This window comes from Eschrichtius robustus, chromosome 17, assembly GCF_028021215.1.
Source record: "Eschrichtius robustus isolate mEscRob2 chromosome 17, mEscRob2.pri, whole genome shotgun sequence".
NCBI lineage: Eukaryota > Metazoa > Chordata > Mammalia > Artiodactyla > Eschrichtiidae > Eschrichtius > Eschrichtius robustus.
Genome location: NC_090840.1, coordinates 45,382,807 through 45,454,895, shown reverse-complemented (window position 1 = coordinate 45,454,895; position 72,089 = coordinate 45,382,807). Strand labels below are relative to the sequence as shown.

General features: G+C 38.8%; 1 protein-coding gene and 1 non-coding gene across 6 annotated transcripts; both read right to left on the bottom strand.

Annotated features, from left to right (window-relative positions):
* Window positions 1-21,296: 21,296 nt before the first annotated feature.
* Window positions 21,297-57,721, bottom strand: NDUFAF6 (NADH:ubiquinone oxidoreductase complex assembly factor 6). Of its 5 annotated transcripts, none has more exons than XM_068525847.1 (9): window positions 57,525-57,721; window positions 52,282-52,381; window positions 40,082-40,204; window positions 35,675-35,731; window positions 31,444-31,546; window positions 29,417-29,550; window positions 28,268-28,369; window positions 25,775-25,831; window positions 21,297-21,444 (listed from the first exon to the last, which is right to left on the bottom strand). In XM_068525847.1, exons 1-9 carry the CDS (start codon window positions 57,719-57,721, stop codon window positions 21,316-21,318), a joined length of 1,002 nt encoding a protein of 333 aa, XP_068381948.1. In that variant the 3' UTR covers window positions 21,297-21,315. The 5 variants fall into 5 exon arrangements, with proteins under 5 accessions (XP_068381948.1, XP_068381950.1, XP_068381949.1 ...); XM_068525849.1 differs by having other exon boundaries at window positions 52,278-52,381; window positions 57,525-57,614; XM_068525848.1 differs by lacking the exon at window positions 35,675-35,731.
* On the bottom strand, window positions 27,540-27,663 carry LOC137751675 (small nucleolar RNA SNORA14). The gene has a single exon (XR_011070920.1). It is a non-coding gene; the product is annotated as a small nucleolar RNA SNORA14 (small nucleolar RNA).
* Window positions 57,722-72,089: the final 14,368 nt, after the last annotated feature.

The window sequence follows — 72,089 nt, the reverse complement described above, 5'->3', positions numbered from 1 at the left end:
CTTTCTGGTCAAAGGTTGATTTTTCTAATAATAAAGCATTAGGTAACAGGACCATTAAGACCTCATGTAAAAATTGATCTTTTTTATGATATAACCAGGTCAATTTCTAGAGGGGTGGGTCACCACCCTTGTTTAGAGCTTTCAAAGGGTTGGGTTCATTCCACTGACCCTCTGGGAGATCCCAGCAAGAGGCTCTGTCTTCTTTTATTGGTTTGATTTTGTATGGTTACCTTTCCCTGCTCACAAGACCACTGATCTGTGTTTGACAAAGATTCTCTCGTGTTAATTAACCAAAAAAACCCTGGAGCTAGTAAGGCAGAAGGATTTCTAGGCTTAAGTAACTGGTGAGATAGGGGTGCAGCTGGCCTCAGGCATGCCTGCAACCAGGAACTTTGGTCCTTCAAATCTCTCTTGTGCTGGCTTCATTCTCTCAGGCTGGCTGGCTGTACAAGACTCACAACCTAAATGGCTACATCATTAACTTCCTTCCCTTCCTCACCAGAGGAAAATTTAAGAGTCTATCAACCAACCCCAACCTGTGGTCTAATTTGAATCCCAGTTCAAATAAACTGTGTTTTTTTTTGGTTTTTTGTTTTTTATATTTTTAAAATTTTTATTGGTGTATCGTTGAGTTACAACGTTGTGTTACTTTCTGCTGTACAGCAAAGTGAATCATTTGTACATATACAAATATCCACTCTTTTAAGGTTCTTTTCCCATTTAGGTCATTACAGAGTATTGAGTAGAGTTCCCTGTGCTATACAGTAGGTCCTTATTAGTTATCTATTTTACGTATAGTAGTGTGTATTTGTCAATCCCTTCTTTAGGACCAAATTCCATGCTGGTCCCCCTAGGGGAGGCCATGGAGGCTAGTGATTTGCAGGGAACATTGTTGACTTGGTTTTTAAGTTCTGAGTTTAACCCCATTTTGACCTTGTCTTTTTTTTTTTTTTTTTTTCACACACACACACTGTATTTTATTTTTACAAGAGATAAATAGACTGACACCAAGCATTGTACATGGATGACCACAACAAAAGCAACAATGATTGCAATTACCAAACATGAAACACACTCATACTATGTCATAATATTGACATTCAGTCCAGTAATCCTCCACTGTAACAGCTCCTTTACTTTGCAGCGAAAATTGATTTGTATATTCTTTGCCTCTGAGACCTTGTGGGATTTTTTTTTTTTAATTCAGACAGAAAGTCACAAAAATTATACTCATCCTCATCAGTTCACTCCGTCCCATGTAATTAATTTTTTTTTTCATCTTGATCTTTTTTTAGCACTTTTATGAGTTCATCAGTTTTTCATTCTCTCAGGCTGGCTGGCTGTACAAGACTCACAACCTAAATGGCTACATCATTAACTTCCTTCCCTTCCTCACCAGAGGAAAATTTAAGAGTCTACCAACCAACCCCAACCTGTGGTCTAATTTGAATCCCAGTTCAAATAAACTGTGTTTTAAAAAATGAAAATTTGCACCTGACTTGATATTTGATGATGTAAGAAATCTTTGTTAATTTTTAAGGCAGGGTGATAGTACTGGGCTTATTTTTTTGAAAGAGTCCTTATCTTTTGAAATTCATACTGAAATGTTTATTGTGAAAGCTACGATGTTGGGAATTTGCTCCTAAATAATAATGCAGGGAGAAGTGGGTGACGGTTGTGGTGAAACAAGATTAAAGAGGACCCTTCTTCACCAGAACCAACTGGAAAATTCCAGAGAAACACTGATTAGGTCATGTACCCACTCCTGCCCAAAAAGATGCTTATGGTTGACCTGGGGAGGAGAAAATCCCTCCTCAAAAAAGGGGGGTGCTAACCTAGACTGATAAAATAATAAATGTCTGTTTTGGGGCCTCAAAGAAATTATTTTTATTTTCAAGCATTTTGAGGCTGCATGTTTGGTCCTGGTGACCTGATAGATTAAATTTTCCAAGACAGTCTCAACTTCATTTAATGTAACTTTTTTCTCAATAAAGTGTATAACTAAATATGATTTGTTTGTGTACACCTTTGTACAACTTCATATGAATGAGTGAGTGACTAAATCTGAAGTCATTTGTCAAATCTTGTGGCCTTGGTTTCAAAAAACCAGGTGGGTTGCTCTACTGTTCAGCACACTGGCAAAATCAGCAAGAATCTCGGGATCTTTCTTCTTTACTTCTGTCATTTGATCTCTTCATCTGTCTGTTGACCCACTTGAATGGGATCCTCATGACCTTAGATTCTGTTGATCATCCAGGTCTAGGTGTGGTTAACCTACAAACAATCGGTGAAAGATATGTTTGCTAAGCAATTGAGAAATAATGTTTTCCACATTAGACTCTATTTGGGGTGTGAGGCCTTTTTTGCTGGCTGCCTGATAATCATCATTCCAACCTTCTTTGAATGAGACTCTCTTGAGATTGTGAGGGCAGGAATTTGGGGTGTGCAGAGTCCAAATCATGATATCCCCTCTTAGGCTGCAACTAAATACAAGGCTCTTGATCTAACGGCGTCTCTAATGGTTGTTGGCAGGGAGGAATGGCTGGAAGGAGGACAGTAAGGGCAGGAAATGGGCAAGGAAGTCAATGCACACAGGGGAAAACCACACCTGGCATTAGACAATAGGTGTGAGAGTGGAAAGGAAGAGACAAGTCTGAGAAACCTTGTGAAAGAAGAATCCATAGAGCTTGGTGACTAAGTGGACCTCCAGAGAGAAGAGGAAGGGAGAGTCAGAGACCGCTAAATGGCTTTAATCTGTGATAGAGGCCAAGGAAATGCTCAACCTTTAATAGAAATGGAGAGGGTGGGAGTGAGAGCACGGCACTGTACAGTTTTAGACATACTGAGATTGGACGAGACAGAAAACCACCTCAGGTGGTTGGAAACCCAGGATCACTTGTAGTTAATATTCAGGAGGAGAAGTCCAGAGAGGTGGAAACCCCGGCACCAGGTCAAAGACCAACCCAGTTAGGGGTCAGAGGGCACCAGAGGGGCCACACAAGTCAGTGACAAAAAGGATTCCCAGGTGATCTTCACATACTTGTACGTGGCCCTGAAAATGTTGAGATTAATCAGCTGGAATAGGTCTATTTTTTCTCTCCTTTTCTCTTTCTTTTATTTTTTTAACTTCTTATTATGGAACACTTTTAAAATAAACAAAAGTAGGAATAATATAATGAACCGCCATGTCCCTATCACCCAGCCTCAATAATGATCAGATTGTGGTTAATCTTTTTCATCCCAACCTTCACCCACTTCTCCCTGCATTATTATTTTGGAGCAAGTTCCAGACATCATAGCTTTCACAATAAATATTTCAGTATGAATTTCAAAAGATAAGGACTCTTTAAAAAAAAACAAACATAAGCACAATACCATTATCATGCCTTAAAAATTAACAGTGATTTCTTATATTACCAAATACCAAGTCAGGTTAAAATTTTCATTTTTTAAAAAACAGTTTATTTCAATTGGGATTCAAATTAGTCTACAGATCGGGATTGGTTGATAGGCTCTTAAGTCTCTTTTACTCTATGGATTCTCTCTCTCCCCCCATCCTCATTCCCCACCTCATCCCCACTCCCTACCCCCTTCCAATTTATTTGTGAAGAAATGAATTTGTTTGCCCAAAGAATTTCCCACACTCTGGACTTTGCTGGTTGCATTCCCTTGGTGTATGTTGGCATGTTCCTCTGTCTCGCTCTGTCCTATAAGTTGGAAGCCTTGATCAGATTCAGACCCATTTTAATTTCAAATGTCATGCAAAAAGATGCCCAGTGAAGGTGTTGGAGGGAGCCACGGCAGCGGATGGGATCAGCCGGAAATAGTGTAAAGCGGGGGGGTTCTGAGAACCCCTGAGGCCCCTTAGGGAGGGCGACATTTAAGGGGCAGGCAGAGGAGGAGACTTCTGGTAAGGAGGGGCAGAGGTGCAGCCGGGCCAAGGCTGAGGTAGGACCCTGAGGCTCAGACCGGGCGGTAGAGCGCGCAGGTGTCTTCACCCCAGGCCCGGGCAGTGGCAGAGCTGCTTACCCCTCTTTACCTGCAGTAGAAAGTAACCTTTCTTCTGCAGGGGCTTCTGGTGGCCCCAGAGAGAAAACAGGCAGAAACACTGCCAGATGCGTGGGCAACACGAGCCTCGGGGACAGGGCTAAGAACCAAACACGCACAGCTCCTGGCTCTGATCCGGCATCCGGGGGGGTGGGAAGGGGAGGTGGCTCGCTGACGGATGCCCCGCCATATGACAAGGCCCGGCGGTGTCCTCCTGGCCCTCAGTGTGGCCATCTCTTGCAACAGTCCCTGCATCTGCCTTTGCAATTGCACCCTCGCCCACTGGCCGGCCTGGCGCCTCCCTGCAGAGGGCTCCTGCTTCTCCAGCTGGTGCCAGGCTTCTCCTTCAGGTGCTAGAGAGATCCTAGCAATTGGCCTGCTTTCCCTCACTACTCAGGGACCCTGCTCTTCTTCAAGGTGTCCACTACGCAGTACCCTCACTGCCGTGTACCACTTTCTTGCTGCCTATGGCGGTACTTATAGTCACCTTTGTGCTAGGTTTTCAAAGATAAAACTTTTGGACTCTTACAAAATCAGTGGGTTGCACCATCACACAGACACCTGGTCTCGGGTCAGTGGATCAGACCAACTTGGCCACCTGTGCCCCAGCAATGCCCATTTGGCTGGTCCAGCCTCGCTGGAGAACCAGGAGCAACAAGTCCTTCTCTGCTTTGGAAAGTCCTGGAAAGAGGCCGGGCCTACCACAAAGGTCTCTCTTCAGAGGAAAATGCTAGACAGGGCTTCTGAGCCCTAATAGGAAGCCTGTGAGCTGACCATCACTGTCAATCAGCTTCCCTTCTCTAACTGCCCAGGCATCCCAAAATCTCAGCGTCAGTCACTGCTCTGCTTGGCATCTAAGGCCTCTGTGACAAGGTTAACTTGATACCGACAGATGCCTGATAGCGCTCGTTAACCCCCAATGTAGATTAGTATAAAGATTTGATTGCCTTAACCATGAATATCAAGACTTTCAGGAAATGGAATAAAGGATGGGGGCAGTTAGGGTTCTGGCATGGGGAGCAGCCCTGCACAGATTTGGGTGTGTCTGCAGATGGGGGTAGCCTAACATGAAGGCCCTGGCTCTTAGTAAACGGCCAGGATGGGGGAGGCAGGAGATGTGGAAGGAAAGGAAACTGTCATTTTACTGAACATCGAGACAGGCATTATGCTGGTGCTGAGATACATGCAAAGACTAACTTCTGGGAAGGAGAGCGTTAAAAACTATGGAGGGGGAAACGGGCATTTTTTGTTACTCCTCTCCCGATAAAATAAAGCCAATCTGTGCAGAGTGAAAGAGGTCTTGAAAGAAAGTGGATGCCAGCAGCAGGAAACCCCTCTGCCTGGCACTGAACCCCCTGCCAACACAGCTCATTTCCTCAGCAAAAGCCCCTTAATAGGATCTCAGCCTCAAACAAGGCACAGGGCGTAGGGCTGGCACTGTTGACGCAGCTGCTTCGGAGGTGCCCTGGGGCGCTTCTGGAGCTGAGCCGTGGCTCAGGAATGACTTCAGCCCCATGCTCTCAAGATTCCCGCAGGCGCCTCAGTCCCCACCTCTTAAAGAAGGAAGGACGTGTCTCACATCCAAACTCATCTCTGCAGGAATTCTGCCAGGAACTACTCACCGGCAAATGGAGCCAAGATAGGTATTTCCAGCACATGAACCATTCTCCCTGTGCCCACTGAACAGGATGCAGATTCCCTGAAGCCCTCACAAAGAAGCTGCAAAGGTCACTGGGTCAGGCCTGGTAAATGGCCAATGTCTTAAACCCTCTGTAGGCCCAGGAGCCCCCAGGACAGCCCTGGGTGCTATGCAAGCCTGCAAGCCTGGCTGGCTAGGGGACCTGTGCTGATGAAGTCAGCCTTAGGCTTTCAGATAACCAGCCATATGGTACTAACAGATGCAAAGCTAGTTGGTTTGACTGGGCAAGGAGGGTATATTTAATTTCTAAGTGATCTGGATGATCACCAGTGTGGTTTCCCTGTTATAGAAGTTACTTTTTACTGCTTGTTGCTTTTCTAAAGTTATTTTCTCCCTCTGACTTAGACAAGTAACATAGGGAAGGTGATTAGAGGGGGAAAAAAAAGGGGGGGGGGAATCATGGGAGATATGCTTCAAAACCACAAACCTGAGGAGAAGGGGAAGTGAGGGAGAGAGGGTTTTTCTGTTTTTAATTGCAGTTGAACTGCACAACACAGTGCCATAGAAGTGAATATGACACCAGAAATTCTCTGCCCGGCTTCTGGTTGTTGATACATTTTAATTCTTACGTGTGACATTAACAGTTTTAGTGTATATTAATTATCTGCCATCTGGCCTATTTCTTTTAAACATACCTCTGAATTAATGGATTTTTATGTGCCTTTTGTTTTGTTTATATAAATCGTTTTTTTTCTCAAAATTCAAAGTGGAAAGAAACCCAGCATTCATTTTTAGAAGCTCATTCTCTAAAGTTGAAAGAGATAAAAATGTATTTCTTCTCTTAAGTTTATTTGTTTGATAACCTGAATTTATTAAAGCATCCAAAACGTAAAAGTCCAAGATTCAAACCTTAATGGCAGTGAGATTCCAACAGATGAAGTCCAGTGAACTGGTTTTCTCTTAAAGTGACAGAAGTATGTATAGAAATAGATTAAAATAGCAAACACTCATGTAGCACTTATTAAGTACTAGGCACTGTTCTAAGCACTTCATAGGTATTGACTCATTTCATGATCGTAAAGATTCTACAGACTAGGCACTATCATTACTCCATTTTAAGGATGAAAAAATTGAGGCACAGAGAGGTTAGATAACTTGCTAAGGGTCACACTCTAGGAAGTAGAGGAGCCAGCACATAAATTCAAGCTGCCTGGTGCCAGAGCCACATTCTTGTCCCATATGCTATGACTTTCAAAACTAAAAAGAGCTTCCGTTAGGACACAGTGGTCCCTCAGGGGAGCTGCCTTGAACTCTTGAGCTGAGTCCTTGTCTGGATATAAGGTTCATGAGTTGAGGGGCTCCTGGAGGCAAGAATAACGAAGGTGCAGAGATGCTGAGTGACTTGCCCCAGCCTGTGTGGCTGGTACGTGGCTGCACAGGTTCCAAAGTCATTGTGTAACATCAAGAACATATTAAACTGCTCTTAGATATTTGTAAAGTCCTTAGGAAAAATTAATATGTAATAATCAGCAATATTTTAAAACCAACAGATTTTTAAAATCACCAACTATGTTAAAGCACATCTTTAAAGTAAACCTCATACGTAAAAATAAGGTGGTAGCATTACTTTTATGGAAGTAACACAATTTTTACCCTCAGTAATTTTAGAATTAATAGATAATTGAGATAATGTACAGGAAAGTTTACAAGTTTGATTAACATGGTTGAAATGTCATATGGCTCCATAACTAACTGATTTGCTGCTGTTGTTTGTTTGCTTCCACTAGAATATAAACTCCATGAGAATAAAGACCTTGTTTACCCTGTTCCCTGCTATAGAACAATGCCTGGTACATAGCAGGTGCTCAATAAATGAATGTTGAATGTATGAATGAATGAGTGTATTTATCAGCCTTGTTGAGGCTGTGAGCTTGGATAAGCTCTGTGAGTCTGTGGACAAGAAAGGAAGAATCTCGAGGAATTCTGCCATTCAGACGATGGCAGTAAAAACTGGAGTCAGAAAGTAATCAGTGGGGTGGAGAGCGAAGCAAGAAAGTGAAGGATCGTGAAAGTCAAGAGTAGGGAGAAGTTTGGGAAGTGGTGAATAGCACTAGGAAACACTGCAGAAAAAGTTTAAAGGGTGATAAAGGGAAGGCACTGTTGCATTTGGTCTTTGGGGCTGAAAAAAAGGCAGCTGCAGAAGAGAAATTGGAGTGGAACCCCATTTGCACAGGAATTAAGGAATAATTAGGACACTAGGCAGGAAGCTTGGCAGTGAATAGAAGGAAAGAGAGTTGACAGCACTGGGCATTTGCTTGCAGAATGCAAGGACATTGTTAATTCAGTAGAAAAGTGTCATGTTGTCACTTTGTCACTGTCTCAAGTGGGGGCTCCCTCTCACTTGTCCTTTGTCCTAAAAGAACAAAAGGGGCCTTGAATTTCATGAGTGCCCCAATGATGCTTCTGAGAGCTCAGGCTTTGGAATCAGACTGTCCAGGTTCAGATCCTAGTTCTTCCTATTACCAGTTGAAGAAGAAGAAATTACTTAAGTCCCTAAGTTTTCTCATTGGTAAAGTAGAGACTCAGTCACTGAATATTATTAAGTTCCTACCATGTGCCAGACAGAGTTCTAGTGAGGGAGTTAACATACCAGCGATAAATAGATCTCTGTAGTATTCCAAAAACATGAAACTAACTAATATCTTAAAATTATATCTTGACTTCTGTTTCCAGGAAGATGGAGTAGATATACTTTTCCCTGTTGTTAAGTAAAACTTAAAACCCTGGACATTGTATATAAGACATGAGAAGACTCTGAAAGGTGGAGAGAAAAAGACAGACAGGCTAGGGACTTTGGGATCTGAGGCACAACCTGGTGATGAGTTCCCTGGGTTTTCTTTTAGCTTTGTGGTTCCCAGATTTGGAGCTGAAGAAGCTGGCATCCCCTAGAAATGCCAAAAGGAGCAAACAAATAAAAAGTCCCCAACAAAAGTCAAAAGACCAGGAAAGGGGCAACCTAACAAGAGTAAAAACTTTTAAACTGTAACCACTTACCCCAGCCAAAAGCCACAGAAAAAATGGTGGCTCCACTCCCACCCACACCAGCAAAGGGGGAGTGGGAGCCTAGACTTCCTGCCCAGCAGGGTATATCAAAGGACCCCAACTGCAACCCCCCCACCCACACACACATTGAAATGGTATAAGAGAAGCCCATAGGGAGCCAGACTTTCATCCCCACCTGACAGTAATGGGTCGTGCCCCTATGATGTCAATGGAGACCACATGGGGCATCTGAATTCCACCCACAGCAGCAGTAACAAGGCACCCCTCTCCATCCCTGCTGGGGTGGTGTCAAAGGCAGCTGAGTGGAGAGTCAGGACTTTCACTGCTGCCCAGAGATAACGAGGCCACCTTTCTATGGTGTCAGTAGTGGCCACATGGGGAACAATAACAAGGCAGTCCTACCTCTCCCAGCCAGGGTAATATATATTGGTGGATGCCTCGTGGGATCCAAACCTCCCACCCCTGCCCAGCAGTAACTAGGAGCCCCTTTCCTCTCCAGTGTCAACAGAGATCAAGTTGTGAATCTGGACTTCTACCCCAACCTGGAAGCAACAAGGCAGTGTCCCTCCCTTCCTCTGCCAGGAATCAGAAGAGCCAGTTAAAACAGAAAGTTTAAGTAAGATCCAGAGTCTCATAACGTAATATCCAAAATGTCCAGTTTTCAACTGAAAATTACTCATCACACCAAGAACCAGGAAAATTTAAACTTGAAAGAGAAAAGATCATCAATAGGTGCCAACACTAAAATGACAGAGATATTACAATTATCTGACAAAGATTCTAGAGCAGCCATCTCAACAATGTTTTAACAAGCAATTATGAACGTGCTTAAAACATGAAAAAATAGAAAGTCTGAGCAAAGAAATGTAAAGTCTAAGCACAGAAATAGAAAATGTAAAGAAGATCAAAGTGGAAATTTAAGAACTGAAAAATATAACTGAAGTTAAAAAGTCAGTGAATGGGCTCAACAGCAGAATAGAGGGGTCAGAGGGGGAAAAAAAATCTGTGAACTGGAATATAGAGCAATAGTAATTGCCCAGTTTGAACAATACAGAGAAAATAGACTGGGGAAAAAAAAAAAAATGAACAGAGGCTCAGGGACCTATGGGCCCATAACAAAAATCTAACACTGATGTTGTCCAAATCCCAGTAGGAGAGAAGAAAGAGAGCAAGGCTGAAAAATCACTTGAAGAAATAATGGCTGAAAACTTTCCAAATTTGGCAAAAGACATAAACCTACAGTTTCAAGATGTAAGTAAATCATGAACAGGATAAACCCAAAGAAACCCCATACCAAGCTAAACTTCTCAAAACTAAACACAGTATTTCTTCTTATATTTATTTAAATGTAATTTTATGCCACTGAATATAATAATAAAATTTCAACAACAAAAACCCCTAAAGGCGAAAAAATCTTGAAAGCTAAGAGAAACAATACCTTACATAAAGAAGAAAAACAACTTGAATAATAGTAGATTTCTCATCGGAAACCATGGAAGCCAGAAGGAAATGGCATAACATTTTTGAAGTGCTGAAATAAAAGAACTGTCAACCCAGAATTCTATATCTAGTGAAACTATCCTTCAAGAATGAAGGGGAAATCAAGACATCAGCTGAAGAAAAACTAAGAAAGTTCATCATCAGCAGACTTATCTTAAGAAAATGGCTAAAGGAAGTTCTCTAAACAGAAAGGAAATGGAAAAGGAAGAAATCTTGGAATATAAAAAAGGAAGATAGCACAAAAAGAGTGAAAAATATGAGTAAATACATTTCCTCCTCCTCTTAGGTTTTCTGAATTACGTTTGAACATTGAAGCAAAAATTATAACACTGTATGATGTTCTTCTATGTAGAGGAAATATTTAAGACAATTAGAAGCAGGGGAAGGCAAAGAAATGTAAAGGGAGATAAGGTTTCTACACTTGACTTGAACTGATAACATATTGACACCATTAGATTGCAATAAATTATGCATATGTAAAGTAATACCTGGAGCAACTACTAAAAAAGCTACAAAGAGATACACTCAAAAACACTATAGCCATAGGAGAATGTACAGATTAATGTAATTACGAAATTAAAATTAAAACAGTATAGATAAATAAAACATAATTCAAAAAAAGTTCAAGTAATCCATAAAAAAGCAAGAAAAATAAAACAGAAAAATAAGAAATAGAACAAACAGAAAATAAAATGGCAGATTTAAATTCTAACATCAATAATTACATTAAACATAAATGATCCAAATATACCAACTGAGGGACTTCCCTGGTGGTGCAGTGATTAAGACTCCACGCTCCCAATGCAGGGGGCCTGGGTTCAATCCCTGGTCAGGGAACTAGATCGCACATGCATGCTGCAACTAAGAGTACGCCTGCCACAACTAAGGAGCCGGTGAGCCACAACTAAGGAGCCCTCGAGCCGCAACTAAGGAGCCCTCCTGCCACAACTAAGACCCAGCACAACCAAATAAATAAATAAATAAACATCTTAAAAAATAAAATAAAAAATAAATATACCAACTAAAAGACAGAAATTGGCAAAATGGATTAGAAAATATGACACAATCGAATGTTGTCTACAAGAAACTCACTTAAATATGACTATATATGTAGGTTGAAAGTAAAAGGATAGAAAAAGACGTATCATCCAAATATTAATCAAAAGAAAGCCAGAGTGGCCATAATAATATCAATAAAGAACACTTTAGAGCAAAGAAATTTACCAGAGATTCAGAGGGACATGACATAATGACAGAAGGATTAATCCACCAAGGAGACATATCAATATTAAATATGATGGAGGCACCAAACGATAAGAGCTACAAACTACATGAAGCAAAAGCTGATAGAATTAAAAGAAGAAATAGACAAATACACAATTATAGTTGGAGAATTCAACATCCCTCTCTCAACTATTGATAGAACAACTAGACATAGAGTCAGCAAGAATATAGAACATCATCAAGCAACAGGATTTAATTGACATTTATAAAACACTTCACCCAACAGGAGCAGAATACATATTCTTTTCAATTGCTCACAGAACATATGCAAAGATAGGATTATATCCAAATTTCACATTTAAAAAAAATCCACTAATCAGATCTATTGATACTTTAAATATATAGATATAAATACTGGGGTTTTTTGGAGTTATTTTATCAAAGGCAAAGATTTCAAATGAAATTTATTTCACATTCATTGGGAATGATGTTGACTGCATCTGCCATCAACAATAACTTCTTTCTTTCTTGCCCAGATGGGGCACAGCAAATTAAGGCAGGGGAGGCACTCACTTTAAATAAACAAAAGTTATGAAAATCTGGATTTACAGAGAAGATACTTTCACATTCCCAGATGTTTTTGCAAAAGGTTGGCCAAATTATTGTTTTATTGGAATCTCCCCAATTTTAGCCTAAATTCTCTCTCCTAACTGAACAGTACTGTTTACATTCCACTTCTATAGGCAGTTTCCTACATTAAGGCACATGTACATTGGCTCTGATGAAAGTTTGTCATTTACCTTCTCCGGGCACACAAACATAAACTCATAAGCATACATTTGATCACTATTGTCACACAGCAGCAAGATGAAATTTGAGACTGTTATTCAGCAAAGGATATATGCACATACATTTCATTTCTTCAAGCTCTCAGCTCCTCAACTGACCAGACTGCTCTGGTTATGAGTGACAGAAATTCAAATCAAACTTGCTTAAGCGAAAGGGAGGAATTTCCTGGAAGGCCCATAAAACCCAACTGTTGGCAGGACAAGGGGTGCCAGTGGAAATCAGCGACAATGGAACCATGAATTAGATGTCTTTCGGACTTTCTCTTCCACTCTCTTTCCTTTATTTCTACTTCTTTCTAAATAGGAATTTCATTTCTCAGATTTCCACATGGCTGAAAACATGGCCACCAGTGGTTCTTGAGACTCACATCTCTTGCCATGTGTGTGTCTGTTTCCCCAGCTCCAGCTCAAATAATTTCAGGAAATGAGAGAGATGCTGGCTCATAAGACAGCAGGTGGTAGATATATGCTATAGTCACACGGTTCCATCCGCCACAAACACCTCTTCAAACCCTAATCCCCCTGGTGAATACCTAGTTTACTTTTTTTTTTTTTTTTAAATAAATTTATTTATTTATTTGTTTTTGGCTGTGTTGGGTCTTCATTTCTGTGCAAGGGCTTTCCCCAGTTGCGGCGAGCGGGGGCCACTCTTCATCGCTGTGCACGGGCCTCTCACCGCCGTGGCCCCTGCCGCCTCGGAGCACAGGCTCCATACGCGCAGACCCAGCAGCTGCGGCTCACAGGCCCAGCCGCTCCGCGGCATGTGGGATCCTCCCGGACCAGGGCACGAACCCGTCTCCCCTGCACTGGCAGGCGGACTCCCAACCACTGCACCACCAGGGAAGCCCCCTAGTTTACTTTAAAGGCTCCATTTAAGCATCATTTCCTCTAAGAAATTCTTTTCTAGTATCTTCTTACAATAGAGTTTAACACTGTTCTTTGGATCCCTACATACCTTCTATGTATTTACCTCTATCATGGATCCAGTGATGCTTTATTTTGCTTATTTGTTTACAGCTCTCTTTCTACTGGACCCTGGCATCATAGACATCTTTGCTTTCCCAGCCCCTAACAGGGCAGCTAGTTTGCTGAATGACTGCTGATGATTTTTTTTTTAAACAAAACCCATTGCACAACTCATTCCAGGTGTAGACAATGAGTAGTTGGAACCATCAATGTGCTCACTAATGTGCATGAAGTAGTGACTACAGTAGCAGAAGAAATCACTGATGTTCACCCAGGAAGAATGAAAAGGCCTGCCCCAGGCTAGGGTCACACTTAGCATTTAATTGCATTCTCTACTCCCTAGTGTGGTTTCCTTGGTTCAGGAGAGATAAAACTCCAAACAGAAAGTGTCATGTCAACCTAAATAGTGATTTAAATCACTACTAAATATCTAAGCAGTTACATCCCAGAAATGTCATTGAAAAAAATTCCCATCTAGGGAGTCTGCATCAAGATTAAAAAATTTAAAACTCAAGACACACAGACACACACACACACACACACACACACAAAGCAAAAAGGACCCTTCCCCTTTCCCCCTTGAACAAAGAGGGAAAAAGATGAAGGAAGAGCAAAGTGATTTTTTTTTTTCTTTAATAGTGGGAGAAAATTTACCATGGACAAGAGATGCCCTTTGCCCCAGATAATAAGTTCTCCACACCTAGGAGCTCTGGGCAACTGCAGAACCAAGCTCAGGCCTCCCAGTGGCCTATGGACTGCTCTGTGGGTAAGACAGGAGAGTGGCCTTTCAGCAAAGCAGCCATCCCTGAGAGCCACGCCTGCCCCAATTTCCTTTTCCCTCCTGTTTCTCCATCCTGCTCGATGCATTTTCTAGGAACATTCTATGAGCCTGGACCAGTGCAGCTGCACTGGGGGGGGGGGGCGGGGGGGGGATTAGTTGCAATAGTAAATCTTCTCAGGTGGGAGCAAAATAGATATCTTTGACCTCCAGTTTTTCACCAGGACCCAGCTGGATTGGTCCGTCAGAGCCCATACTCCAAGGCACACAGTGGCTTAATTTTCCCTCTGACGTTCAGGCAACACAGCATAAATTCCTCTATTGCTCATCCATCCTCTCTCATTCTCACTTACAGGCACAGACATGAAAAAGTCAGAGAGAATAAGAACGAGCTCCCCACAGCAAGTTTACAAGGTGAGTTGAGCAGCTGTGTGGGGCATCAGTGCATATAGGACATCACTAGAATAACTCAGAAATGCGTTTCCATTAACTCAGGTCCCACAAGCAATTCCTCACATAACCAGTAGATGTGAATTGGTCCCACGTCCACAGAAAAAGTGGGGAAAATAGTCCTCACCAGCACCAGCTCCATCCACACTAAATTAACCTTGAAAATTTATTTAAATGAATATGAGTTTGGACAGGCTAAATTATTACTCATATTCCTTGGTCGAGTACAAGTGCCCACTTCTCTTGTTTATTATGGCTCATATCTGAGCTAACCAATCAGAAAACAAAATGGAAATCTTGTTTTACTTCGTATCTGTCCAAAGCCAAGAGAAAAAAAATTAAAAAAGAAAAGAGTGTCAGGATGATTTAGAACTCTATTTCAAAGTTTTTGCTCAGAGGCATGCTAACTTGCAGTGTGGTTTACAGGCATCTAGTTTATTCTCCTCCTCTCTTCTGTTGCCTCTTCACTGTTTGAGGAGGGGAAAAAAAGGAAACCAAGACGGTGAAAGAGAAAGCTGATGGGGTGGATTAAAGTTTGATTGATGCTCCAGAATATGCCATTTTGGACAAACAGTAATTTTTTTTAAAAAAACAGATTTATGAAAAATGATCAAGTGTGACCACTCACTTCTCAAAGAGTCTTTTATTTTTAATAAAAGGGAGTTATGAGAACATTTCTTCAAGAAGTGACCTCCTCTAATGCATTTAAAATACACTTCAGATTCAAATACAGATGGAAATTGAATATACGCCTAAGATGGCTGATGATATTGGTTCACGCGGATCTATACCTCACATCTTGCTTCAAATTCATTCCATGTAAGAAATCAAAACACAAAAAATACTAAAAGAAATCATGGGAGAAAAGATTTTTTTTATCATCTTCAAGTAGGCGAAGAATATAAAGAATTAAATCAAAGGATAATCAAATGGCTTTTACATATATGAAAAGATGTTCAAATTCATCCATAATAAGACAAAAACCAAGTAAACTATTCTGAGAAGTGATGTAAGTACATAAATCCTGTGTTCCATTCTACCCAGGAAATCCTTATAAATATTGACAAAGGCTATTATGCTGGCTTTTCACAGAACATTACATGGAATGGTGGCTTAAATGACTTTATTTAGTTATTAAAGGAAGGTTTGACTTCAGAAGGCTGGAGGCCTTAGCTATATTTGGATTACAATTGCAAAATAAGAGAGAGAACATATTCCCACTAAATTAAAATAATGTTCTTAGAATAAAAATTAAGAATATTTTTCCAACATGATCTTTTTCAAATTGTATTATTAAGCTAAATGCAGACTAAAAAAAACTACACAGAATATACCAATTTTGTATATTATATGTATGCCAAGGAGAAAATTGGAAGGACATAGACTAAAACGTTAACGGTGGTTATTTCTTACCTGGTAAAATTATAGTTGATTTTTAAAAGGTTTTCCTTTACGCTTTTGTGTTTATTTTTTCCCCAAGATTTCTGCAATGAGCACATGTTAAGTTACTTGTGTAAAAAGAAAATAAATACATTAATTTTTAGAAAATGATCTCTCAGTAAAGAGAGAATTATACACTCCCCCAACCAAGACTCAAACAGATCTAATTCTAACGACCACATGGAATAGCTTACAAGAAAGGAGTGGAGGAGGTGTCTTTATGTTGATTGAGAACTTTCTCAGCTTATCAGTCCACTTAGAAGATTAACAAAGGATAAAACCACTGCAGCAAGAAACAAATGTAAGATATAGTAAAATAGCTTCTCAAATCATTAATGCTGGGTCCTAAAGAATCTTTGTAGCACCCATAAAAGAGATCTTGTGGTTTTAAAAAGCTCTAAAACTTGCTCTCCAAGAAATTCAATCTGTAGGCCTGTGTTTAAACACACAGGATATTATTACATAACTAAGCAACTGGGAAGATTAATCGTGATTAAAAATAAAAAGGAAAACACACAGAACACCAAGGCAGGACTTGTTTAATGAGCGAAGGGTAACTCAAAGGAAAACAGTATTTGTACAGGGTGATAAAAAGTCAACCCACAGACTTATAAAATAAGAATAAAAATATTCTATCTCATATCTGATTCAAAAGGTATGCTTATCAAAGATATGATTACACTAGAAATAACACAAATGATATTCATAAGCATGTACACAAAATATATTATGGACCATTTGTGATTTATTTCCAAATCTCATGCCATTCTTCAAATCCAAACACCTTAATATGTCTATGATTTCCCTTTCCAGCCTTACTTTTCCTTCCTCACGCCCTGCTTTCCAACTGTACCTGATAATAGTTGCTTGAACACCATATACAGTCTACTCATATTTTTTTTTTTTTTTTTTGGCATTGGGTCTTCGCTGCTGCTCACAGGCTTTCTCTAGTTGCGACAAATGGGGGCTACTCTTCGTTATGGTGCATGCACTTCTCATTGCAGCGGCTTCTCTTGGTTGCGGTGCATGGGCTCTAGGCGCACGGGCTTCAGTAGTTGTGGCGCACGGGCTTAGTTGCTCTGTGGCATGGGGGATCTTCCCAGACGAGGGCTCAAACCCTTGTCCCCTGCATTGGCAGGCGGATTCTGAACCACTGTGCCACCAGGGAAGCCCTGCCCACCACATCTCTGACATGAACTTCCAGTTTGTCACGTACACATCAGCCCCAACCCATTTCCTCGGATCCCACTACCCCACCTTATACTCTGGTGTGTTCATTCAGACCATAAAGGTTTATAGAGTAGCATCAGGATCTATGATAGGTTCTGGGGACACAAAGATGAATAGAACATTGTCTTGCACTCAAAAGAACTTTGGCTGAGTGAGGGACAGATGTGTAAACAATAGTTAAAAATACAGTTGGCTTGCGGGGAGAAAGCATGGCTATGCTTAGTGAAACCAGCCTCCAGTTGGTGGTCACTTATTAATCCATCATCCACAAATTCTCCTGAACCATTGCTTGCAAACTCGAGTGCTTACAGAGTAAGCAGGTAACATGAATTTATGAATCAGGTTGGGTGTGAGATAGTAGCTCATGCTGAGACCTGTAGCCAAATGGAGAGTACCTGTCCTATCTAAAGGCATTCAATTTCTCACTCTTTTTCAAATGCCACGCCCGAATAACAGAATATGCCTGCAGGCCTGATTTGGTTCAGGCTGCCGGTTTGTGACTTCCGTATACTAAGATTAACAACGTCGTTTAACGTTCACTACGCGTAGGTCCCTCTCCTAAGCACTTTGCAAGTATTAACTTACTCCTCACAGCAACTGTGGAGGTTGATATTATGATTTTGCCCGTTTTACAAAGGCACAACTTGGGCACGGAGGGGTCTCATACCTTGCTGAGGTCACGCATCTATTAGGGTGGTGAAACTGGGACCTGAAGCCAGTCAGCCTCCTTCACAGCCCACACTCTTAAAAGAAGTACTTCATAGCACTATACTGCTCTCTATCTAAACTTTCAAAATTCCTTTATTCAGCTTAAACTACATAATGAATTATGTATTTAAAAATGTGCCAAATATTATTCCTTTTTGTTGTTGACCAAACTCTTTTTTAATTGGTATAAACAGACATGATGTAAAAATTTGACCATCTATCTGTTCACCTTGCCATAAATTTCATTACATTCCTTGCTTACCATCATCTGTCTCATTTGAAGATCCTAATTCTTTAGAAAGAACTTCGCAGTTATACTCCAAGAAATACATGTTCATTATAGGAGAAAGCAGGTAGAGTTAAGTGTTATTTAAGGTATTTTCACGATGACTCCCTGTCTCCTCTCCGTTCCCTCCAGTCTACCTCCGACATCCTTCCCAATTCTGGGTGTATGTGGATTATTAGCCCTCCAAACAGTAGGACAATGTTTTGTTTTTTTTTTTCAATAATTGTCAGCATAATGTTTACAACTCTGTGGATCTTTCTGGACAAGGCAATCGATCAGGCCATGTCTTCAGGGAAGTCCTATTTGTATGAGCTAAAACAAATCCAAGGACACCTAGGCATTTGGTGAAACGGGCAAAATATAAACTCCCAAGTCTGTGATCTTAAGTCAAAATGTTCCACTAGACCAGGAGATGTGGCCACTTTTTATTCACAAACTTTCCTAAGAACTCTGGACGTTACATTATATTCTTTTTACTTAGGTAAGTTGAAGCCAAAAAATGAAGTCTTAGAGAGGCTATTGGTTCGGCATCCTGGCCTTTGTTCCTACTGCTTCCTCAGCCAGGACCTCTCCCAACATCTGCACCCCCTTCCCAAACGCTGCTTCCTACCTGACCTTCCTGAAACTCCTCACACGGCCCCTCCTCTGGGAAAACTTTGACCTCCAAAGTGGTTACGTGTCCTTCCTATACATACCCAGTGACCAGCACTTAATATCTATTTCAGTTGTCTACTTACTTCTCTAATTTGTAGTTGGAATTTATGTAGTAATTATACTTCTTCACCTAATTTGTACATGAAATTTATGCAGTAACACTTTATTTCTGGAAAAAAGTTGTGCCCTTGAGCTTTTAAACTTGGCTGTTTATTTTACACTCTCAAGAGTAGTAAAAATATATGGGTTGTGGGCTTTGGCATTGAACTAATGTGGGTTTGGCATCCAGCTCTAGTTCTAATGGCTGTGTGACCTTGAACTGAGGCAGTTTTATCCTTTGGAAAATAAAGACCTACTGCTCTGTGAATATTAACGATCAGGAGCGCAAGAGCACATCACCTGTCCAGGTTCGTGCTAAGTGTTAACTGCTGTTGTATTTCTCAGGAGTAATTTAATTTCATCAAAAGGAGAGATTTAACCAAAAGAATAGAAAAAATAATGCCAGCTGATTTGGCACTACTCAAATGCATTTTATGATAAGCAACTTTACCTACATTGAGATTAATACTTAACATTTGTTATCTGTTGCTCTCTACCTATTCAATATCAAAATACATCTTAAATGGTTTGAAAATGTATCTGACTCCTTTAAATGCTCTGAAAGAGATCTGAAAAATGAAAAACAATGTCGGCACCATCTAAGGGAGTATCTTTTAAGCCAGGAAATTAATAGTAGAGTAAATGTCACCGAATAAGACCCTATCTTAATCTCTAGGAGACTGGAAACGTCAGTTCACCCAACTCTCTAAGCATCAAATTTCAAACGGCTTAGAAAGTATTTTGAAATTATTTACTTAAAGTAAATTGGCTTCTGAGCCAGTAAAAAATCCAGTAATCCAGTTGAGTGTTTAAACCCCTCTTTTTAACCCTTCTTAGACAGGAACTAAGATGCTTAGCGATTGATTGCTGCCAGATTTAACCTGGTAAGACCCACAAACAATTCTTACTAATAAAGACTATCTCTAATGAACTTTTCAACTCTGGACCATTCAGAACCCCACGAGGAAGTGTGTCCCATTTCCCTGGATTTTCCTCTTTTAGATAAGCTTTAAGCTCTCTAAAGCCACAGGATTAAATAAGAGGATATTCTTTCAGCATCAGTATAAACCAAAAGTACACTAACATAAACAACAGCATTGTATGTTCATTCATTTATACATTTATTAATCTCCACTTGCTCTAAATCAGAAGCCGTACGAGGTGCTGGGGGATCCCAAGATGAATAAAACAATCTATTCTATTCTTGCCCTCAAGCAGCTCTGCATTTGAATTTTATTTGCAAAACTGTAATACTTTAAGCCATCATTAATTCACAATTGAAGTAGGCACTAATTCATAGCTGAAACCAAAGGTTTGAGATGGCATAGAGAAATGGTACAACAGAGGTGGGAGTGGGCAGGAAACGAGACCACTAAAAAAAGAAAGGAAAAGGAAACTAGGGCATAATTCTGGTTTTAGGAGTCAGAGACTCATTCAGAGTCCAGATCTGCCAACTACCAGCAATGTAACCAATTTTGGTTTCTGCAATTAGTATGTTTAATTAAAAATTTTTAATTACCAAAAATGTTCCTTGTTTCAGTTTTGAAGATCAGATGAGAACACTGGCAAGTATACAGCACAGAGCTTTTTAGTGGGAAGCTCAACTAGTATAGTAGTTTTTTAAAATGTAGTATCCCCTTAATGAATGTTCAATACAATTTTGTTAATTTAATTTACATTAATACACATTTTGTTAATAAAGTTTTGTTCACGATGATAATGCTCAATAATAGAGAGTGAAGCAAAAGGGTAAACAAAAAAGTAAAAGCCTTCAAATCAGCCAGATCTAAAGTCAAATTAGGGTTCGAGCTCTTGAAAGAAGTTATTTTATCATCATGGTCAAATTCTCACAGGGTGGTAAAGATTAAACGTTAGAGATATAAGGCCCTCAACATAGCGACTGACACTCCTCAGATATAAACTTCACTCTTCATGATCCCTAAATAAATGCATTTCCCAGCTGTCCTGGACGCCTGGGTTTTGGCTGCTCAGCATACAAACCCAGTACTTCCTGAGCCCCTTCCCCATTCTTCTCTAAGGGTGAGGACAGGAGGAGACGTGCTTCCCCCTGCCCTCTGGTGGCTGAAGCATGGCCTGCAGCCTAAGCACAGCTAAAACGATGCTCCCTCCTGGGGCTCGGGACTCTGCAGGGATGGCACAGCAGACACTGTCTGGGCTGCTGGTGACAAGGGCGGGTGCCTGCAGCAGAATCTGGGCATCACGGCCCCACAGCAACTTCTCATTAATTCTGTGACCTACACACTCATCCAATAAGCGAATTTTCTCCTTATGTAAACAGTCCCTGTTGTTTGTAAACAAGAACCCTAAACTAGTACACTTTTGTAAAACTAATAAAAGTAAATATCAGTGCCACGAAATTATTTTAATATCTTTTTCTCCATGACTGAATATACAAAGATAATGGAAGTAAAGTATTCTTCTGCTGTAAAGATGGGTGGAATATATCAAAATCCACTTGTTGAATTTTCTTTAAATAGTCCTCCAGAGCAACCTGAAAAAAGAGAATAATGGTCACTAGATCACAGAATGATTAAGTCTTTAAAAGAAACAAAAACAAACCCAGCAGGTATTAAGGCTATTTTAGTTTTCCTGAGATGGTCTTCTACATACTAAGAATGTAAATGAAAATTTTGAAAGAGAGAGAGAATAAAGACATCTTCTAAGAAGTTTTCTATGAAGCCAGTAAAACTATGTCACAGATCTAGTACTAGAAACATTAAGCCAATTCTCATCATAATTTAGTGTTCTGGTCAAAATGTGAAAGAGAAATTATCTGCCAGGTCTTATTACTAGATTCTGTAGAATACAAAAGGGGTGTTTCATTTGAGGAAAATGAACCCACCCACCCCACACACACACAGAAATGCACAGTGCCATGAGGGGGAGCTCAAGTTGTTTCTTTAAAAAATTATTTTGTGCAAAAGTTTAAAGGGTCTCCATGTTCTTGCTGGAAAACAATTTGCAACCAGGGAGAACAATCACAGGTCCCTCTAAACGTCACACCATGCTTCCCCCCATCACACAAAACTTGACAAAGCTTTCTCTGGGACCGGGGGCCAGGATGGAAAACAGTGACGATGGGCAGTGCTCTTTATGCTTTTCAATCTTATTAATTTGTAAATTTTTATTAAACAGAGAAGCCACCTACTTTTGCACTGCACAATGTGAAGCGGCCCCACCGCCTTCTCAGCCCACGTGCACAGCTCCCCCTAGAGTTCTGCAGTGCAACCTGTGTGACCCACAGAGAGCATGCTTGTCCAAAGGACTGTGTGTTCTCCCAGACTTCTATACACTATAAACGGATGAGTGTACATACAAACAAATTCACTCTCTACTTTTGAAACCCTACACTTATATATGCACAGCAATAAACACGTGCATTAATGTGCACAGATGCAAAAAACCTGGAAACAATCCAGAAGTTCTTTGACAAAAAAATAAATGTTCACACAATGAAATATTAAGCTGCCATGAAATAAATGTAGCTAGATGCAATAATATGGATAAATCTTAGAAACACTCTCTCTCTCTCTCTCTGTGTGTGTGTGTGTGTGTGTGTGTGTGTGTGTGTGTGTAACCCAGAAGACATAAACAGAAAATGATCCATTTTTATACAGTTCAAAAAAAAAAAAAAAAACCTAAGGGACTTCCCTGGAGGCACAGTGGTTAAGAATCCACCTGCCAATGCAGGGGACATGGGTTCGATCCCTGGTCCGGGAAGATCCCACGTGCCACAGGGCAACTAAGCCCATGTACCACTACTGAGCCTGTGCTCTAGAACCCTCAAGCCACAACTACTGAAGCTCGCATGCCTAGAGCCCGTGCTCCACAACAAGAGAAGCCACCGCAATGAGAAGCCCGCACACCACAACAAAGAGTAGCCCCCGCTCTACGCAACTAGGGAAAGCCCACACGCAGCAACGAAGACCCAATGCAGCCAAAAAAAAAGGCAACATTTTGGTTAGGAATACATAAAATAGGGAAAAGCTTTTCTAGAATAAAAGCAAGATAATAATAAATACAAAATTCAGGATAGCTACTTGGAGGAGGAAGGCAGAGGCAAGGGGATGAGACTGGGAAAACACATGAGCACAATTTAATGGTAACATTCTAGTTCCTGGATTAAGTGGTGAGTTCATGGGCATTCATTATGTTATGCTTTATAATACATGCAGACATATACATTCATTTGTAGATATCAAATAAAAAAACACGTTAAGAGAAAAAACTTTGAAGATATTTTAGTGTACTTTCACATGTTCGCTTTTATTTTTGGAAAAAAGAGCTCATGTTATTCATAATGTTCTGTAACTTGCTTTTTTTAAAAATCAATTCATATACTGTTATTAACTTTCCACCTCTGAGAACGTTATTATGTTCATTTTAATAGTTTTATAATATCCAATTATAAAGAATAATGAAATTAAGATACAAGCACATGAGAGAGTATTATACAGCCATCAAATATTGTATTAATAAATATTTCTAATGATGTGATTAAATGTTTGATAAACAGGACACTGCCATATAAAGTGTGACTTTAAATATACAGAGAAATTCATTTAAAAGAAAGAACAGTGTAAACAGCATTTATCTCTGGGTCTGGGAATTGTAGGTGATTGTTATTTTCTTCTGATATTCTTTTTATATTGTCCAAATCTCTATTATGAGAATGTAATGCTTTTATAATTAGGAGAAAATTCCATTAAAATACAGATGAAACATGACCTCAAAATTAGAGCTCAACTGGGCATTCACAAATTAGGATTTGGTTCATGGTTAATGGTAAATAAATTGTTCAAAGTAACAAATTCATTGTGAAATTCTCAAAGATGTTACAATCTCTGAATATAGCTTCTTAAAACCTCATGTATAGAGCACAACATACTCTACCCTAGACTAGTCATTTTCAAACCATTTTTAAACAGCAAAAGCTTTTCTTTGAACAAAGTAATTAACAGATGCTCCACATATAAAACACATGAGGAGAGACGTGCCCCAGCTGGACTTAGGGTGTAGGATAGAACCAGCTCCTCGGAAACTGCCATGTAGTCCCTCCACTTTCTCCTGGCACAGGACGGAAACAGAGCTGGGCTCCAGCCCCTAGAGTTTCTGATCTGTGGTGGATCCCAAGATCTACACTTCTAACAATATCCGAGGCATATATTGCTGGCCCGGGGACCACACCACTAGCCTAAGATAGTGGTTCTTAGGCCTAGCTGCACTTCATGATTACTGGGGGAACTTTTAAGAAGTATCAGTGCCTAGATCCAACCTCTTAGGTATGATTTAACTGGTCTGGGGACGGGCCCAACATTGCTTTGTTTTGCTTTCAAAGTTCCCCAAGTGATTCTAATGGACAAGCAGAGCTGAGAACAACCTATTCCACAAAAGTGAACAAAACAAAGTCTTGAACTTTCTTGGAGCTTATAAGTCAAGACAGGTGATAGGGTACTTCCCAAGAGGTCCAGTGGTTGGGACTCCACACTTCCACTGCATGGGGTGTGGATTTGATCCCTGGTTGGGGAACTAGGATCCTGCATGCTGTGTGGTGCAGCCAAAAAAAAAAAAGAAAAGGAAAAAAATAGAAAAAAAAAAAAAAAAAAAAAAAAAAAAGAGAGACAAAAGAGATGACAGTACATCACCAAATAACCAAATAAATAACAATTAAAAATGGTGATATAGAACAATGTGTTGACGCAGAAAGAGATGCTTGGCACCTCATTTATACAAAAAATACATATATAATTACACGAACATAAGAAGTCCAGAAAGATGAACAGACATTATCTCTGGAAAGGATAGAACTGTGAGACCATTCTAATTTCTTTTGCCTCCTCTTATGTGAACATCTAAAACATTAACATATTACTTTTATAATAAGTAAACCCAGAAAAGAAAGAAAATGATTTCAAACACTCAGATCTGAGACCCAGGATAAGAAGATGTGAAAGGATAGAAATGAATCTTTAAATATATTTTAGGGAAAAATGTAGAAGGTATGTTTGGTACTGTAGAAAATGCATGAATTTCCCTTTTCAAACATCGCAAATCTTTGAACCTTGGTTTCTATCTATAAAGTGACGTAAACCACACCTAGGAATAATGTATGCAATGACCTAGCTCAGAACCTGTCCCACAGGAGGTGCTACTAACCGGAAGCTATTCTCATTTCTTTATGTATTTTGCCACAGTGGTTCCTGAACCAGGCTACACATCAGAATCACCTGGGGAATTTTTAAAAATCACAGATCCTCTTAGAAATGCTTCCTTCCCCAACCTCAAGAGGCTTATTTAGTAAGAAGACCCCAGGAATCTGTATTTTTGAAGAAGCCTTCCAGATTATTCTGATGCAGCCAGCTCAGCACTGGTCTGTGAACCACTTTCAGGAACCAGTGCTACAATGTGGTCACTAAGGAGAAAAACAAATGCTAGACTATTAAGTCATACTTGTATGGCTATAAGTAGCCTGACACTCCTACGAGGTGGTTTCTCCTACGAGTCCCATCTTACCTATGAATAAACTGAGGTACATAGTGATTAAGGAACTCACTCCACAGCTCGTAAGTGGCAAAGCAGGTTCAAACCGATGCAGTCTGGCTGCAGCCAGTGCTAATGACAATTCCACTCACCTGCCTCTGGGGAACAGCGGCATGACCGTCACCGAAAGCAGAATGTAACTAACAAAACGTACCATAGGGAGGAAAACAAAACAAAGACTCCAAACTAAAGAACTGCACTGGGAACCTTATAAAATAGAAAAAAAAAATTATACGCATCTGCTTCATTAATTAAACAACCTTCTCTGTTAATCTACTTACTGTCTGAAGGAAAGCAGGAAATGCTTTCACAGGAACACTTTTGTGGAAGGACCTAGCCTAAAAGAGGAAGACAAAAGGAAACTGGTTTGAAATACAAATATTTCTGGAAATAAACACTCTCCCTCTGAAAGTGCGCACAAAGCAACACCAGCAGTTTAAATCAGCACTGCTAGGGACGCTCTCGAAAGCACGAAAATAGTTCTCATCTCCTGCCGGCTGAGATTAATTTGCCAGATCTAAAGGAATCAGGAAAAGGTACTACATTAAGAATTCTCTTCTTTCTTACATTTGGTTTTGGCATTTCCAACTGCCTTATAACTTTGACACCCCCAGCTCTGTGGTAAGGGGTAAATGGAAGACATACAGGTGACCCTAGAATAACATGGGTTCACTTACACGCAGATTTTTTTCAACAGTAAATACTACAGCGCTACACGATCCTTGGTTGGTTGAATCCACCTTGGATACAGAAGACCACCTATAAATTATACATGGATTTTCAACTGCGTGGAAGGTTGGAGCTCCTAACCCCCGTGATTGTTCAAGGGTCAACTGTACTTGCATACAAGTCCCAGCACCTTCCCAGCTCGGATGTCACTCCCTCCTGTGTAGATGAATATAAGATCCTTCTAGCTGATCTTCCTGCCTCTGTGTTCCCCAACCTTTAATGCATGCCCCACAGTCAGCCAAATTCATGTCCTAAGGTCACTGTTTTACTTTTTCTTTCTTTAACTTAACTCCCTGATAGATCATGTCCCAACTATTCATCTTGGAATTCAAAGGCCTACACATCTTGAATCTAACCTCATCTATCCAACCTAACACCCTACTACTCTGGACTACAGAGCCCTGATCCACTCAGGCTGATGCCCATCATCCAGGCCTCACCAAGCCCACTTCTGTCTAAAGGGCTTTGTTTATATTGTCAGATATCGCTTCTTATTCCTGACTCACTTACCCCATCTACTACAATTGCTCTCTTCAAGATCATCCACAATTTACTAATCATCATACCTATCTTTTCTCTCAGTCTCTCCAAGAAATGCAAAACTTCAGTATTCCCCATTCTTGGAACTTGCTCCTCCCTAAGTTTCCAAGACACTGACTCTGAGTTCTCCCACTTCTTTGATCATTCTTTCCTTCTCCTTCTTCCTATTAAATGGCCCTTCCTCCTCCTACCTGAGAAATGGAGGTGGGCTCGAGGTTCTGCCTTTGGTCTTATTGTTTAAATGTATATTCTCCTTGGACAACAGCATAGCCACACTTAGAGCTTTAAACATAAGCCTTCCATCTGGATGACTCCCCAATCTGTATCTCCAGTTCTGACCTCCTTTTAAAGTCACAATCCTGCAATCTGCATTTTAGCCCACCTCCCTAAATGCCCTCTAATCCCCTTACATTCAATGATGTCCAGCAGCTACCGATCAGCACCCAGCACACCACTGCATCTGTATCGTAGTCTCTGACTGGCACCATCACCATCTATATTTGAACTCCATGCAGCCTTCGACTTTCCTGCTTCCTGATTCTGCTACAGTCCCATCAGTTATCAAGTCTAGTTGATTTTTCCTCTGTTATATGTGTGTATGTATGTATATATGTATATACATTCACATACATACATATACATATAAAACATCTACCCTCTCTAAATCACTATTTTTTAATGACTTATTATAGCTTAATTAGTTGGTTTTAATATTATAGTTTTAACATATTTAAGTTATATTAAATATGATAATCACCTGTTTGTACTTTCTGGGCTTTAATAACTTACATGTAAATTTTAGTTTCAGAAACTATTTTGACTGAGCAACCTAGATAAGTTACATTCGCTCATATCTTGGAAGCATTTAGAGTAAAGCTACCAAGAAGGTTTAAGAATGCAACAAATCAGACACCTCTTTAAATGTGGCAGTAAGGAGATTATATACTAGAGATTATTATTAGAGTAAGCAGGATGAAAGCCAAATTACAGTATGGTGAATGGTGCCATGGTGGTGAGGACCTTGAGGTAAAATGAATGTAGAACACTTATGCAAAAAAGGTTAATTGGGAGGGAAAAATAAGAAACAGAAGGGTCCAATGGGCTGCCTGTAACTTCAGAAGGCAGTAGCAACAAACCAGAAGATAAAAGGGGCAAGTTATCAGAAAGGCCAACTGAAAATACCAGCTGGGAACTGCTGACGATGCAAGGTCCTGGAAGAGTAGAAGAGGCATCAGCCTTGACAAGGCAGAAAGACACACTGTCCCCTGAGAGAGAAACAGTGAGTGGATGGATCAGAGAGGAGCCTAACTGAGGAAGCTGAGAGGGAGAAGGAGATTTTTTTAAAGTAGAAAAAGTTTATAATAATCCCTGAGATAAATCTATTGGGATTTCAGTGAGCGATGGATATGGACTGCCAAAGAGAGAACACTACAACCATGCTCTAGGAGTAGCCACAGCTAGAAATGATAGTTTCCTAAATGATTTGGCAAAAAGAGGCTACTTACATGCTTTAGGTGCAAGTGTGCCTGGCTGGCCATGTCATATACCACATCTCTCACATTTTTATCTTGGCTCTTCCGTAGAAAATCCTCTTGTGAAACACCATGCTGTGTGGGAAAATGTACATTACATCAGGATTCAAAAAGCACAATTAAAACTAGCTCAAGAAAACTGGTGATAGAACAGTATATACAGTATAATGCCTATTTTGTTTTCTTGTTTTTTGTTTTTTTTGGCCACGCCGTGCAGCTTGCATGATGTCAGTTTTCTTTTTTTTTTAATATTTATTTATTTCTTCGTTTGTTTCGTTTGGCTGCACCGGGTCTTAGTTGCGGCACACGTGGCATGCAGGCTCTTTCATTGTAGTGTGCGGGCTTCTCTCTAGTTGCGGTGCGCAGGCTCAGTAGTTGCAGTGCGAGAGCTCTCTAGTTGCGGCGCAGGGGCTCCAGAGCGCACAGGCTCACTAGGTACAGCGCTCAGGCTCTAGAGCATGCAGGCTTAGTTGCCCCGTGGCATGTGGGATCTTAGTTCTCCAACGAGGGATCGAACCCACGTCCCCTGCATTGGAAGGCGGATTCTTAACCACTGGACCACGAGGGAAGTCCCCTATTTTGTTTTTTTAAAATATATCTATATGTATGTGAGTGCGTATATAGACACACCCACAGACACTCTCTCTCCTGGAAGAATATGCAACAAGATGCTAACTAATGACAGTTGTAGGCGAAACAAAATAAAGCAAGAAACAAACAGATAAGAAGTTTAATAGAACAGACAATAATGAACCTCCTCCAGAAAACAAAAGTTCTCATAAACAGTATTCTTTTTTAATGGATTATTTCCTCCTTTAAAATAAAATAAAGAACAGGCTAAGGTGACCACTAGGAATAATTACTGTAATTGCTTGAAAGGGAGTAAGGCATCAACATGAAGGTACACCAAGTGAGGTTCTCTGAACCTTCTTACTCATAGCTCCACCACAGACCTAAAATGCCTGACTGATAAAATTCTGACTTGATAACTCTGGAGCAAAAAAGCAATAAGCATGTGTTTCAAAACGGTCACTTGAATAGACTAAGCAAAGAACCAAGACAGGACCGTCCCTCCCCATATTCTTGAGGTAAATAATTACAGGGTACAAACAACGGCCTTACCAGCATACAAATATCCATGGGAAGGAATACTCTTCTTCTACTACCATGATACGGCGTTGCTCTCAAGCAAGTTACAATGCCTTGTGCTTTTCCAATGTGACTTGCGGCATGATCTGCATGAAGATCCTTTATACCTATAATTTTAGAAATCAACTGGGCTGCTCTTTTCTCTTTAAATGCATAACAAGTCAACAGAAGCAGCATAGAGAAATGACCCAAACATGTAAAAGGTGTTTCTCCCATGTTTTATATCTGAAAAACAGGATTTATGAGAGCAAAACTGGGCACAAAGACAAGCTGACCATTTACCATAAACAGGTTTCTGAACGTCAACTTTTAAATAAAAGAGTTTTCCTCAGAGTACAGCACACCAAGAGCACATTTGGAATTTTAATTAGCTATCCTGGAAAAACACTGCAAGTCTTGCATTTCTTCTCCTCAGTGCAATTTCCTTAAAATTGACCTCATTTTAAGTATATGCTTAACAAACATTCTGCTCTTTGCTCCCTCCTTTCATTGTGTTGGCAAACATGTCACTGAATGTGCAGGCAGAACAGGTCCGGGACATTTGGTAGGGACTTGTGTTATTCTTTTAGGGTGACATAAAGACATATTACCTTCTTCAAATGGATGATATTGTCCTTGTCCCAAATAATTTCCTCGTTACAATAAGACCTCACCAACTTAGAACAAAATCAAAGGAGGAAAAATACCATCTAAATGGCATAGTTTTTTTTTTTTTAAGACAAATCTCACAAAAACTTTTAGATATACAGTTTTATTTCTTCTACCTTTTGTTTTTAAACATGGGGAAGTATTATTGACAGAGAAGGAAGGAGTCAGGCCACAGGCCTTCCAAATTGTAGCAGATGCATAAAAAAATAAAATCATCTGCAATTACCAGATTATTAATTACAGCATTCTCATGAGGTAGCTAAAGTTCTTTTATGAGAGCCTGGGTATTCTGATTAGTCTGCATTCCATTCCAAAGAAAGGTATATATTATATTCCCCTTCTTACTTAAAAAAAAAAAAAAAAAAAAAAAAACTATTCCTTTCTAGTTGGTGCAAAGAAAAACTTCAGTGTTAAACTGGTTAGACTGTCAAATTATGAAAGAGTGAAGTCTAAAAGGTGTTTTCTTAACAGTATGCAGAGTTACCACATCATCCAGCAATCCCACTCCTGGGCATATATATCTGGAAAAGATGAAAACCAATTCGAAAAGATACATGCACTCCAATGTTCATCGTAGCACTATTTACAATAGCCAAGACATGGAAGCAACCTAAGTGTCCATCAACAGAAGAGTCAATAAAGAAGATGTGGGGTGTGTGTGTGTGTGTGTGTGTGCACGCACACACACACACACACTGGAATATGACTCAGCCTTAAAAAAGAATGAAATATTACCATCTGCAGCAACATGGTTGGACCTAGAGATTATCATACTGAGTGAAGTAAATCAGATAAAGACAAATATTATATAATATCACTTATATGTGGAATCTAAAAAATAATACAAATGAACTTATTTACAATACAGAAACAGACTCATAGACTTAGAAAACAAACTTATGGTTACCAAAGAGGAAAGAAGGGGAGGGGGATAAATTAGGAGTACGGGATTAACAGATAACACACCACTACACATAAAATAAACAACAAGGATTTACTGTGTAGCACAGGGAACTATATTATCTTCTAATAACTATAATGGAAAAGAATCTGAAATACAATATATACATATAACTGAATCACTTTCCTGTATACCTGAAATTAACACAAATTAACACTTTCCTGTACATCTGAAATTAACACAATTCTAATAACTATAATGGAAAAGAATCTGAAATACATATATATATATATATGTATAACTGAATCACTTTCCTGTACACCTGAAATTAATCACTTTCTTGTACACCTGAAATTAACACAATATTGTAAACCAACTACACTTCAATTTTTTTAAAAAAAGGTGTTTTCTTTAAAAAAGAGAAGTATAAAATAGAAAAAAAAAAACTTACCCAATATTTCTAGTGTTAGATAAAGAAGAGAGCTCTGTGTGTTTTCAGCATAATTTTCCAGTTCCTGGATGTTACGATATGCTTTGTCATCCAAATTTTTTTCCTACAAACAAAATGCTTTATTTGCTTGACGAATTGTCAATATTTTATTTTTAAAAGGCACTATTTTTTTGCCCTAAAGAATTGAGTAATAAAGAATAAAAACTTTTAGTATAAATTGTTTATTACACAATAAAATAAGATTAAAATAAAATTAAAATATTAAAGTCCTACATGTTCAGTACTTACAAATCACCCCTCAAAATAATATCTCAGGAATAATCTCAATGCACAAATCACCACGGACATGGGGTTGGCTTAATTTTTACTTCCTTCTAAAGCCTAAGATATCATTAGAAACTGACAACTGAGCTCTTACTTAAGTACTTCAGACATTATCTCCTTAATCCTAACAACTCCCTCAAAAGGAATTGATACTTTTTTCATTTTGCAGATGAAGAAACTGAGTTACCACGAAGTTAAGGAATACGCCCAAGGTCGCATAGCGAATTAGTGGTGGGGAAAAGATTCAAACCCACATATTTTGACCATTAAGCCCGTGCTCTTAATATGGAAAAGGTGCCTAGAAAAAGAAAGGAGATCACAACCAGGCACTGCACCCTATTCCCCACAAAAGAAACTATGCTCAATAAACTAACAGTTGATTACCAGAACACACTATATCCAAGAAACAGAAAAATGTAAATCTTAGAACATCCAGCAACTTTTATAATAATACATTTACAAAGACTTGATAGCCAAGGTAATATTATTCCTCCACCCCTTCCTCCTTTTTTACAATCAGGAGAAACTGGCACCAGCAATGAATCCCAGGGGAAAAAATATGCTCCAGCTCCATTACATTTAAACAAATTGGAACATAATTCATATACCATAAAATTTACCCTTTTGAACTATACAATTCAGTGGTTGTAGTATATTCACAAAGTTGTGCAACTATCACCACTAATTCCAGAATGTTTTCCTTTCATCACCTCAGAGAGAATCCTGTATCTATTAAGCAGTCACTTCCCAGTTCTCCCTTTCCTTATCTCCTGACAAACCTCTAACCTACTTTGTCTCCATGGATTTGTCTGTTGTGAACATTTTATAAAAATGCAATGATACAATATGTGGCTTTTTGTATCTGGCTTCTTTCAATTAGCATGTTTTCAAGGTTCATCCATGTTGGCACATCTTTTAGTATCTCATTCCTTTTAATTGAAGAAAATATGAATAATATTCCATTGTATGGATACACACATTTTGTTTATTCATTCAACTATGAGTTGTTCCCACTTTTGGACTATTATGAATGAACATTTGTGCACAAGTTTTGTGTGGATACGTTTTCACTTCTCATACCAACCTAGGAGTGAAATGCTAGGTCTATGATAACTCTATGTTTAACTTTCTGAAGAACTGCCAAACAGTTTTTCCAAAGCAGCTGCACCATTTTACATTTCCATCAGCATTGTATGAAGGGTTCCAATTTCTCCACATCCTCACCAACACTCATTATTGTTCATTCTTTTTATTATAGCCATCCTAATTGGTATGAAGTGATATCTCATTGTGGTTTTGATTTCCATTTCTCTCATGAAAAGATGTTGAGCATCTTTTAAGGTACTTATTACTCATCTGTATATCTTCCTTGGAGAAATGTTTACTCAAATCCTTTGCCCATGTTTAAGTTGGGTTATTTGTCTTTTTATTGCTGAATTATAAGAGTTCTTTATATATTCTAGATACTAGTCCCTTATCATCTATATAACTGGTAAATATTTTCTCCCATTCTGTGGATTGTCTTTTTGCTTTCTTGAAGTTTTTACTTTTGATGAAGTCCAATTATCTATTTTTTTTTTTTATTGCTTGTGCTTTTGGTATCATACCTAAGAAGTCACTGCCCAACAGAAAGTTACAAAGATTTATGCCTAGGTTTTCTCCTAAGACTTTTACAGCTTTAACTCTTACATTTAGGTCTTTGGTCCATTTTGAGTTAGTTTTTGTATATGGTATGAGGTAGGAGTTCAAATTCATTCTTTTGCATGTGGATAGCCAGTTGTCCCAGCACTGCTTGTTGAAAAGGTTATTCTTTCCCTCACTGAATTATCTTCATACCCTTGTCAAAAATCAGCTGACTATCAATATATAGGTTTAGTTCTGGACTCTCAATTCTATTTTATGCCAATATATATGATCTATATGATCAGTATATATTGATCTACATGTCTATGGCAGGTCAATACTACACAGTTTGATTACTGTAACTTTGTAGTTAAGTCTCAAAATTGGGAAATGTGAGCCCTCCAACTTTGTTCTTCTTTTTCAAGATTCTTTTGATGATTCTGGGTCCCTTGCATTTTCATATGAATTTTAGGATCAGCTTGTCAATTTCTCCAAAAAAGGCAGCTGGAATTTTTATAAGGATTATATTGAATCTTTAGATCAATGCAGGGAGATTGATCCCAGTCCTTTACTTTTAAATATCCCTCCATACAAAAGCCAAATGTTATATTCCATTAAACAATGGAAAAACTGCTATTTTTTCATTAAGAAAAAAAGAGAGATTTTCCATTATCTGTCTTGAGTTCTCAAATTTTCTTTACCTCATGAAAACTGAAGACACCTGAAAAATACATTTTCTTAGTACTAATTAATTCTATAGGCCAACTGAGCAATTTTTTAAATGTTAAAGTCATTATCTCACTTTTGCTTATATTATTACTACTATAGCCTATGGTTATTAATAGATTGTATCCAAATAAACTAAGTAAACTTACATTTTCAGGACAACAGTATATGATAAATATCAGGCCAACAAGGACACTTAGCCAACAATGTGTCAGAACGATTACACAAATCAGCCCAGGTCATCAAGCAATTTGCATGCTTGGTTAGAACTAGAACTTAGTTCTAAGAACTCAGTATAAGACTCCATTTGCTAGAACTGTTGAACTTTCCTTATTCCCTCTATTTGGACAGAGATCCAAGCGCTGGGTATGCATAATGATGTGTGTACAACTACTCAAGTTTTGATGATATTAAGGAATTATCCATATTTTTTTTTAAGGTCTGGTAATCATATTATAGTTATGTTTTATACAAGTTTTTTTCTCTCTTTTTTTAAATTTTTATTTATATTGGAGTATAGTTGATTTACAACGTTGTGTTTAGTTTCAGGCATACAGCAAAGTGTTTCAGTTATACATATACATACATGTATTTTCAGATACTTTTCCCATTTTAGGTTATTACAGAATATTGAGTAGAGTTTCCTGTGCCATACAGTAGGTTCTCATTGATTATCTGTTTTATACAAGTTTTTACCTTTTCAAGATACATGTATATGTACAGATCAAATAATAACATGTCTGGGGTTTACTTTAAAATAATCTAATAGGGTTTAGGGAGGGAAGTTGGTAGAATATAGATGAAATAACATTGGACATGTATTTATAACTATTAAAGCTGGGTGACAGATACATGAAAGTATATTACACTATTCTCTCTACTTTTATATAAGCCTGAAAATTTCTGTTTTAAAATATTTCTGTTTTTAAAAAACAAACTAGTCGAGTGTGGTGTGCACACGCATGCCTCTGCCTGGGTGCCTGTCCTTGCTTGTCTGTCTCTAGATACGGGGGTGGGCGGCTGAGGTGGGTGGCATGCAGTGATGGAGAATGGATAAAATGGTACAGTTCTCTAAAAGTTTCCTTCCTCCAAATTTTTCTTTTTTAATTTTTATTTATTTATTTATTTATTTTTGGCTGCGTTGGGTCTTTGCTGCTGCGTGCGGGCTTTTCTCTAGTTGCAGTGAGCGGGGGCTACTCTTCATTGCGGTGCACGGGCTTCTCATTGCAGTGGCTTCTTTTGTTGCGGGGCACGGGCTCTAGGCACACGGGCTTCAGTAGTTGTGGCACGCAGGCTCAGTAGTTGTGGCTTGCGGGCTCTAGAGCGCAGGCTCAGTAGTTGTGGTGCACAGGCTTAGTTGCTCTGCGGCATGTGGGATTTTCCCGGACCAGAGCTTGAACCCGTGTCCCCTGCATTGGCAGGTGGATTCTTAACCACTGCGCCACCAGGGAAGCCCTCTCCAAATATTAATACACATACTAAAACAGTTCCTCCCTGAAGATTAGCTTAAGGATTAAAAAGGAAGAAAAAACTTAAGACTTGAGCAATTTCAACTTACTCTTTCATCAATGATTTTCATAAGCCATCTTTTAGTCAGATTATGTCTTTTGACAGCCTAAAAAAAACAAGAGTTGTAAGTTTTAGAAAGTACTAGAAATGACTTCTGTAGACCCGGATAACATAAACAAACCAAATACAAAACTAGGTAAGGGAGCATTTGTAATAACACATCACCAGATAGATAGCTCTGTTAAAGAACTAGGGAAAAAAAGAGAATGTCCCTAGAAAACATTTCAAAACATTTCCAAGTAAAGATAATATATCCAAAACTTTTCTCCTAATTTGTCTTTTTTTTCTTATACTATTAGTAATTTAGTGATTCCACTTTCAAAACAAAAACGAAACAAGAATTAAGCAGAGCGGAGCTTCTCTGCTATGTGATATGCCCCAACTTCTATGCTTACTTATTACACACAAACTTTTTTCCATAAAAATGAAGATTCTATTTAATGAAAATAAACACTTTCCAAAAAGAAAACAGTAATAAAGCTCCAAAGAAAACAATCTGCAGGGTACAGTGTTATCTTACAAGTAAAGACACTCTAGTAAGAAAGAGAACACTAGTGCTCAGATCTTGGCCTCTAATACCACTCCCTGCAAAGGAAACAAGAGTCTAGAAAATGGGTGATTCCAGAGCTGGAGCAAGGGAGATTCAAGATGATTCAAGACTATTTTATTGTGCCAGAAAATAGAAAGTGCTCAAAAAAACAATGGGAGGCATGTCAGGACACAGAAGCCAGTTTGACAGGACTCCCACTGTCCAAATCTGGGACTATTTGAACACCAAAATAATTAAGTATAGTAATAAGTTATAAACTACTGAAAAAAACAGGAATTCATGAGTTTATACCAATAATTAATAAACAAATAAATAATATAGGAGAGCGAGAGCACTTGCTCATAGTAGAGTGCCAAGTGGTAAATGTGAACAGAGCATCAGAGTTGTGAAATTATCATTCTGCAATCATAATAATAAAGACTGGATAAGACAAGAACCATCAGTGAATGCAGGAAATTTCACAAGAAGCTGATGAGGAACAGGGCATTTGCATTGTCTTAAAGTTGATTAGTTACAAGGGGAACTATAATTATACAGTAGATTACACACTGGGAAAACCAGGCAACATCTTGACTGTTAACGAAAATGAACAATGCCAATAAAGGACAGATGGACAAAATGTGTCTCCAGATGTCATACCCTGAGAATACATCACCTATGCAGTATTCTGGCCAAGAATGCATAACCTGAATCATTTAATCATGAGAACACATCAGACAAATCCAAAATGAGGAATGTTCTACTACCAAAAAAAAAAAGAAAGAAAGAAAGAAAAAAAGAAGGGGTTACATTCTTCAAAAATATCAATGTCATAGAAAACAAAGAAAAGCTATGGAAATGTTCCAGATTAAAGTAAGCTAAAAAGACATAACAAAAAAAATACCTAACTGGATCCTACACTGGAGGGGAAAAATACATTAGTGGATATTATTGGGTCAAGTGACAAAATTGGAATATGAATGGAAAATTAGATGAAAAGTGTTATATCAAAGTTAAATTTACTAAAGTCAATAACTATTCTGGTTATATAAGAGAATGTCTCTATTAGGAAATACTAAAGTATTTAGGGACAAAGGGACATGATGTATGTAACTTACACTCAAATGATTTAAAAAAATGTGTGAAAATATATACAGAGAGAGCATGCTAGCACACACACACTTGAGTGAGCACACAAAATGATGAACAAATGGGATAAAATGTTAACAACAGGTAAATCTAGGTAAAGGATATAGAAATGTTCTTATACTATTTTTAATTTTGTAACCTTTCTGAAATTTTGAAGTTATTTCCAAATAAGTTTTTAAATCATTGTTTTCTTACCAAGTCAACACTAAGTATAATATATTTTCACAATAAATAAATATAGTAGTGAAACAAAGTCTTAGGAATATCCTACACTTCAATTGAGACTCTAAGATGTCACTGATACTAAAATGTAAAGGCTGACATGCTCATCAATACACACTGATGTGACAAAGGGTGGATCTGTGGAGAATGGAGCCCACTTTGCCCTACAGGAACTTAACAGAAGCTAAAAGGGCTACATGGAGCTGGTTTCCAAGTGCTCTCAGCATTATAACTACATAGCAGGACTCTCTACAGGCCTCTCTCCCCAGGGCCAGGTATCAGCCTGGGATACCTCAGTCATTAGAGTCCTGCTCTTGCTTTATTTTGCACATGTCTGAGTAGGGCAGGACTTGTTTGATCTTTGTAACCACATCATCAAGCACCATTCCTGGCATAGAAAAGTACTCAATAAATACTTAACCACTGAAAAGTCAGACTCCTATTTACTCAAGACTGACGCTATAACAGCTGCAGTTCCTTGACCACAAAATATAGCTCTCTTGTCTGATTCTGAAGGAAACTGGAGATCAAGATAAAAAATAAATATTTATAAGAAGCTGAAAACCTGCTGAACAAAACTATCAAAACTTTGGAAATAGAAGCCAAATAGAACAAAAACCTTGGCTATAAATATTAGAAATTATAGATATTCAACTATTTTGTACCCTAAAGGCACCAATGAAACAGTGTGGCAAGAATGTGCTCTTTGGACAACATGTCACTCTTTCCCTATTTAATCTTCTAAAGAACCTGAAACTCTTCAAAGAATCAATTGAAAGTTTGACTGGACAGTGGCGCAATAAGGGTATGTTCCAACAGAATGGGGAGGGGTAGGGAATACGCAATCAGGACAACTGGTCTGAACACTACCTGCTTCTTTCAAATACTCATATTAACCTTCAATACCTGTCATATTAGAAAGCTGGCCAGGGACTTCCAGCCAGTGGCACAGTGGTTAAGAATCCACCTACCAATGCAAGGGATATGGGTTCAATCCCTGGTCCGGGAAGATCCCACATACTGCAGAGCAACTAAGCCCATGTGCCACAACTACTGAGCCTGCACTCTAGAGCCCGCGAGCCACAATTACTGAGCCCGTGCACCTAGAGCCTGTGCTCCGCAACAAGAGAAGCCATTGCAATGAGAAGCCCACGCACCGCAATGAAAAGTAGCCCCCACTCACCACAACTAGAGGAAGCCCGTGCACAGCAACAGAGACCCAATGCAGCCAAAAATAAATTAATTAATAAATTTTAAAAAAAAAAAGAAAGTTGGTCAACATTAATCAACAAAATTTAAGCCGCTATTAAAACTGGACAAATTGGCATACACGTAAACACTGTGTAATTCAGATATGTTTTCCAGAATTTTTTTAAGAGAAGCGAAGGCAAGATAAATTTGTGTTAAAGAAATCTCTGACCTTTCACATTATTTCCTGACAAAAGTCAGAATCTTCAGTGCAAGTCTTAGCATAAACCTCTAATGCAATCAGGTTGTATATAAAATAAATAGAGTTTCTGGATTTTTAGAGAAACTTTTTTCTAAACTGAGTCACCTAGGATGAGATTCTTGAAGTGGGATGAATAAAGGTAAACAACTAATCTAATACTCACAAGCTGCCCATCCACTCTTTCTTCTCAGTCCCCGGTGGAGGGGCCTGGCTTTCCATCCTTACTGAGGCTCTGTGAAGTCAATCTGGGGCCCACAAATGGGGCCTGCCTCTGCTGGGGCGCAGACCTGAGAAGAGGCGTACCACTGTCAGGTCTGTCAGTGGCTCCCGTGACGGAAACTATCTTTTGGCATTCATCATATTACAATGGGGACACAGATCAGTGATGAAAGGCACCTAATTCCCTTTCTCTGTTCATAGTTCAGCGTATTTCTAAACTGTGCATGGCTGTTTGTGAATGAGGAATCCATACAGCTTTAATGTAAAACTAATTACTAAATACATCTAGTTTACAAATAATACCCTAGCCCATAGGTTTCCATTCTCGGACACCTAAAATTCATCAACAAATACGCAATTCTATCAAACTAGACAAGGCAGTTTTAGATTTGTGTCTGGACAATGATGAGAGCACGTCTCCTGTCACAAAAGATCAATGTGTGATTTTCTACTGCCCAGAGTACGGATTAAAGCACTGGAATAAGGAGCTGCTGGGCGGTCAGACAGAAAATGTACCTGCCACTGCTTCAAAATTTGTAGGGTTTAAATTCTGCAATGAAATATGTGGAAAATAACTTATAAAGAGACCAGATTCCTCCTTCTTCCTTTAATAAAGAAATACACTGAAGATGTGTGCAAATTATTCATGGATGATTTTAAATTCTGTCAAATCTAACATATATCTGAACGTTACATGAGCCTAAAACTATTTTCAGGATAGATTCCCCATTGACACTATCCAAATTGTATGTAACAAAAAGTATGCTCAAATAACATTCTTGCAAATGAAAAGTAGGGGTCTTTTTTTGTTTTGTTTGTTTTTTTACCTTCCATAGTTCAATGGCCACAGGCTGATGTGGTGGACTGTCACAGTATACATCATCCACAGTTTTTTTCCAAAACTGCATTCTCATCAGTCCAATTGTTTTCTCAGAGACGGAGTCCTTAACCTGTAAAATAGTGTTTAAAAACTTTAATAAATGCACTGTTCACAGTCTCAAAAACCAGCATTTGTAACTGCATCATCATATAATTCAGCCAAAAATTAAGTTTCTCTACATTTAATTTTTCCTTGAAGTTTTATGTATCATTTAAATTATCATCATTATGAGTTTCCTAAGTAAAAGCTACAAATTATTTGGTGCTTATTCAAAACTATTTTCAAGGTCTGCATTCAAAAATAGGAGCAATTCTTCTAGAAAAAAATTGTAAGAAAAAACAAGGAGAGGGAGGGGGATCATTTCGTTTAAAAGAAATTTAAGAGAGAGATCAACCAGTCACATGTAGACCTATCTGAATCCTAATTTAAAGAGACAGAGACAACTAGGAAAATCTGAACACCAGACGTTTAATGATATTAAGAAATTATTGTTAAATTTTTAATATATAATAATGGTATTGTGGTTATTTTTTTAAGTGAGTTCTTTTAGAGATGCAAGTGAAATATTTGCAGATGGAAAAACTTGAGACTTACTTCAAAATAACCTGGAGGTGGGGATGAGGTGGGTGGGGAGTAAAGATGAGAAAACAAGACTGGCCATGAGTTAGTAACAGTTGGAGGTGGGTGATGAGGTATATGGGGGTTCATTATGCTTCTCTCTCTACATATGAATATATTTCATGCTGTATATGACTGAAGTTTTCCAAAACAAAGTTTTTACATAATAAGTGGAAAAGAAGAAAAACAATCCTCACAGGGTTAGTGATAGTAAAAATATTTTTGAGTCTGAAGATTAACCTAGGAAATAGAACCAGAGGCTTTTTAGAGGAAGCAGAGAAGGAACTAATATTTATTTATCAAATGTCGACAGGTACCAGGTACAGTACCAGAGGTTATCTGATCACAATCCTCACAACAAACTCACAGGGTCCTTACAAATACACCCATTTTACAAACACAGAAATTATGGCTCAAAAAGGTAGAAGTTTATCCCATGCTCTGCATACTCACAGCTCTTATAATGGAACCAGAAGGATATGTAAAAGATTGTGGGTGAGGGGAGGGGTTGACTACAAAGGGACACATAAGGGTTGATGGAATTGCTCTGTATCACGACTCTGGTGGTAAATACGTGACTCTAAGCAGTTCTCAAAACCTATGGGACTGTACACCACAAAAAGTGAATTTTACGGTGGTACATTTAAATAAACTCATTTATTTATTCACTAAGTAACTTTTTAAAAGAAGATTATTAGACTCTCTCCCTCACTTACTACTGATTAAGAATGGCCCTGGGTCAAGCAAGAATCACCAATGCATGCTAAATCTAGGAGGTAAATTTTTTATTTTTAATTGAGCTATAATTGACACATAACAGTATCTTAGTGTCAAGTGTACAACATGATTTGATAGATGTATATATTGTGAAATGATCACCATAGGTCTAGTTAATATCTATCACCATACATAATTAGGAATTTGTGTATGTTGAGAACTTTCAAGATCTACTCTATTAGCAACTTTCAAACACATAATACAGTATTAGCTGTACATTACATTCCTATAACTTATTTACTTATAACTGGAAGTTTCTACCTTTTGACCACCCTCACCCACTTCACCCATCTCCCACCCACTGCCTCTGACAACCAGAAATCTGTTCTCTGCATCTATGAGTTTGGGGGTTTTTTTGTTTTGCTTTTGTTTTTGTTTCAGATTCCACATATATGTGAGATCATATGGTATTTGCCTTTCTCTAACTTACTTCACTTAGCATAAAGCCCTCAAGGTCCATCTGTGTTGTCACAAATGGCAAGATTTCCTTCTTTTTTATGTCTAAGTAATATTCCATTGTGTAGATATACCACATCTCTATCCAGTCATCCACCAATGGACACTTAGGTGGCTTCCATGTCTTGGCTATTGTAAATAATGCTGCAGTGAACAAGGGGGTGCATGTATCTTTTCAAGTTAATATTTTCATTTCCCTTGGATAAATACCCAAAAATGAAATTACTGGATTATATGGTAGTTCTAGTTTTAGTTTTTTGAGGCACCTCCATGCTGTTTTCCACAGTGGCTACACCTATTTACACTCCCACCAACAATGCACAAGGGCTCCCTTTTCTCCACACACTCTACAACACTTGTTATTTCTTGTCTCTTTGATAACATCTATCCTAATAGGTGTGAGGGGATATGTCATTGTGGTTCTGATTTGCTCTTCTCTGATATTAGTGATGTTGAGCACATTTTCATATACCTATCTGCCATATATGAGGTAAATTTTGATGAGGACCATGGTCTTAAAATGTCTCCTCATATTTAACAAGGAAAAAAACGTTAACACCTTGACTAGTGACCAAAATTGGTATCGCCAATAAGAGGCATACAGACATGTAATGCCTCCTTGTGATTCCCTGAGAAGGACATACACCATTTAGGTAGTTAAGCATTAGACTAGATATATATAAATATAATCATGACAAAAAATAAACTCCAAATGAGAAATACTCAATTTTTGAAAAGGAACAATATTGTTTTTAAAATGTCAATGTAATAGAAGACAAAGAAAGGCTGTGGAAATGTTCCAGATTAAAGGAGGCCAAAGAGACATGAAAACTAAATGCAATACATTATCCTAGATTGGATCCTGTACAAAAGGGTTAAGAAATGCCATAAAGGACATCATTGAAATCATCTGACAAAACTGGAAACCAGAAGGTAGATTAAATAAATGTACTGTATCAATCTCAAGTTTACTCAAACTGATAACTGTTATGTAAGAGAATATTCTTATGGTAACGAAATACAGCTCAAGTTTACAGGGATAAGGGCCATGGTGTAGTCAAGTTACTGTAAAATGATTCATAAGAAAAACAGTGCATGTATGTGTGTGCATATTTGTGTGTGTGTGTGTGTATATACACAGAGAGAGACAGAGAGAGGGAGAGAGAGAGGGAGAAGGGGAGAGGGGCACAGTATGATAAAGCAAATAGGGCAAAATATTAACAAAAGGGTATATGGGTATTTGTACTATTCTTACTTTGGTGTGTGTGAAATTATTTCCAAATAAAAAGTTTTTTTTTTTTTAATGGTCTTGGTGCTGGGTAGGTCTCTTAGCAATGTTTAGTGTTCAGATCCCATGGCATACGGTCTATTCTCAATACAGCATCAAGAGTAATCCTTTAAAGAAGATGTGGCATATATATATACACATACATACACACACACACACACACACACACACACACTATGGAATATTACTCAGCCATAAAAAAGAATGAAACAATGCCATTTGCAGCTGTAAGGATGGACCTAGAGATTATCATACTAAATGAAGTAAGTCAGAAAAAAGACAACTACTACTTACCAAAGTGATATCATTTATTTGTGGAATCTAAAATATGACACAAATGAACTTATCTATAAAACAGAAACAAACTCACAGACATAGAGAACAGACTTGTGGTTGCCAAGAGGGAGGTAAGGATTGGGAGTTTGGGACTAGCAGATGCAAATTATTATATACAGAATGGATAAACAACAAGGTCCTACTGTATAGCACAGGGAACTATATTCAGTATCTTGTAATAAACCATAATGGAAAAGAAAAAATAAATAAATACATTTTTTAAAAAGAGTCAATCCTTTTAGGAGGGAGATCAAGAAGGCAGAGTAGGAGGACACTGAGCCCACCTGCCCCCATGAACACATCAAAAATACATCTACATCGCGGAAAACAACCTGGAAACTGGCAAAAAGGCTGTTCTACAACCAAGGCTGTGAAGAAAGATGCACATGGAGTTGGGGAGGAAAGGAGGAGAACCAATTAGGTTGGGACCCAGGCCCTTAGCAGGGGACACAGAAGAGGAGGGGGATATCACACACAGGCTCAAGGAACCACCCTGGGAAGCAAGGGGTTTGAGCCACACATCAGGCACCCCAGCCCAAGGGTCTGACACCGGTAACACAATTACCCTTAGCTGGTTTGAAAACCAGTGGGACTTACTGGAGGGCTGTAAGAAACCAAGACTCTGCTCGTGAAGAGTGTGCACACTAACTCATTCCTGGGAATAGCATGGAGGCTGCAGACTGAAAACTGCCTGCGGCTCTGACCAGCTGCCTGCTCCAGCCTCTCCTGCTCCAGCACTGCCCTCCACTAGGGTGAAGGCTGTCATGGCTAAGGGGAGTGCATACACTTAAAGAAAAGGAAGCCAGCTTGGACCTGACTCTGCCTCTGAATAGGGTGAAGGCAGCCATTAACAGCATGCACATCAGGCTGCAGGCTGAAAACTGCCTGGGGCTCTGACTGGCTTCCCAGATCATTCCAGCATGTACCCCAGCCCACACCAGGCACCTGCTCCAGCCCCTCTTGCTCTCGACTAGGGCTAAGGCGCCATTGCTAGAGGAGTGCACACACTTAGAAGGATGGGCGCCAGCTCAGACCAACCCTCAGGGCTTGTGCTCCAGCACCTTGGGCTGGAAGAGCAAAGGAAAAGCCCCAGCTCACACCTGGCTCTGGCTATAGTCCCTTCATCTATAGCCCTACCTCCCACCAAAGTGGTAGCTGCCAGCACACCCCAGGAGAAGACATGACCTATGCTCACTTCAGATCCAGCTCTCCCACCAAAGTGACTGGGCACAAGCAGACTGCATAGGGGCAGGCCCACCCAAGGACACCCCTTCAAGATTGGGACAGGTAACCAATCTTATCACCTAACTCAAAGAGACAGAGAAAGTTAAACAATATGAGAAGACAAAGGAATATGTTTCAAATGGAAGAACAAGAAAAAAAAACCCTGAAGAAAACCCTAATGAAACAGACATAAATAATTTACCACATAAAGTATTCAAAGCAATAGTAAAAAGAATGCTAACTAAATTTGGGAAAAGAATGAATGAACACACTGAGAATTTTAACAAGGAACTAGAAAATATTAAAAAGAACCAGTCAGAGCTGAAAAATAAATGAAATGAAGAATGCACTAGAAAGAATGAACAGCAGACTAGGTGATAGAGAAGAACACATAAGTGATCTAGAAGAAAGAATAATGGAAATCACCCAATCAGAACAGCAAAAAGAAAAACAAATGTTAAAAAATGAGGATAGTTTAAGGGACCTCTGAGCCAACATCAAGTGTATTAACATTCACATTATAAGGATTCCAGAAGAAGAGAGTGAGAAAGGGGTAGAAAATGTATTTGATGAAATTATGGCTGAAAACTTCTTGAAGCTGAAGAAGGAAACAGATTTCCAGGTACAGGAAGCACAGAGAGTCCCAAGCAAGATGAACACAAAGAGACCCACACCAAGACACATCATAATTAAAATGGCAAAAGTTAAAGATAAAGAGAATCTTAGAGGCAGCAAGAGAAAAAAAAAAAAGAGAGAGAAAAGCAGAAAAACATACAAGGGAATCCCCCTAAGGCTATCAGCTGATTTTTCTGCAGAAGCTTTGCAGGCCATAAGGGAGTGAGTGGCATGATATACTTAAACAGCTGAAAGGAAAAAACCTACAACCTAGGATACTCTGCCCAGCAAGGTTATCTTTCAGAACTGAAGGAGAGATAAAGAACTTCTTGGATAAGGAAAAAACTAAAAGAGTTTATCAGTACTAAACCAACCTTATAAGAAGTATTAAATGGTCTTCTTTAAGTGGAAAAGAAAAGGTTACAAGAAGTAAGAATTTATAGGGGAAAAAAAATGCCACTAATAAAGACAAATCATATAGTAAAGGCTGTGGATCAACCACTTAAATATTAAAGCCAGTATGCAGATTATTAAAAAAAAACTGTAAAAGCAACCATAACTACAATAAACAGTAAAGAGACAGACATGAAGATGTAAAATATGACATAAAAAACACAAAATATGAGGGAAGGGAGTAAAAAACATAGATCTTTTAGAATGCATTTTAACTTAAAAGACTATCAGTTTAAGTCACGTAGATATAATTATTGGTCAACACATATGAACCCCATGGTAACCACAAATCAAAAACCTATAATAGATACACAAAAACCAGTAAGAAAGGAACCCAAGCATACTACAAAAGAAAATCATATAACCACAATGGAAGAAACGAAATGAAGAAGAAATTAACAGAGAAGAACTACAAAAACAATTGGAAAACAAGTAATAAAATGGCAATAAGTACATACCTATCAATAATTACTCTAAATGTCAGTGGACTACAATTACTTTAACTGTCAAAAGACACAGTGTGGCTGATTGGATAAAAAACAAGACCTTTCAACATGCTGCCTACAACAGACTCACTTCAGGGATAAAGACACACACAGAGTGAAAGTGAGGGAATGGAGAAAGATATTTTCATGCAAACAGAAACGACAAGAAATCAGGAGTAGCAATACGCATATCAGACAAAATAGACTTTAAAACAAAGGCTATAACAAAAGAAAAAGAGCATTGTATAATGATAAAGGAACCAATAGAGCAAGAGGATATAACATTCATTATCATATATGCGCGTAATATAGGAACATCTAAATACATAAAGCAAATATCAACAGACATAAAGGGAGAAATTGACAAAAACACAGTAATAGTAGGAGACTTTAACACCCCATTTACATCAAAGGACAGACAATCCAGAAAGAAAATCAATGAGTAAACAGTGGTCTTAAATGACACATTTGACCAGTTAGAATTAATAGATATCTATCTACAGGACATTCCATACAAAAACAGAATACAAATTATTTTCAAGTGCATATGGAACATTCTCTAGGACAGATCACATGCTAGGCCACAAAACAAGTCTGAAAAAATTTAAGAGGATAGAAATTATATCAAGCATCTTTTCTGACCACAACAGTATGAAAGTAGAGATCTATCACGGAAAGAAAAATGGGAAAAACATTTAACACATGGAGACTAAAAAACCAATGGGTCAATGAAGAAATCAAAGAGGAAATCAGAAAATACCTCGGGACAAATGAAAATAAAAGCACAACTTTCCAAAACCTATAGGACACACAGCAAAGAAGTTCTAAGAGGAAAGTTTATAGTGATACAGGCCCATCTCAAGAAACAAGAAAAATCTCAAATAAACAACCTAACTTACCATCTAAAGGAATTAGAAAAAGAAGAACAAACAAAGCCCAAAGTCAGCAGAAGGAAGGAAATAATAAAGATCAGAGCAGAAACAAATAAAATAGAGACCAGAAAAAGAAAAAAGAAAAAAGAAAAGTTCAATGAAACCAAGAGCTGGCTTTTTGAAAAGATAAACAAAATTGATAAGCCCTTAGCCAAGCTCATTAAGAAAAAGAGAGAGAACACAAATAAACAAAGTAAGAAATAAAAGAGAAGAAATTACAACTGATACCACAGATACAAAAAAATCAGAAGGGAAAACTATGAACAGTTATATGCCAACAAATTGGACAACCTAGAAGAAATGGATAAATTCCTAGAAACTACAATCTTCTGAAACTAGACCAAAAGAAATAGATAATCTGAACAGACAGATCACTAGTAATGAAACTGAATCAGTAACCAAAAAACTCCCAGCAAACCAAAGTCCAGGACTGGACAGCTTCACAGGGGAATTCAACCAAATACACAAAGAGGAGCTAATACCTATCCTTCTCAAACTACTCCAAAGTATTGAAGAGGAGGGAAGATTCCCAATCATGAGGCCACCATTACCCTGATACCAAAACTAGACAAAGACACTACAGAAAAAGAAAATTACAGGCCAATATCTCTGATGAATGTAGATGTAAAAATCTTCAACAAAATATTAGCAAACCAAATTCAACAATATGTAAAAAGGATCATACACCATGGGATTTACTAAATCCCATTGGGATTTACATCCCATTTACAAGTGGGATTTACTAAAATGATGGTTCAATATCCACAAATCAATTAATGTGACACCATATTAATAAAACAGAGGATAAAAATCACGATTATCTCAATAGACTCAGAAAAAACATCTGACAAAATTCAACATTCACTCATTCATGATAAAAACTCTCATCATGGGGCTTCCCTGGTGGCGCAGTGGTTGAGAATCCACCTGCCAACGCAGGGGACACGGGTTCAAGCCCTGGTCTGGGAAGATCCCACATGCCGCGGAGCGACTGGGCCCGTGAGCCACAACTACTGAGCCTGCGCGTCTGGCGTCTGTGCTCCGCAACGGAAGAGGCCAAGATGGTGACAGGCCGGCGCACCGCGATGAAGCGTGGCCCCTGCTCGCCACAACTGGAGAAAGCCCTCGCACAGAAACGAAGACCCAACACAGCCAAAAATAAATATAAATAAATAAATAAATTTATTAAAAAAAAAAAAACTCTCATCAAAGTTGGTATAGAGGAAACATCTCAACATAATAAAGGCCAATTATGACAACCCCATAGCTAACATCATACTCAATGGTGAGAAGTTTCTTCTCTAAAATCAGGAACAAGACAAGGATACCCACCCTTGCCACTTCTATTTAATATGGTATTGAAAGTCCTAGCCACAGCAATTAGACAAGAAAAAGAAATAAAAGGCATCCAAATTGGAAGGTAAGAAGTAAAACTGTCACTATTTGCAGATGACATGCTACTATATAAAGAAAACCCTAAATCTCCACCAAAAAACTATTAGAACTAAGAAATGAAGTCAATAAAGTTACAGGATATAAAATTAATATACAGAATTTTTTTGCTTTTCTAATACACCAATAATGAACTATAGGAAAGAAAAAGCAAGAAAACAACCCCATTTAAAATCACATCAGAAAGAATAAAATCCTAGGAATAAATTTAACCAAGGAGGTGAGAGACCTATACTCTGAAAACTAAAAAACACTAATGAAGAAAACTGAAGATAATACAAAGAAATGGAAAGATATCCCGTGTCCATGGATTGAAAGAGTTAATATTGTTAAAATGTCAAGCCTACTCAAAGCAATCTACAGATTTAATGTAATCCCTATAAAAATACCCATGACATTTTTCACAGAACTAGAACATATAATCCTAAAATTTATATGGAACGACAAAAGACCCTGAACAGCTGAAGCAATCTTGATAAAAAAGCATAAAGCTGGAGATACCACACTCCTTGATTTCAGACTATACTACACAGGTACAGTGATCAAAACAGTATGATACTGGCATTAAAAGAGACACATAGATCAATGGAACAGAATAGAGAGCCCAGAAATAAACCCATGCATTTATGGTCAATTAATCTTTGACAAAAGAGGCAAAAATATACAATGGGGAAAGACAATCTCTTCAATAAGTGGTGCTGGGAAAACTGGACAGCTACATGTAAAAGAATGAAATTAGAACATTTTCTCATATTATATATGAAAATAAACTCAAAATGGATTAAAGACCTAAATGTAAGATGACACCATAAAACTCCTAGAAAATAGGCAGATCACCCTCTGACCTATGTCATAGCAATATTTTTTTGGATCTTTCTCCTCAGGCAAAGAAAACAAAGGCAAAAATAAACAAATGGGGCCTAATTAAACTTAAAAGCTTTTGCACAGCAAAAGAAACCATCAACAAAGTGGAAAGACTACCTACTGGATGGGAGAAAATATTCGCAAATATTTGCAAATGGTATGTCTGTTGAGGGGTTAATATCCAAAATATATAAACAGCTCATACTTGATATCAAAAAAACAAACAATGCAATTAAAAAAATGGGCAGATGACCTGAATAGACACTTTTCCAAAGACAATATACAGATGGCCAAGAGGTACATGCAAAAATGCTGAACATCACTAAGCATCAGGGAAATGCACATCAAAACCACAATGAGATATCACCTCACATCTGTCAGAATAGCTGTCACGGAAAAGACCACAAATTAAGAAATGTTGGCATGGATGTGGAGAAAAGGGAGCTCTAGTACACTGTTGGTGGGAATGTAAATTGGTGTACCCACTGTGAAAGCAGTATGGAGGTTCCTCAAAAAACTAAAAATTGAACTACCATATGATTCAGCAACTCCAATCCTGGACATACATCCAAATTAGTCAAAAATAATGTACATTATCACTTGTATGTAGAATCTAAAAAATAAAGACAAATGAATAAACATAACAACAACAAAAAAAGAGAAGCAGACTCATAGATATAGAGGACAAAGTAGTGGCTACCAGTGGGAAGAGGGATGAGGGGAGAGACAAGATAGGGATAAGGGATTAAGAAGTACAAACTACTATGTATAAAATAAATAAGATATAAGGATATACTGTACAGCACAGGGAATACAACCAATACTTTGTAATAACTTTAAATGGAGTATAATCTATCAAAAATATTGAATCATGGTTGTACACATGAAACTAATATAATATTGTAAATCAACTATACTTTAATAAAAAAAATTTTTTTAAAGGGTAATTCTTCAGAAACATGACAAACAGGTGATGCCTTTCTCTGCTCAGAACCTTCCAACGGTTTTCCATCTCACTCAGAGTAAATGCCAAAGTGACTGAAGTGGTCTCCAAGACCTTACTTTTCTGGCCCAGATACCTCTAACCTAATCTCCTCCCACACTCTCCCTCCTTTCTCTGTTGTGCCACACTGGCGTTCTCGTCTTTGAATATGTCAGGCACACTTACATCTCAGGGCCTTTGCACTTGCTGCTCCTTCTGTCTAGAAGACTCTTCAGCCACATATCTCACTCCCTTGCCTCCTTCAAATCTTTGCTAAAATGCCACCGTCTCAGTGAGGTTTTTCCTGATCACCCTACTTAAAACAGGAACCCCTGCTATACCTAGCCTTCCCTATCCTCCTTAATTTTTCTGTACAGTATTTACTTGTTCCTTGAATACAGGGACTGTGTATGTCTTATTCAATACTATAACCCAGTACTTAAAATAGTGCCTAGCATATTTTGGACAATACTTGTTGAATGAATGAACAAGACTGTGTGTGTAAAAAAGCAGTAAGACAGACAGCCATAGGGAGATGGAAGTGGCATCTTGTGCAGGGCAGTGGGACCAAGGGGCAGCCAGGTGGACACTGCCTGGAGTGGCACACAGGTGCAAGGCTACCTGCACAGTTGAATTTATTTAAATTTAAAAAAAAAAAAAAAAAAAAGCAAGACATTCCTATAAGGTGACAGAGAATCACGGAAAATATGGAAGATTTATTTATTAAAAATGGAATTTTAATTATTTTAAAGTTATAATGGAAGATCACATTGGGTACTATTTATTGCTAAATTGTGACTGACTTAAGATGCTGAAGTGTAGTTTATACCTGAAAAAGGATGAAGTAAAAAAATATAGACCCATGACTTCTAGAAATATACCGAGGACAAACAGCCAGACTCTATTACTCTCTGCAGATTTATAGTGTCCAACCACAATTATGCCTCAGTACTATACTCACATCCTTTCATTTGCCCCTACTTCACGTCCTATCATATTCACCAGAGAGGCTGTGTCAAAACCTGTCATACTCTTCAAGACTCCAAACCCTCCTGTGCTCCCTCACTCTCAATAACTAACCTCTCCATTTCATTTACTGAGAAGATCAACGCCATTCTATCTCAACTCCCTCAATCACATTCTCCATCTCAATTTATCTTATATCAGCACACATTCTTTCCAGTCTAAGAGAAAGAAGAGTCGCTCCTTTGTTTGTAATTCTTTAGAAAAAATGTGAGTTAGTATGATATAAGGTCTGGGTTTGCTATAATTGCTTCAATTTCCATTTCACTTTAAAGCTAAAAACTCAATTTAAAAAGTGCTTTGAAGAACTGCCATATACATGTAAATTATGCAAATGTTGTAAAGAATAAGCAGTAATACTCTGATTAACCTATTCAATTAACAGACAAATGTGCAGTGTTAATTGCATAGTTTTATAATATCCTTAAAAAAAGAAATTCCAGGATGGTCTTTCCAAAAACATTAAGTTCATTAGCTAGTTTTATTTTTGGAATTGAATTGTTAAGCAGGAGAAAGAAATCACCAGCAGAAACCTTAAACACATCTGGCATATAAATTACAACTATATTTCTTTATTGTTCAGCATTAAACATATTATATCACTATTTTTACAAATAATTTTTAAGGTATTTTAATACCAGCCTGAGCCAGTTCCACATTGAAAGCTCTCAGTGCAAAAGCAGAGCTTCTGGATTCTGCAGGGAGTAGCAGGGAGCATAAATAGCCTTCATAATCTCGTTTCCTATAATAAATAAGCAAAAAAAGATAATTACTTTTCACTTTCCAAACTGCACACAAAAAAATACTGACCAAAATGGACTGAAAACAAGGCTTCAACTCAAAATAGCCCCCAAGTTTCCTATATTTTATATGTTTCTCTACAATTATAAAAAATTTATGTGCTTCCAATCCCAGACCAGTTATAATGAATAATCAATCTCTACTAATTTATTTTGACTTATATAATATATATATAATTTTAACTGTTTCAGAATCACTTTGGTTTTAGTAAGAATTCAAATGAGTTACAGATGTAGAAATCAAGAAAACAGGGCCAGCAAGTATTGGTATGAACTCATGGTTTTGAATGCATAGACAAATATATACATAAGACAAAGACAGAGAACAATATGGGGGGTGTGTGGCAGGGTGCACCTGTGTGTATGCGCACACACTCACACTTACTTCTATTTCCCTACAGCATCTGCTGACAAAGCCTAGAAACAATGATATCCGCCCCCCCCCCCCCATACCCACAGTGTCAGCGAACACACCTTGATTTCTCCACTGAGAGAAACTAAGGCTCCTTGAAGGAATGACTGTCTCCAGGGCTGGTGCAAGGAAAATACCAGATAAGCCTGAAACATCTTCTTGAGCAGAAAGTAAACAAACGTTCAAAGAATGGAGTGACTTGTTAAAAGGACAAAGAAATTGGCTTGATGAAGTTCTATGGGCCAAGTCTGGGACAATTTGAGCAACAAAAAAATAATGACAGTAAAAGATTGTAACAGGACCCCATGAGCTCATACCAATATAAATGAATGAATAAATACAAAGAGAAGGAAAAATTTGACAACCAGTACAATGCCAACTGATAAACCTACAAGACATGATTGAATTTTTAAAATCACCACTTGATAACTATCAAAGTAAAAACTCATTCAAGCAAATATCAATAAATGTCTGAAAATGTTAAACAGGTGAAAGTTTGAAAGAAAAAGAGTATTTACATAGTATTAAAGTATCTCCTCACAAAATAAATATTATTTGCTAACATTCTTATTAATTTACAAGGGAGAAACCTGAAAGACACTTGAGAACCAAGTAACAAAAAATTCACTCCACAGTAGTAGGATAAATCAACACCATGTGCTTTCTGACATGATACTGAGAAAAGCACAGCATAACTTCCATAATATTCCTGCAAAAATTGTGTAAATCATGAGTAAACATTAAAAAAACCCAAACTGAAAGTCTACAAAGTAGCCTGTCCTGTTCTCTTAAAAAAAAAAAAAGTCAAGTTCATTAAAGATAAGGAAAGACTGAGAAACTGTCCCAGATTGGAGAAGACTAAAGACACATGACAACTAAATGTAGCATGTGATCCTGGATATATGAAAGACATAACAGACTAATTAGCAAAATGTCAATGGAGTCTGTGGATTAGATGGTAATACTGGATCAATTTTAATATCCTGATTTTGATGGTTATACTATGGTTATATGGGAGAGAATCCTTGTGTATTAAAAACACGCACCAAAATAATAAGGGGGGTAATGGGGCATCTACATCTTATTCTCAAGTGGTTCAAAACGTTAACAATGAGGGAATTTGGGTGAAGAGTACATTGGAGCTCTGTGTACTATTTCTGTAACTTTTATGTGAATTTGAAATTACTTTAAAATGAAAAGTTAAAAAAATATAATCCTTACTATATTCATTCTAGGATGACTTAAGTATAAAGTGCTTACCAGGGCTTCCCTGGTGGCACAGTGGTTAAGAATCTGCCTGCCAATGCAGGGGACACGGGTTCGAGCCCTGGTCCGGGAAGATCCCACATGCCGCGGGGCAACTAAGCCCGTGCGCCACAACTACTGAGCCTGTGCTCTAGAGCCCACAAGCCACAGCTACTGAAGCCCATGTGCCACAACTACTGAAGCCCGCGTGCCTAGAGCCCGTGCTCCGCAACAAGAGAGGCCGCTGCAATGAGATGCCCGCGCACCACAACGAAGAGTAGCCCCCGCTCACCACAACTAGAGAAAAGCCTGCGCACAGCAACGAAGACCCAGCGCAGCCATACATACATACATACATAAATAAATAAATATAAAGTGCTTACCAGACTGCCTATTGACAAGGCTACTTTCACTGTAATACACTGGAACCTTACTATAACAGTATTTCCTATAAAACAGTACTCAGTATAAAATGGGTCCAACCTCATTCCATGGAGTTTAGATTTTGAAATTCAGACTACTCCCACTTTTCAACTGGTTCACACTTTGTCGTGTGGCTAACAGAGAACTTAAACCTTCACAATTCCCCCAACTTCCACATAAACAAAAGGGAGAGATCATGAATAGATAGCAGTAACCTTGTTATCACAAGACAGCTCTACTAAAAAATCTCACCATATGCGGTTTCAGCTACAATATGGAGAGTTCAGACAAAACTTTATAGCTTATACTTGTAAATATATATAGATGTAAACATTTCTAAATTTTATTTTATTACAAACAGTCTCTAAACTTCAAAAGTGTTTAAAACACCTGAAAGTTAATGAGACAGTAAGAAAACACTGAATAGGAATCAAACTACAATCTTAATTTCCATCATTCAACTAGTTATTGACAGAAATGATACCAGTCATGTCTATTTCCTAACTTGAAAAATGAGGATTGATATCCTACCTGTTTCATATCTCCTTAAAAATAACCAATATGTGAAGTACTTCAAGTTTCTTACACGAAAATGAAAAATGAAATGAAGACATAACAAAACTGTAACAGTCTTTGGGAAATAAGATATTCTACACAGCTAATGGTTTGCCCTGTTAACAATTTTTAAAATACTTTGGTTGGAAATTTTTCTAAACAATATTACCCACTTCTTTACATTAAATAGGATATACTATTTAACCATTTCTTCATCAATCAGGATAACTGTTATCAACATTGATTACTGGTATACAAGGATAACCTATAAATAGCTAACCAAGGTCCAGTTACCTAAGAACTGTTCCAGATAATGAGAAATGCTATGCTATGATGGCTTTATACAGCAGCAGGGTCAATAACCTTTCATTCATTCATTCATTCAAACATTTATTCAGTGTCTAGCACATGCCAGGCACTGCGCTAGACACTGAAGATAGGTACAGACTTCAGTCTAGCAGGGAGAAACAGACATATGAGAAGTAAGCATATCTAGTGCTAGGACTGCTATGCTAATTCCATGGACCTGTGCCACTGAAGCACAAAAGAAGTGGTTCCTCAGTGAGGCTGGAGAACTGCACTTCCAGATACCACCACTGCCACCTCCTCATCTTATTATAACACTAATCCCAAGGCCTGAGGCGGTGTTCCTCAAACCAAACCCCAAGAAGCCTATGTAAATTAGGCTTGAGATTTTCCCAGGAACCTTGATTCCTAGAAGATCCTCGGCTGGCTAATCTGAAGTTATAGCCTAGTATCTTGTCTGATATTTGGAGGCCTTGCATAAGATACATGTCCAGAACAACCCTGCACACACAATTTCGGAGGCCAAATCTTGCAAAGATTAACGGACAATTAGAAGCTAAAAGTTCTAATATTCCTTTCAAGTTCATCTTGTTTTTATTTTAAACTATTTATTGAGCATTTGTTATGTACCAGCATTTTTATATACATCATGTAATTTAATCCTCACAACCATGTTATAAAGTAGAAATCTACAAATGAGGAAATAGCTGAATCTTAAAGTAATTAACTTTCCGAAGTGACAGAGCTAGGATTAATAAACTCAGATAAGGTCTGCCTGCTGCCTACTTTTCGATAAATCGCTAGAGTCAACAGCCTCCATTCCACTTAAATACCAATATGGACAGATTAAGTATCTGGCCATTTATAAATATATATTTGAGAAAAGCTGTTATGTGATATCCACAGACTATTTCTAGAAGAATATATAAGAAATTAGTAAGACCCTGGATAGGAAAGTTAGGACACTACTGGTGTCAAAGAAAAACTGCACTGAACAAGTGGATATGGATGGTATACGTTTTGGTAACTTAAATTTCTTATCATCAAAAAATGATAATTTAAAAATATATATAGATGAATATAATCTTTTTGGCTTTTACAATTCTTAATGACCTGATTTCCACTAATGCTACCATGTTTCTCCTACAAGCAATCAACAAGTAAATAAGGTGGGGTAGGAACACTATTTTAAAAAGTTATTAAAAACAAAACAAAATACTGAAATGCATGGGAATGTTGTCGTTATGCTACATTTTGCTACAATGGAATTCAAACAAATTGGATTTACTAGCCCAATCAAATTCAAGATAGTTTAACTATTCTAGCACTTCTCAGAAGTCCTTGAGACCAGGTACTTTGAGACTTTTTGCCACTGTTACGAATTAAGGGCAGCAAAAGGGCAGCGGGGGCAGGGCCGGGGGGTGGTGGTGGTAAGCCATTCACTCCTGAAGTCAGGCCTGGATTCCAAGGCAGGCCCCTGCCCACATGTACCAGGTAACCTGATTCATCCAATTTATCCCACAAATGATTAACAGCGACTCCGATGTGCTATGCCTTTCGCGTGCTACCAGAATAACTGACTTTATGAGGTTTAGATTCCACTGAACTCAGGTAAATTCCAGAATCTCTCTAAACCTTCATTTCCATGTCTGTTAGATGAGATAATAAAGTTTATACCGTACTCACTGTACCCCTGCTTTGTGCCAGGCACTGTTCTAAATGCTCTAATCCACATAACTGTAAGTGGTAGGTCTACAACTGTTCCCTCATACTTTGTAACAAAAATTAGATAATTTACTTGTAAACTACTTTGCATAATGCCTGACACATAGGAAGAACTCAAAGTTAACTACTGCTTAATTAAAATTAGTTACTAGCCATCTTTCGAATGTTAAAAAGCAATTCATGCAAAACGTTTAATTAGGTAAAAGTTAAGGCTCGGGCAAGGTGACAGACGAAGGAATTTTGCCACAATTTTGTGACCAGTGTGAAAGCTCCTGTTGCCTCACTCCCCCATACACCCGAGCTCACACGCTGAGGGACACGGGGAAGGTGCAGGTCCGCCCCGAGGCCCGCCGCGCCCACCAGGGTCCCTTTCGGCCTGCTCCCCGACCTCCCGGCCGGGGGCAGTCGGGCTCGCTCACCGCAGCAGCTCCAAGCAGTAGCGGTCAGTGCCCGAGGCGCCAGGTCCACTGACCGCGGCCACGCTCCGCCCGGACCCCGCGGGCTCCGGGAGCCGCCGTGCGTGCGCCCACAGGCCCCTGGGCGGCCGGCGGCGGCACAGGCCGGGGACGCCAGGCCGTAGCGGGCCACACGCGGACACCAGCGTGGAGGCAGCCATGACAGAGACGCCGCCGTGCCCTTCGACCTCGCGCTGTTAGCGCTCGGACACGCCTCGCCTCGCCACGCCCCGCCACGCCCCCGGCAGCTCTGGCTGCGCACCTCTTAGCGGCGGGAAGGAGACCGCTGGGCGCCCCTCGGAGATGAGACAGGTGTCGCTGTGGTCCCCTGCATCTGCGCCTCCGCCGCGCTCCTCGGCCTTATAGGTTCCAGGAAAGACCCGCCTAAATTCGACGTATCTCGCCCGGGCTCTCCCCCTTCCTTCCAGGTCCTTCTGAAGATGTATTGATATTTATCGAGGCAGGGGGAAAGAGAATAATTTGACAGTTTACTAGCTTGATTTATAACTTTTAAACATTTATTCACATGGTATGTGAGCCTCCTTTGGCACTCTTACCATCAGGCCCCTCAAATATTAGAGTTGGGTCTAGTTGCCACCACCTGACCTGGTGCAAGCCAGCAGCTGCCTACATCTGGATCCCAGTAACACCTCCTGCCTCCAGATTTGACCAGATTTTTCGCGCTGCAGCCACACTTGTTCTTTCTAAAGGGTGCCTCTGATCATGGCCCCTCCCTGCTTGACCAGTTTTACTGCGTGTTGGATAAAGCTCCTCCACGATAGTAGCCTCTTTTTACCTTTCAGCCTCAACCCTAGCTATCTGCATTTGTGACCCCATTTTAATGTTTCTCCTTAAACCCATGGGAGAGTACTCTGTTGTCTGGACCTAAGAACTCCAGCCAATTCACCCTGCTTTGGTTTTCCTCCCTGACACTGGCTCTCTTCAGCCTATGCAGGGCCTCAGTCCCTCCTGCGTAATATTCTCTTTTCTCTCTGGGCTTCTGTCCTTTAGTTCTGACAGACACACACTAGTGTTTCTGATACCAAAGTTTAATAAACCTGCTCAGTTAAAAAAAATCACTTATCTACATCTCTAGTTCTGGTCTCCTGCCTAGCTGGACTTTTCCATCTCCACATCTTGCCATTACTTCAAAGTTTATGTCTAAAAACCAAATTAAACTAACTCCTCTCCTTAGTCTTTTTATCTGGACAGTGTCCCCCTTCTCACAACCAGGGGAAACACTTTGGAGTCACCATTACCTCTTCCTGCTTCTATATCTAATGTAATCTAACTTGTCAGGTCCTGTCAATTCTTTTACCTTCCTATACTCACATCCATGGCAGCATAACTTGTGCAAAACTACCTGGATTCAGATCCTGGTTCTACCTCCTACTATCACTGTGACCTTGGGTGACAGACTTACCTTTTCTTGTGCTTCAGATCCCTACCCTGTGAAATGGTAATAGTAATAGAACCTACCTCATAAAGTTCTTGTGAGAATTAAATGAGTTAATATCTTCAAGGCATCTAGGGCAATGCCTGGCCCATAAATAGTACTCAAAACAAGTCATCTGTGTAGGGAAAACATTAAGAAAGACTGTTTAAAGGGACCAAAAAGATTGCTGGGTGTCTTAATGGAAAGTTAGACATTGTCCAGTTTATCTGATTTTATGGGGTTTTTGTGCCTTTCATTGTCTTTGAACTATTTTACAATTCTGTAAGTTGCAGAATATTGACAATAATGCAAATAATTCTTGTCCATAATTTATGCAAATTATATCTGTAGGAGATTCAGTTGATTATTGTTCTATGGATATTATCTGTTTTTGCCAGTTTCATATCTATTAAGCAGATTTACTTAAGCATTCCTGACTGCCTATAGATGTCTAGTAGTTTGAATACTTCTTTTTTTTAATACTTCTTTGAATTGGTTGCAAAATCTTACTGTTTCCCCCACTAATTAATGAGTTAAATGAAATTTTTAACATGTGTTGACTTTATATCTGTACGAGATCATGACTATACAGTTTTGTTAAAAATTATTTCTTAACAGTTATCATTGGCTATTATTAACTTCTCTTTTGTTTTATTTCCCATACCCAATTTCACATCTTTCTGATAGACCTATTTCATTTGTTTTCTTGTCTCCAGGACAGTCAATCTATTTCAAAAAATATAGCCATTTCTAATAATTCACATAATCATAAATGCATAATAAAGATGTTATGAGCCTTTAGATATTTAAACTTGAAGGCAGAATTTCAATTAACGGCAATAGAAGAAAAATTAAGAACTTTTAAAATTATTCTATGGATAACACACTGTCACCAACTAACATTTATTGAACATCTATTATTTGCCAATCTTGAAGTTAATTTTTTTTTAGAATTATGAATACATGAAAATATTTCCTTAGTGTAATTTCTTGGTATTAAAATCAGTATATTTGAAATATGCATACACTTCTCTTCAATCAAGGTTATAATCCAGGCAGAAGCTCAGTGCTTAACCAAAAAATTAACATTAAGAAATAACTGCCCACAGAAGCACAATTTGTTAACTTGGCCTTTAGCTGTGGCAGTTGCTTACTCTGTCATCTTTGAGTTTATGACTCTCTTCATGGAGACTCTAACTGATTCATCTGTGTAATTGTGAATGAAATATAATAAAATTTATTTCCAAGCTTTAGCCCAATAAAGATTGTCCTATGGTTGTTGCTACATTGTAAAGAGCTGTGCATTATTGTTCCAGAATATTGCTCCACGTCTTATTTTTTTCCATGGCCTCTGTTAAGAAGTGAGTGTCATTCTTTATGTTAAGAGTCAGGCTGGCCTGTTGGCTTTTTTTTTTTAATATAAATTTATTTATTTATTTATTTATTTTTGGCTGTGTTGGGTCTTCGTTTCTGTGCGAGGGCTTTCTCTAGTTGCGGCGAGCGGGGGCCACTCTTCATCGCGGTGCGCGGGCCTCTCGCTATCGCAGCCTCTCTTGTTGCGGAGCACAGGCTCCAGACGCGCAGGCTCAGCAATTGTGGCTCACAGGCCCAGTTGCTCTGTGGCATGTGGGATCTTCCCAGACCAGGGCTCGAACCCGTGTCCCCTGCATTGGCAGGCAGATTCTCAACCACTGTGCCACCAGGGAAGCCCTGGCCTGTTGGCTTTTACATGACACCTTGAGTATCTAAAGGGTCTGAGAGGGTCTGCACCAGACCACAGCTGGTTAAATCTCCCCAGACAAGAATACTCCACACTCTTCCAACTTTTCCATGACCCTCAGGGATCAACTAACTTCTCCTAGGTCCATTTTGTTTTGTTATATGTTTTTTATTATATATATGTTTTCTTTTTCTTAAATCTCATTAAAGGATATTTGGAAAATATAGGCAAAAGTAGGAAAAAGTCATGCTAAAACCTATAATTCAAACAGTTACTATTCACATTTTGTATTTTCTTCCAACCTTTTTTCTATGCATAGGCTTTTTGCTTGTTTTTACATACTGCCTGTACAATGTTATTTGATTAGCCTAATATGCTCATGCACATTTTCTTATGCTATTATTTCATTCATTTTGAAACATTTATTAAGAATCTACTCTGTGCCTACACTGTACCAGTTGCTAGGATTCCAGTGAACAAATACCTATGTTCCATGTCATCAAAGAACTTATTCTTTAGTGGTAAAGACATTTAAACAAACAAAAATCATCACAAATCAATATATAATTACAAAATATGATAACTGCTGTTGTATTAATAAGGATATAGGTTCAGCTGCTCAAATAAAGACACAAAATAACACTGCTGTAAACAAAGTAGACATTATTCTTCTTTGAAGTAGCAATTTGTATGTAAGCAATCCGGGGTTGCATGGAGATTCCAGGGTCCCAGAGACCTAGGCTCTTCCAGTCTGGTTGTTCTATCATCTGAAGAGGTGTAATTCTCACCTGCGTGTCCAAGATGGCCCATTGCTAGTTCCACATGCCAGCCAGCAGCGAGAGTGAAAGGGGAAGAGGCAAGATGCCCTTCTCTTTCAGACAGGAGCTCCTTAATCATTTTTGTGCCATGGCATATATGCTTCTTTAAGCGTTAAATAATAAGATTTAGCAGTGAGTCTAATTTCAAGTTTCATAGTGGTGATGAACATAAACAATATTGAAAAACTATTTGTGATTTCATTTGGTGACAAGATCACAGTTACTCCCAATATTTTTGTGCTTTGTTGCCTATATTCATAACTGAAGCCAATGCTAAATTTTAGTTAGCAGTTAGTAAAAACAGATGTCGTTTTTTTTTTTTTTTCCTATTCAAGGTCACAGACCCCTGTGAATTCTGTGCACAGCTTCCTTGAGTTAAGAACCCTCTGCTTTAAGGGCACAACCCTGAATTTGCACGTATCGCATCTGCTCATATCCCATTGGTCAGAATTTAGTTTACTACGGTGGAAGCTGGAAATAGTCTTATTCCAGGCCGCCATGTGCCCAGTTAGAAATCAAGGGCCCTATTATTATTGAAAATGAGAGGAATGGATATTGGGGAACCACTAACAAAAAAGAACCAGATACTATGAAAGAGTTTAACAGGGAGTCCTATTCCAGATTATGGGGTCAGGAAAAGTATCTCTGAGAAAGTGACAGTTAAGCTGAGATCTGAAATAAAATTCATAGTAATAGTAACAATACCTGTTACTTATGTACTAGGCATTCTTCTAGATATTCATTCAGTCTCACAACAGCCATATTCAGTTTAGGGTGACTGTTCTGGTTTTAGCACTGAAAGTCCTGCATCCTAGGAAACCCCCTGGTCTGGGGCAAACTGGATGGTTGTCACTCTGTTGGTACTATTGTTATCATCCCCATTTTACAGTAAAGGAAACTAAGGCGTGAAAAGTTTAAATAATTTGCTAGTAATTGGCAGAGGCAGGATTTACACCTAGGAAGGCTGCTCCAGAGCTCACCTGCTTAACTACTGTGTTAGTTTACTAGGGCTGCCTAGCAAAATACCACAGATGGGTGGCTTAAACAACAGAAATTTATTTTCTCACAATTCTGGAGTCTAGAGGTCCAAGATCACAGTGTTAGCAGAGTTGATTTCTTCTGAGGCCTCTCTCCTTGGCTTGTGGATGGCCGCCTTCTTCCTGTATCTTCACATGGTCTTCCCTCTGGGTGTGTCTGTGCCCTCATCTCATCTTTTATGAGTATGCCAGTCATATTAGATTAGGACTCACCCTAATGATCTCATTTTACCTTGAATTACCTCGTTCAAGATGCTCTCTCTAAATAACAGTCATATTCTGTGGTACTGGAGGTTAGGACTTCAACATATGAATTTGCAGGGGGACATAATTGAGCCTGTAACAACTGCTGTATAATACTGCCAGGCAAAGGGGGTGAGGGTGGGGTAGTGTCTCACAAGAGGGAACTGCATGTACAGAAGTCCTGAATCAGTAAAGGGTTCAGCACACTCAAAGAACAGAGTGAAAGCCTGCGTAGCTGGCACTTACTGAGTGTGCAGGAGGGTGGACCATCTGAGACTGGAGAGTTCTCCGATGGTGATGGGACGTTTTGTAAGCTAGATTGAAATTGGAGGATTTTATCTTAAGTGCCCTGGGAAGCCACTTAAGGAATTAAAGCAGGGGTTTGACATAATGGGACTTAGATTTTAAAAAACAACTCTGATGACTGTTTGGAGAAGAGATTTGAAGCAGGGAGATGGGTTAGGAGTTCATGGCTGCAAACTGGGCCAGAGCTGTTGGTGACTTGGATAGGTGCAGTAGTGGAGATGGAGAAAAGTGGGTGGATATCAGACATGTGGTGAAGATGGCACCAGCAGAACACAGAGGGGTCAGGAAAAAGATACTGCCTGCTTCTTCCACCTGGCAGAACCCTCTTTGTGCATTTATCGGAGGAGCCGGGTACCATCCTCAGTCCACAGAGGAACATCCAATGAGCTAATGAGCCTAGGCATAGTGTTTCGACTTGCATCACCAGTGACTGGTCCAGGACTGTGCATGTTTCCCTGCTCTGGCCAAGGACACTTATGGAAAAGTCCACTATGGGGTTTCTGAGAAAAAAGCCTCACTACTAAAAGGAGACATAAGGTACAATATACTACTTATGAAACACTCTTGCCAAAAAGATTTAACATAAATCTAATTAAGCTTCTAAATCTAATTTTGAAGTTTATAAGGAATACAAAGACAAGAGGAACAAGATAAATGATACCGTGGGGAAACATATCAGAATAATTCAAAAGAAAATCTCAGTGAGACAACAAACTGGGAGAATGTTCTAAATTAAAAAGGACCAAAGAAATATAAACCAAGTGCAATATTTGAAACTTGATTGGATTCTGGCTTGAAAAAGATAAGCTATAAAACACATTTTAGGGATAACTGAGGAAATTTGAACTTGGGACTGGACATTAAGTAGATGTTAGGGGATTACTAATTTTTCCTCAGTGGGATATTGTGGTTCTACAGGAGACATCTACAGGAAATATAGGCTGAATTATATAAGGGTAGAGTGTTGTGATATCTGCAACTTATTTTCAAATGATACAGGAAACAAAATATAAATATGTATACACATATCAATCACAGAGTGAAGAAGAGAGATTAAGCAATTGTGGCATGTGGCAAAATGTTATCAGTTGCTGAATCTAGGTGGAGGGTATATGGGAAGTCATTGCACCACTCTCAACTTTTCAAAATGTTTACAGTTTTTCAAAATAATACCTCTTCTTCCTCTGGATTTCTGAATGAGACACCTGTAACTGAAGCAACCATCCTGCAGCAAGACTAGTCTGAGGATCAAGCTGAAATGCTGACATGGCTCTGGGTCCCTGCTGACATTAGTGAGTAGATGCATTTTCAACCACCAGAGCTGCCCTTCCTCAGCACTTTTTGTTCTGTGAAATAATCCATATTCCTTACTATTTAAGCCATTTTGAATTGAGCCATTATCTCTAGTGGAGACAGGAAAAAAAGACTGAAAATAAAGTAGTCAAGGAGGCAGCAGGGAAGCCAGGAGACAGTGGTGTTACAGATATAAATTGTTAATTCAAATACAAGTTTGCCCTCTGTTTTTTAAAATATTATAACATGAATTTTCCCATATCATTAAGATTTATTTATAAATATTTTTATTTCATATGTTTGAATAGGTAATATATTCCTGTGGTAGATTAAATATGACCACAGATTTTTTGCAGCTACTCTCATCAAGAGGTAGAGTCTGTTTCCCACCCCTAGAATATGAGCTGTCTTTGACATTTGCTTTGACCAATGGAAGATAACAGAAGTGACGTTGTGCAGGTTCCAGAGCCTGCACTTCAGAAACCTTGCAGCCTCTGCTTTCCCCTCTTGAACACTTCTCCGAGTCTGCCATTAAGGAAACTGATTTAACCTACTAGAAGAGAAGAGGTCACGTGGAAGAAAACCAGGCAAGAGCCAAGACCAACTGCCAGACATATGAATGAAGTCCATTTGAACCTTTGTGCCCACCAGATCTCCCAGTCGAATTCCACCACATGACTGAGGCCAGGTAAACAAGCAGAAGAACAACCCAGCCAACCCACAGAACCAGGAGAATTAATAAATCATTGTTGTTATAAGTCATCCAGTTTTGGGGTGGTTTGTTATACTGCAGTTGAGTACTAATGCAATTTCCATGGTGCAAAATATTTTAAATATAAAAATATACAAGTGGGCTTCCCTGGTGGTGCAGTGGTTAAGAATCCGCCTGCCAATGCAGGGGACACAGGTTTGAGCCCTGGTCTGAGAAGATCCCACATGCTGCGGAGCAACTAAGCCCGTGCGCCACAACTACTGAGCCTGCGCTCTAAAGCCGAGCCACAACTACTGAAGCCCGCGTGCCTAGACCCCGTACTCCACTACAAGAGCAGCCACAGCGATGAGAAGCCCGCGCACAGCAGCGAAGACCCAACGCAGCCAAAAATAAAATAAATAAAATAAATAAATTTCAAAAAAAAAAGAGAGAGACAAATTACTTCTCTCGAGGACCAACATCTGCATTCCTATAAAAAATATATATATATATACAAGTAAGGACTTGAAGAGATATTTGTACACCCACAGTCAGAGCAGCATTTTTCAAAATTGCCAAGCAACCCACATGTTCACTGACTGATGAATGGATTAAAAACGTGGTATACACATACAATGGAATGTTATTCCGCCTTAAAAAGGAAGGAAGGAAATTCTGACACATGCTACAACATGGATGAATCTTGAGGACATTATGTTAAGCAAAATAAGTCAGTCACAAAAGGACACATACTACATGATTCCTCTTATATAAGGTACCTGGAGTAGTCAGATTCATAGAGATAGGAAGTAGAATGCAGAGGGAGGACTGGGGCATTACTGTTTAATGGGTACAGAGTTTGTTTTGCAAAATGAAAAGGATTCTGGAGATGGATGGTGGTGAAGGTTACACAACAATGTGAATGTACTTAATGCTACAGAACTGTATGCTTAAAAATGATTAAGATGGTAGATCACAGCTTTTTCCCAGTTTGTTTTTGGTTTTGGTTTTTCTTGTGGAATCTTGCCATGTAGAAATTTTGTAATATATTTTTCTATAGTCAAACTTATCAATATTTACTTTTATGGCTTCTTTTATGTCATCATTAGAAAGGCCTTCCTGATTCTAAATTTTTTAAAATAATTTTTCTCCCTTGTTTTCTTCTAGTACTTTGGTTCCTTCTATAGGGCTTCTACAGGTCCAATTTATATATATGTGTGTATGTGTATGTATATGTATTTATTTTGGAGGGAGTAATGTTACAAAGGCATGGATCCAACTTTTTTCTTTATATCTATCTAGTTGTCTTACCATCATTTATTCAGTAGCCCACATTTTCCTCCTTTGATTTGAGATGCTTCCTTTTTCACAGAGTAAAGTCATGTATGTGTTTTTTGTCTATACTCTTCCATTTGTCTCTCTATTAACATTCTAGTGCCACACTCTTTTAACCATTGATGGCCTAACATATGTTCCCATATGTATCTGGTACTATTAGTTCTCATTGCTCTTATCCCTTCCCAGAGTTTTCCTGGCCATTCTTGTTTATTTTTTCATTTGACTTTTTGGATCAGTTTTTTCTACTAAAAAAATTCTGAAGGTATATTTATTGGAATTATATTAAATTTGTAGCTAACTTATATTTTCTCCAATTTTTGTTTTTATAAATCATTCTTAGATAAGCCATTATATTTAGTTGAATCTTTTCCCATAGCTGAGATTATTGCCTTATGATAAATTCCTAGAAATAAAATGTGAGCTTTTGAGATATCTGTCATTGCCAAAATTCTTACCAAAGAAATTATATACTCCTACAAACTGTGGATGAAAATGATAGATTTATTAAATTTTTTAAAAAGTCTTGCTACTCTCATAGGCAAAAAGTGTTATCTCACTTTTGATTTTCACTTATCTGATTATTAGTGAGATAGAAAATTTTTTGTTTGCTACCTATTTGTATTTAATTTTCAGTGATTTAATATTAACATCATTACCCATTTTTTGGTTAAAAATCGAAGTTTTATTTCAAAGTACAACTTTCCTTATGCATTTTAATGTTGATGGTCTTAATGTTTTTCTTTTCGAGCGTATAAGCTTATATATATTATGTCTATCAAATCTATTTTAAGTGTTTATCATATTTTTGTCAAATACTTTTCCAGTTTGTTTACTTTTAGTTGTTTATAGCATGTTTTATTGTATGTAATTTTTTAATTTTAAAAGTTGTATAGGACTTCCCTGGCACTCCAGTGGTTAAGACTCCACGCTTCCAATGCAGGGGGTGTGGGGTCGATCCCTGGTTGGGGAACTAAGATCCCACATGCCACGTGGCACAGCCAAAAAAAAAAAAAAAAAAGTTGCATATACTAAATAATACAGAACCATTTGTTTATACTTAGAAAGACATTCCCACACAGAAGTCAGAGGTGGAGGGGAGGCAGAGTGACTACGGAGAAACCAGTAGGTGGGCTCCTGAGGTTGTCTGGGCATGAGATTATTGTGGCTTGGACTGGGATTGTGGCACAGAGATAAAAAGAGGTGGACAGATCAATATGTAATTTGGAGGTTGACTTACAGACTGATCAATGGGGGGAGATAATGAAGAAAAGAGAGAAATAAATGATGGCCTAGATTTTTGGCATAAGCAACTGGTGGAATGGGGGTATTTTTTCACATTCCTGAGCTAAAGAATGTGAAGTCTTTATGGGGTGATTAAGGGTATTTTGGTATATGATACTTTCCCAACGATATTCGTCAACATGTGATCCCCTTTAGCAGCTTCCTTTAATATGGACTGACACACCCCTCAGCTCTCTGTGGCTGCCCTCTTGGACCTGCCATGTTTTAATGTGCCTGTCTACTTTGTAGGAATCTTCTTTTTATGTTTACAAAGTGATCTTGAGTTTGTCACGCATTCTCTTTGATGACTTCTTTCTAGGTGCTGACGTGGGCTAACGTTTTCTATTCCCCAGTCAGTGGGAGCTTCAGGAGGAGTGTTTTGGGCACCAGAGGATCACAACACAGTCTGGGAGGCGCTCCTCAGTGCTTTCTGCGGTTATCAGATTGTTGCAATGAGGGCCCTCGGGCAGTTCCTGAGAGCTGGTGCTGTATAACTCACCGCCATCTTTTATTTCAACATTAGGGTCTTCAAAGGAGAACTTGGTTTATGAGTGTGTGGCCTGGAATAGCTAGTCTGGAACTAATCAGTAAAAACGGCGTCAGCGGGTTTATTGTTGGTGTTGCTATTGTACAGAACAGTGCCCAGTGAAGCTTCTCGTCTGCCTTGAACTCCACAAACAGGTTCAGAGAACACCGTCATTTCAGAACATCGTGACAATGTCAGAGGAAGAAATAAAGTTCTAGGGGAAGAAAGAAAGTTCATTGCCTCTGACCCTTGCGCCCCAATACAATCAGTCTGATGCCTGTGTATGACTGCTCTCCCTTAATGACCCAGAAAAGACATCCCTGACTTCCTGCCAAAAGGACACACAGAGAGCTGCTTCTCTGAGAGTGACAGTGGCTTGTGTGGAGCTGTGTTTTCTAGCAACCAGTAGCATGTACTAACAAGGGAAAAGGTTTACTAGAGTTAGAAATGTCATCTGTGGTCTTGGAACAGCTTTTCTGGGCAAAACTAATTGATCCTTCTAGGGAAACAGCAGTCTAAGGCTTTCAAAAATTACATTCTAGCTAATCCACAATTCTATTGCATAACCAAAGGTCACACCTGCAGGCAAATTAAGTGTTTGTCACTAATATTTCCATCTGGCAAACAAAATACTGTGGGATTATGCTGCTCCCTCTTCCTGGAATGTCCTTGCGTGCTGTATCTTCAAGGAGGCCATTTGGCCACGCTCCCAAATCCCCAGCCTTTGACCAGTCACCTCCTGCCTCCTCAGGTGCCCGAGAGAGAGCTATGCAGGGGGACAGTCCTGGCAAATGAACACTATTTATTACTCTGTTTATACAAGCCCCGCTGCTGAGCTTGTCTGGATCACTTCAAAGGCAAAAAGAGACATAGACAAATCCAACAAAAATGGTGGGACCCAAGACCTAGATCAAAGGGATAAAGCTGCAACTGAAGCTTTATTGAGTTTGTGGGTACCAGAAGAAACCCTTGAGCTCGTCCTTATCACCAAAAGTCCCAATACCCTTTCCCACCTCATAAACGTCCACTCATCACACATTGAACCCCAATTCAAATGCCTCTTCCTTTCTGAATTTTCCCTGACTGCAGCCACATCCAAGAGAAATGAGTGGTTCTTTCATTTGTGATTCAACAGCAATCTCTGTGTGTTTCTCTTTGATCACTTTACTAGGTCTTATTGTGGTAATCTGTTTACATGGCCCTCTTCCCAGTCTCCAAAAGTAGACTCTGTTTTATTCCTCTTTTTATTTCCAGTACCTGGCTGAGTGCCCAGCATTGGGAGGTGTCCAGTGTATTGTTCTGATGCCAGTGCCATGTTTTTTTGGCACTGGCATCAAGGCACCTGGTTGTGCAGTTTGTGCACTGCACAAACATGCCTGGGAGTGGGGGTGAGTGGGGCTGGTGTATGGTGGTCTGGGGCTGCCAAGAGTGAGGGGAACCTTCCTTTCACACAGAGGCACAAGTTGGCAGAGCTGCATGAGCCCCGAGGGGGGCATCTCCTAATTTGCACCAAGATGCTGTATAGGCTTGCACTCTTCCTTATTGGAAGAGCAAACCAGCCACTTTAAGAATGGCAGAATGTGAAGAAATTCAAGCTTGAAAGGAATAGTTCCCCTTATGAAAAATTTCCACTACTCATTTAATAGCCAACCAGTGACCTGATTTTGGAGAACTTATTGTCAATTACGAGTAAGGAGAACTTGAATGCATCATGCTTTTCAGTGTAGTGTACTTATCCTCAATTACTATTTTTTTAAATACACAACTATACAGTTTTAGTCCTGAAAGAAAGTTATCTACTGATGTTTTTTTCTGAGCATTTTAATGCTGGTTATATGCTTACTATGGACTAGGCACTAGAAATAGTAATAAAGTTGGCCAAAGTCAAACACTTAATTGGTGGTGAGTTTCTCATTTGCTAAAAAGTTGTCTATCATACATTTCTATCAGAAACAGTAAGAGGAGGGACTTCCCTAGAGGTCCAGTGGTTAAGACTCCACACTTCCACTGCACGGGTCACGGGTTCAATCCCTGGTCAGGGAACTAAGGTCTCACATGCCAAGTGGCGTGGCCAAAACAAAAAAACAAAACACAAAACAGAAAAGAAATAAGAGGCAAAGTGGTCACTGTGTTAGTGCAATTGCAGTTTTATCCATTTTACTCTTCAGTTTCCACTGTGGCCTTATATTGCCAATTTTTCAATGCAGAAGCTGCTGATTCTTTAGTTTGTTTGTTTCTCTCTGTGTTCTCACCCACCTACCACAAATATACCGTCAACCATTCTGGGGATAACACTGCTAAATACTCCACAAAATTATGTCTGTGAAGAAGGAAGATAGATGGTGGCCCCTGCACAAGACGCAGACATGACCTGTCATGGTTGTCATGTGGTTATGGTGAGTTGCCTCTGCACAAATTGTTTTGAATCAGAATTAAAAATTCAAAGTTTGAAAATAGTTTGCTTTTCATATATATTAGAGATGATTCCAGGTTTTCCCTATGATAATGTCGTTCCAATATGGGAGAGAAAAGAATGGAGTTTCAGTTTTGTACCAGAAATTGCAAATACCTTCCTAAGCCACAGCCCCTAAATCAAGTGCCCTGGGGGAATGGCGTATTTGTGAACAATGCCATGGATAGGTAGGGGGAAATAGTTAGTACCCCAAGAGCTTATGATGTCATTTATTTTTCTTCTTTTCCTCTTTCTTCATCTCTTCCTGTTTCTTCTCTTCTTCTTTTCTCTTTTGGCACCCACATTGGGTTGCCACCCACAACTGTTCCAAGATCAGTTCAATACAATTTGTATTTAATGAGCATCTTTACCCATGTGTTTTTATCCCGGTGTCTGGGATCTACATTCCTTCTTTCCCATTTCCATACACATTCTTCCCAGATGTTTTCTTATCTGCTCCCACACTACTAGATTGGGAGCACCTTCAGGAAAGGAAACAAGTCTCAATCTTATTTGTTTTTACTCCCTGGATTTATAGTAGAGTAAGTAGTTGCTAAATATGTCTTTTTTAAATGAAAGTTAATGAATGAAGGCATTAACGAATGAATGGAGGTGATAAGTGACAAGAAGCCTTCCAATCTGTGATGTTTTATTTAAAAATTCTGAAACAAACATCAAAATATTAACATTTTCTAAATTAGGGTGGTAGACATGAGTATACATTATCTTATTCTCCATAACATTTTTCATATTTGAAATTTTCTGTAATATTTTAAAACCAGGATGAGCAATGAAGGTGGTAGCAGTATGATAAAAATGCCTTTCTTAATTAGGGAATGCCATCACTTAATTAGGGAATTGTCCCAAGAGCACATGATTGCAGAAGTCTATTGGACTGTACATTTTCAGGAGTTGACTGGCTAGCTATTTAAAAAAAAGCAGCAAATAACTCTAAACCTAGAAAAGCAGGAGTTGACATTACTTGTCCAGTTTGCAGGGTATCCTAGGAATCAGCAGATAAGCACTTCTGGTATTTTTTAATACATATCCAGCCTCTATGAACTATGAAATATAGTCAACAAGAACTGGATGGATCTAGGCAGCATGGTATTGGCTAGCTATATACCTGGGGGTTGGTAGAAAGCCTGTTGAGAACTATGGCAAAATATCTCTGTTTGCTCCTTCAGGCCAAACAGGTCTACTATTCCTCTTCTCCATCCTACTCTCTGCCTGGAATATTGACCCTGTATGGACCACATTAGTGGCTGCTCATGACTCTGCTTTCTGGTTGGGTTCAGCTAGAAGTCAAAGGAAGGGAAGAAGGAGAAGGAGGTCAGGTTGCTTAATCCCTTTGTTTCCTTCCTATAAAGTTGCCTCCAGCTGGCTGTG

Excerpts from the sequence above, each read along its gene's own strand:
- NDUFAF6 (XM_068525847.1), bottom strand. The coding sequence starts at position 57,721 with ATGGCTGCCTCCACGCTGGTGTCCGCGTGTGGCCCGCTACGGCCTGGC. Across the intron at positions 31,547-35,674 it reads TGAAAATCATTGATGAAAGA|GAAAAAAATTTGGATGACAA; the intron begins GTAAGTTGAAAT and ends TTTTGTTTGTAG. Across the intron at positions 28,370-29,416 it reads CCATGGATATTTGTATGCTG|CATGGTGTTTCACAAGAGGA; the intron begins GTAAGGCCGTTG and ends TTTCCCACACAG.